This window comes from Bubalus kerabau, chromosome 3 (assembly GCF_029407905.1).
Source record: "Bubalus kerabau isolate K-KA32 ecotype Philippines breed swamp buffalo chromosome 3, PCC_UOA_SB_1v2, whole genome shotgun sequence".
Classification (NCBI taxonomy): Eukaryota; Metazoa; Chordata; class Mammalia; order Artiodactyla; family Bovidae; genus Bubalus; species Bubalus kerabau.
In genome coordinates, this window is record NC_073626.1 from 107,359,159 (window position 1) to 107,427,312 (window position 68,154).

The 68,154-nt window shown below is 39.6% G+C and overlaps 1 protein-coding gene and 1 long non-coding RNA gene across 2 annotated transcripts in view; both read right to left on the bottom strand.

Moving 5' to 3' along the window:
• Positions 1-21,046, bottom strand: part of ARHGAP15 (Rho GTPase activating protein 15) — a 700,001-nt gene extending 678,955 nt beyond the window's left edge. The window contains exon 1 of the mRNA XM_055572678.1: positions 20,904-21,046. The gene's annotated coding sequence lies outside the window, so the exon portion shown is untranslated. The remainder of the gene's footprint in view (positions 1-20,903) is intronic.
• A 14,602-nt stretch (positions 21,047-35,648) lies between these two features.
• On the bottom strand, positions 35,649-58,813 carry LOC129646479 (uncharacterized). The gene is made up of 3 exons (XR_008711975.1): positions 58,674-58,813; positions 53,304-53,441; positions 35,649-35,954 (listed from the first exon to the last, which is right to left on the bottom strand). It is a non-coding gene; the product is annotated as an uncharacterized LOC129646479 (long non-coding RNA).
• Between the last annotated feature and the right edge of the window lie 9,341 nt (positions 58,814-68,154).

The following is a 68,154-nucleotide window of genomic DNA, read 5'->3' on the forward strand; positions in this document are numbered from 1 at the left end:
TATAGCATTTATTTCCTAAAGGACATGACTCAGTTGCAAAGCCCTTTTATCAAGCAGATGAAATCTAATCACACATTGATTGCAGTACACTAGGCTCCCTCTATCTCCATCTTGGCCTGCCCAAGTTAAAATATGGGGAAGCTGCATATTGCAAAATTAGTGTTCGACAGTAATTAACGAGAGTCAGTAATGGAGGGTAGTAAAATGTGGCTGACATTTGTTTTATTTAGCAAATTTGTTATTGTATCCTATTAGTCTTTCCCTAATGCTCATGTCTTCAAACTCTGAATTGATTGAATTGGATTTCAGTGCCAAAGGGACATGTCTGAGAATGGGACAGTAATATGTTCCATCACCGTGACAATGATAGCACCATTAAGATACAAATATTTCAGAATAACTTTTTAAATGCATTTAAAAATGATTTCTTTCTTGCTCAATAACATATGCCTAAAATACATTTTAAATCGAATTTTTTTTGTGTTTTTATGTGTGTGTATGTGTATGCCTGTATTTGTATAACATGAATTGTCACAAACTGAATGCATACTCATGTAACCACACCCAAACTGAGAAACTCAAAATCAACAGCACTCCAAAAGCCCTCGGAAGCTCCCTTCCAGTCACTGTCCATCCCCAACCCCATCAGTGATAACCATCATTCTATCTTCTTAAATTTTGTCTATTTTAAACTTATATATAACAGAAACCTAGAATATATACTTTTTATTGCTGGGCTTATTTCACTCAAAATTTCATTTGTGTAGCTGATTGCTATTTGATATTCTTTGGAAGTATCTGTGCAAAATTGTCCTTTTCTTACTGATTTGTAGGAGCTGTTTTATATCCTGAATACAAGTTTCTTTTTAGTATATCTGTTGCAATAGTGATTTTCTTTTTTTGTAGATTGCTTTTTACTCACTTATCTTTTCATTAGTAGAGGTTTAGCTTTAATATATCCAATATATCACTTATCTAACTTTGTGATTAGTGCTCTTTTTGTCCTCTTAAGAAATCCTTGCCTAATCCACGGCTACAAAGACTATTCATGTATTTTCCTCTAAAAAGCTTTGGTGTTTAAACTTTTTTTTTAGAACTGTGATCCTTCTGGAAATAATTGCTGTTTGGTGTGAGGTAGGATAATGTTCTTTCCATATAAATAACTCATATATATATTGGAGAGGAAATGACAAGACACTCCAGTATTCTTGCCTGGAGAATATCATGGACAGAGGAGCCTGGAAGGCTGCAGTCCATAGGGTCACACAGAGTTGAACACAACTGAAGCGACTTAGCACATGTATGTGTGTGTGTGTGTGTGTGTGTAAATATATATATATATATATATATATATATATATAATATTAATTAGAAGGAACTGTCATCTCTTGTGATTTATCTAGGTGAAACAAGACCTGGGACGTGGCTCTACATCTGAAGTGAACAGATGCTGAAGAGCTCTCTTATCCACAGGTATCGACAGTAGGTGCCATTGAGTCTAATAATTACATAACTATTTGGTTACAATCTTGGTAAATACTTGGTAACTGGGGATACAAGTTGAATAAAAAGCTTTATTTAACAAGTAGGAAAAAATACCCATTCTTAGAGGAGCAATCCTCAGAAGTTCAGCTTTGCAGATTTTTATCAGCTAGGAGGTTTGTTACAGTCAGAGTTCTGAACATTGGGTATTTGTTCAGAGCTAGCTCGATTACCCACATAGAAGACTTATTAGAGAGGTGGGGTTTTAATCTTAGCAAGAAAATGAGGCAATGAATGACCAGTTTTCCAATAGAGGATGTTGTAGTCAGGGACAAAACTATGCCTAATGAAGAAGGTGTGACTTCCTGAGGCACTGGGACTTGTAAACAAGGAGGTAACAGACTTGATTTGTGTATCTTAAGTGCAAACTAAAAGCCATAATCACTTGTTACAGTTTATTATTAAATTCACAGAACTCCATTTCACTGGAATTAGTTAAAGATCCCCTACATTAAGCTTTCCCTTGGGAGGCAGGGTCAGAAATAACTCAACTTCAGCTTAAAAAAAAAAAAGACTCTAGAAGTGAGAAAGAAGATAGCTGACAGCTATAGAGCAATGATTCTCAAGGATCAGTGTGAGAAGCTTCATAGACATGCATATTTCACTGTACCTTCCAAAGATATTCCCATTTAGCAGGACTGAGAATGAGCCTGAGAAAGAACATATTTGGCCATCACCCTTAGTGATTCATATGCACATTGAACTTTGATGAGAAACTTTGACAGAATTATATAGTTTTTTTTTTTAATTTTATATCATCATTGTCCTAAAACTGTTACAATTACTACAGTTGTCTTATTTTTAAAGACCAATGGTACTAGGTTCATACTTGTTAATATTTTTGCTCTAATTAAGTTTTCTGGAATTAAAATTCCCTTTGGAATATGCTGGTGTTTTGGGGGAGTGGTGTGTGGATCATAGTTGAGAACAGCAAGAAGAGAAATGAGTAGGTAGCTAAATAAATATATATTATTTAGTATATAGATTTAGCATTAATTATATATTATCTAGTATATAGATTGACACACAGACACCTAGGTACATGTAAGGAATACTGTGAATATCTTATTTGAGATTAATTAAAATATGATGTTTAGCTATCTAGAACATATATCCAGTCCTAACTTTTGCTGCAAAATTAATTATTTTATATAAAGGAAAAACCAAGTTGGCTTATACTACAAGAAATCTAGGTCTATTGTAGAACTTTCATCAAGTGTTTTTTGTTGTTTTTTTATATCATAAACATAGTAAGTTTGAGTAAAACAACTTGAACAATTTGAACATTTGGAAAGCCATTCTCTTCCTTGTTAAACATCAAAAGATATTTAGTGTGAGAACAAAATAGATTCCACAAAATATTGCTGTTTTCATTCAAATTTAATCTGAAATCTGGGGACAGTAAAATTTCTCCTTGGAAAGAAAGTCATGACCAACCTAGATAGCATATTCAAAAGCAGAGACATTACTTTGCCAACAAAGGTCCGTCTAGTCAAGGCTATGGTTTTTCCAGTGGTCATGTAGGGATGTGAGAGTTGGACTGTGAAGAAAGCTGAGCACTGAAGAATTGATGCTTTTGAACTGTGGTGTTGGAGAAGACTCTTGAGAGTCCCTTGGACTGCAAGGAGATCCAACCAGTCCATTCTGAAGGAGATCAGCCCTGGGATTTCTTTGGAAGGAATGATGCTAAAGCTGAAACTCTAGTACTTTGGCCACCTCATGCGAAGAGTTGACTCATTGGAAAAGATCCTGATGCTGGGAGGGATTAGGGGCAGGAGGAGAAGGGGACGACAGAGGATGAGATGCCTGGATGGCATAACTGACTCGATGGACATGAGTCTGAGTGAACTCCGGGAGTCGGTGATGGACAGGGAGGCCTGGCGTGCTGCGATTCATGGAGTCGCAAAGAGTCAGACATGACTGAGTGACTGAACTAAACTGAACTGAAAGCTTTCTTTCATGAAGTCAAGAATATCAAAATAGTAAAAATTTTTAGCAGTCCACATTATTTAAATTAAAAGTTTTTGAGTGTGTTTTTCAATGCTAGACTTTGAAGATACTATAATATCCTCTGTTATTGTATATCTTAAATTGTATCCTTTCTAGGCTGCTTAACTAAAGGCTCTTATGTTGCTATAACTGCTTGAAGAGCTTCAGCTGCATTATTAGGAACCTCAACCCAGGATTTGTTTAGGGGATATTTTCCCACTAAAATAAGTTGTTTTGCTTGTCTTTCCTCAAAGTAGATTTCAGAGGCCTCTCCTCAGGAAGTAGGAGTTAGAAGTGATAGTTGTATGCATTATCAAACTAGGTTCCAGGTAACTGAGTGTAACTGTAATTTGAAGTAATTTAGCCAAATTTCTGTCTTAATTTAGACCCCTCATAAAGCAAAATATAGGATTTTGGCTTGGACATCTTGAAGTGAAAAAGGAATTCATAAATGGTAGAATTTTATAATGTCTATCAGATTACCTATTTAAAAATTATTGAACAGTAGTTCTTTTTCTCTGTGTCCTCCCATATCATTTATATCCCTTGTCATGACTACTTCTGGAAAAGAGATAATCATCTATTAAGAGATAGCACATATGATGGGCTATACAACCACACTTGGGCTACATTTCCTCACCCTATGCACTGAGAATTTCACACATGTATGTGTGTGCATGCACGTGTGCACATGTTTAAATTGTTGTTACTATTATTATTGCCACCTAAGGTGTACAAAACTAAAACTGTCTTTTCTTTGCCCTGTGACAATTCATCCTTTGCAAGTATAGGTGTTCTGATCTGTATTTGATATTTTATGATTTTGTGAAAATCAGGGAAACTAAAGATTATTATATTTGCTATTACTTAGAAAAGTTAAATTTTGGAGACATCTTAATGGTTAAAACAATGCTTTGAGGAGGGCTAGCAGCAGAAGAGTTTGTTCTTCCAAGTAAGGAAAATAAGCCTAGTTGTGAAAGGCAGACAAACAAAAGAAGGACCTAAATGAAAAGGTTATAAATAAATGGAGGCTTTTTCATAAAGTAAATGTGCTAGTCAGTCTCCAGTCATTTATTAGGATTCATTGTGTGCACAGAAGTTACTTGGAGGACTCTAGTTCTCTCTAATCATTACACCCTGCTCCTGCTTTCTTAGGAGCAGCTATAAATTCAAGAAGAGGTGGAAAACCGGCAGACTGCCAACCAAATTCAACCCACAGACATATGTTGTTGGGCCTGAACAATGTTTTGGAGAATTTTGAATCAGCTTCCAATTGAAACATGATAATTTTTACTTTTTCTAAAAAAAAGTCTGTATTTGTGTGTCTTCTCTTAAAAAATGACGAGATGTGAAGAACTGGTTAAGGTATGCATGAGAACTATCAGGTGGAGATGTGTAGCTTCAGCATCTTGTAAATAGAACAAGTTCTCTCTGAATCAGGCTTTTTCTCCCTTCACCCTTGATTTGCATAGATAACCTGACTGACCTGGGGATATCTGTGACTGACACCAGGAGTCAATCACCTCTAGGAGTTTTGCTTCTCTGATTTGTGGGTTGAGCAGAGTTTCTGCTGCATATTGAACTGGTATGATTTTCAACATCTTATTATTTTTAAATCCAAGCTGATAGGATTGAAAATGGAGAACAAAACCAAGAGACTGCATTTGTATCTCAACTTTAGAAAAAAATTCACTGGAGATTAAGATTATTTCATTTATTTATACAATTTTTTCAACATGATCTGAAATTACCAAGAGTAGGATATTGTGTTCTTTGCTATTGCTAAGCAAGTTCCTTTTCCCCCTCTCTGCTCTGACCTCCTTTACTGTTTCTATTATATTTTGGCAGATAATCATATCCTGACTTCTTTTGTTCTCTGTTCTCTACTTGAGTTAGATGTCCCTCCTGCCAAATTGACTTTGGACTCCTAAAAGTCAAATGCTGTATTTTTTTCAGTGTTGATACACTGTACTGGACCAAGAATGTTTGGTGCCTGACTGAAACTCTGTTTCTAATTTTTCCAGTATTAAAATGAGCATTTGCAACAAGTGCAAGTTTGCCACCATATTAGAATGGTCATGATTCGCAGTCCCAAGTGTTACTGGATTCTCATGCTTCTTTCCTACTCTCCACATCAAAAGCTGCCACATGGACCTGGGATCAGTGCACGATGGTCAGGGAAAGTCAGAATATCCACTGCATCTCACCTTGGCTCCATTCATGACTCATGACATACTCTCTACCCATCTGCCATGTTAACTAGTCTCTGGTTTTCCTCTCCAACTGATTTCCCACCCTGCAGCTATGGTAAACTTGTTAATCCCCTTTCTTAGAGCCAGACTTCTAACCTAAAACTTCTGGCCTGTAAAAAGCAGCTAATTCTCCAGGGACAACCCCACAGTCACTTATCTCCCAATTATTTCATCAGGGACTTCCCACTGCCACACCTTCTGTCATTTAATGGATGGCCTAATACCAAGTGCTTTCAGAATTAGGACTGAGATTGGTATATTCAGTCTACCTCCATACATGAAATCTTCATCAGGTTTCCTCAAGGGGAAAACAAAACAGAATAAAAACAGAAAAAGACTTTGCTCACTGGCTCAGCACCTTAGACCTTGGACATTCCAAAATCTTTTCTTATTTTTCCCCGAGAGTATTTTGCTAGGACCCCCATGCTTTGTGAACAATCTACATTGATACTTTAAAATCCAAGGCAAAAATTAGATATAATATAAAAGTGAGTCAAAAAAACCTACTTTTTTTTTGCTCTCCCCATAGTTTCTGTAGTTCGTCTTTGCTTCATTTTAATTTTAGGTCCAAGATTCAGTAGCTGCCTTCCACTTTTTGAACTGCTCTGTGTGATGAATATTAATTTTTAAAAATTAAAGGGTATTTTTGGTTAGGACACATCGTGAACTGCTCGAAGGAAATTCTCCATATCAACCAAAAATTGGTAAATAAACAAGAAAAGAGTGAGCCTCCTTCCTTGTCCCCCACACAGCTGTATTGAGGAAATGAAACTAATAGCAAGAAATTGCTTTTGACGAGTTTCATAATCTTGTCAGACTAATCAGAGTTGAAATAAACCAAAATTATCCTGACATGATTTTTATATCATACAGAAGGGGAAAATGGTCATCATGTGTTTCAAGACAATCTGATAGAACAGTTAGTCTACAACTACTATTCACATTACATTTAATCTTTCTAAAACAGTATTTTATGACACAAACTAGGCAAAGTTTCTTATGTACATTATTATTTTTTTTAATCTTGTGAGAAAAAGCCTTGTTTTATAGATCAGGGCTTCCCTGATGGCTCAGTAGAAAGAACCTTGCCTGTCAATGGAGAAGATGCGGTTTCAATCCCTGGGTCAAGAAGATTCCCCAGCAAAGGAAATGGCAACCTACTCCAGTATTTTCGCCTGGGAAATCCCATGGCCAGAGGAGCCTGGCAGGCTATATAGTGCATAGGGTCACAAAAGATTCAGATATGACTTAGCAACTTAAGAACAATAATAAATCAGGAAAGTCTGGCTCAAAGAGATTAAGTAAGTTGTATAAAATAACATATATACTATCTAACAAGTGATGGAGCCCAAGATTTAACTTTATTTTTTCTGACTTCCCAGGCAATACTCTTTTATCTTTATTATCTCTCATATTGGTTAGAATGGCTATCATCAAAAAAATCTACAAACAATAAATGCTGGAGAGGGTGTGGGGAAAAGGGAACCCTCCTCCTACACTGTTGGTGGAAATGTAAATTTGTACAGCCACTACTGAGCTTTCCTGTGGCTCAGTATACCTGTGGCGGATTCATGTTGATATATGGTAAAACCAATACAATATTGTAAAATTAAAAAAAAAATAATAATCTGCCTATAATGCAAGGGACGTGGTTTTGATCCCTGGATCAGGAAGATATCCTGGAGAAGGGAATGGCAACCCACTCTGGTATTCTTCCCTGGAAAATTCCATGGACTGAGGAGACTGTGCTCAGAAAGAGTCGGACAGGACTGATTAACACTTTCATTTTCACTTCACAGCCATTATGGAGAATGATACGGAAGTTCCTTAAAAAAGCAAAAATAGAACTACCACAAGTGAAGTGAGTGAAAGTCACTCAGTCATGTCCAACTCTTTGCAACCCCTTGGACTATTACTGTCCATGGAATTCTTCAGGCCAGAATATTGGAGTGGAGATCCCTCCTCCAGGGGATCTTCCCAATGCAGGGATTGGAGTCAGGTCTCCTGCATTGCAGGTGGATTCTTTACCAACTGAGCTATCAGGGAAGCGCCTACATTACAATTTACTATGTGGTAAAAAGTATGAGGAGGGGAACAGCCAAGCCATGATGACCAGATATTATCTATTTGGCTGTATGATCAGAAATCTGACCATATGATCCAGCAATCCGACTCCTAGGTAAACATAAGGAGAAAGACATGATTCAAAAGGATACATGCACTCTGATGTTCACTGGAGCACTATTTACAATAGCCAAGAGGTGGTAGGAACCTAAATGTCCATCATCAGAAGAAAGGATAAAGAAGATGTGGCATATATATATATATATATATACACACACACACACAATGGAATATTATAATAGTCATAAAAGGAAACAAAACTGTGCCATTTTCAGAGACATGGATGGACCTAGGGACTGTCATACAGAGTGAAGCAAGTCAGAAAGAGAGAAACAAATATCATATAATGTCTCTCAGATGTGGAATCTAGAAAAATGGTATAGATGAACTTATTTGCTATTAGAAGAGAGTCATAGATGTAGAGAACAAACAAATTTACCAAGGGAGAAGGAGGTGGTGCTACAAATTGGGAGATTGGGATTGACATATGTACATTACTATGTAAAAAGAAAAAAGAATTAATGAGAACATATTGTACAGCCCTGGGAACTCTACTCAGTGATCTGTGATGACCTAAATGGGAGGAAACCTAAGAAAAGAATGGATATATGTATATGTAAAACTGATTCACTTTGCTGTACAGCAGAAACTAGCACAAAGTATAAAGCAATGCTGCTGCTGCTGCTAAGTCGCTGCAGTCGTGTCCGACTATGTGCGACCCCATAGACAGCAGCCCACTAGGCTCCTCTGTCCCTGGGATTCTCCCAGGAGTGGATTGCCATTTCCTTCTCCAATGCATGAAAGTGAAAAGTGAAAGTGAGATCGCTTAGTCATGCCCAACTCTTAGCGACCCCATGGACTGTAGCCTACCAGGCTCCTCCGCCCATGGGATTTTCCAGGCAAGAGTACTGGAGTGGGGTGCCGTTGCCTTCTCCAATAAAGCAATATATTCCATGTAAAATATATATATATATACATATATATGTGTATATATACATATATATAAATATAATCTTTACTATCTCCATAAGAAATGAAAATGTTCTGGACCAGAACTTGGGAGGAATATGTCCTTAGCCTGTCCTCAAACACTTCTATTTCTCCACGCTTCCTTGTCTTTTATTAAATCTGCTTTTTCCACTAGCTTGCTAGAATAGCCACATAAAATAATTATGCAAAGTCACTTTTAAAACTCTAAATACATTATAAATAGACAATAGACATTTTTATTTGTATTAATTAATTTGAACCCAACCATTACCATAAAGACATAAAATAAACTTTACATAGGCCAAATGACGTAAGAGAAATGAGTACTAAAGTAAGACCCTTTGGCCATAGTCTAGGAAAGACTTAAAGGATAACCAAATGAGAAACTAAGACAATAACTGAACACAGAGAGAAGGAACTGAATGACAATGGTAATTGATTGGATGTATGGACAGGAATCCATGGAGATCCCAAGCTTACTTCTTTAGGTGATTTGAAGAACTTAACTGAAGTTTGAAAGAGAATGGGGATTCTGTAGGGAGATTATGGTTTTCACATGAGGCATATAATCAGTTTGAACTGCTGACTAGACATTAGGGAAGAGGTATCAAGTGACAACTGCAACCAGGAACAATACTGGGAGAGAGACCCAAGCCAAACATAAAAATTTAAGGCCTATATTGATTAAATTCAAATCATAAAAATGGATAAGAATGTCAAGTAATCTTGTGAGAAAAAGAGATGGCCTAAAATTGTGCCATCCACTAGAAATAATTGTAACATGAGTAATTTAAAATTTTCTGGTAGCCATCCTGTATGAGGAAAATGAAAGAAGTGACCACATTAAAATAATATTTTTTATTTAATTCCCTATGTTGACATAATTTTAGCATATAAAAATGTAAAAATATTAATGAGATATTTTACATTGTTTGTTTCCATTGTCTTAAAAAACTGGTGCTTATTTAACACTCAATTTAGATTCGTGCATTTTGAATGTTAAATAGCCATCTAGGGCTAATTTCTACCATAATGGACAGCATGATTCTAGGACAGAATTTGTGGGATCTAAGGGCTGAAAGGAAACATAGGGTCCAGGGAAGATAAGAAAAGAGAAACAGGAAACTAAGGCAAAAAATGTCTTCTTCCTCACATATTTTATAACATGTCTACATAAAGTAGATGTGTGCATATATATATATGAATAAGGGACAGGTTTTTATAGATGGAATAGTTTTTTTACATATGAAACAGAGCAGGATCCTTCTAAACTGTTTCAGACTATAGCACCTCATGAATGAGGTTCAGTATGGCTTAACTACTGACGCCTAACAGGCTTAGAAATGATAACATGGCATAGTGGAAAATGACAAGAATTTTATATCATGTGGATCTTCATACGAATCATGATTCAGCCTACCAATAGCACTATAAATTTGGGCACTTAACCACTTAACCTAAGCTTTCTTATCTTTAAAATGGGAATACTAACTCCCTTACATGATTTTTGTAGGATTCAAATGCTATTAAGTATGCAAAACACCTGATACATAATACACAGTGAATAAATCATAGCACTAATGATTATTATTAATAATCCCACTCTAATAATCATTTATATTAATGATGTCTCATGCTACCGCAAGTATCTAGACAAGAAAGGAATACTGTTTGTTTAGCCTAACATCATGGTACCTACCACAGTGTTGGAGACACCACTGGGATAAATCAACATTCATTTTTTTCCTCCTACATTCTACTTCCTTTAGGAGAACCATCAAGGTATGAATAGAGGCTCAGACTACTTGATTTCCCAGGGCATGTAGCAGAAAGGCGAAAAAGATTAATATGGGCCTCACTGTTCAGTTTCTATCCCTTAAAGTTCTAATATGAACTTAACTGAAGCAGAAAGATTAATTAGAAAAAAAAAAATTCCCTTGACACAGCACTCAACTTCCTGAGCATTCTACCTTTTACAGCTATTTTAAAAAGAAATCTCGTTATGACTCCAAGCTTGTCATTATATCAGCAGAGACTAGAACAAAAAGTTCTCTAATTGTTTAGGAAATGAATCTAAAATAAGTAAAATTATTCAATGTAACACCATGGTTTTAGAGAAACAGCTTAAAATTTAAATGCTGAGAGGTAGTTGGTGTTTTTTTTATCAGTTTATTCAATATGTTCTCAGATGGAGGGTTGTTTGATTTGGAGTTTCAGAAAAGCGCCACAATATATAATGGATCCAATGTTCCAATCCCACCTTCAACACTGTCGTGTTACTCAAAATGAGTCCATAAAGTGTCATTGTTTGAAATATGTTTCTAGCTTTCTTTCCCCTAAGTTTATCTTATTTGTGAGACCCAACAAAAGTCACAAATCTCCAGAAAACCTTCCCTGGCTCTACAGTCTACATTCAGCTTTCATATCATTTATTCTTTCACTAATCAATTATTTATTGAGTGTTTATTATATGCCTACCACTGTTCCAGATTCTCAGTATTCAGTAGTAAAGAGGCAGAAAAAGTCAATATTTTCATAGAGCATTCAGTTTTGGGTAAAGATAGCCACTAAACGACTTCACATGTAATAATGATTCCTCATATCCAAAATGCCATTTAAGCAAACAAAAGCAGAGTAATTAGGCAGAGCATCTGAAAAATCATGGAAAAGACTAAATTAAAGTACAATAGAAAATCATTTGGAATGTTTTAGTTGGAGAGTTGTATGATTTAAGTCTTAAGAAAGTTACTCTGGCTACTCTTCAGAAAATGATTATCATGAAATGTAGAATCAGGGAAATGAGTCAGGAGAACTCTACAGCAGTAGAGGTGGTAAGAAGTGATTAAATTTGGGATATCTTGATATACATTTACCCCTTGCTTAATGTTTAATTCATTCCTCCTAAGAGAAAATCAGTTAAATAAAAGCAAGATACCCAACCAACATTTATAAATATAAAAATGCATGAATAGATTTTAAAAATGGGTTTATGTAAGTAGTAACAACAATTTGAAAAAATACTCTACATAAAACATATTAAAAGTGTATTTAATATATTTCTTTTATTCTGTATCTTTGTCTTCACCAATGTTTTTGAGACAGATTTCTTGCCCTCAGATGGGCAAGAAAATGCTAAATTACATTTATCATTTAATGATTACATGATAAATTATATAAATGATACTTAATGATATAACAAAAACAAACAAACTATTATAGGGTCAGAAAACCTGACAGGAACATTCTACAAGCTGCTATTTCTTCAACATTTTCAGTTCATTCAAAATGTTCAAATAAACATTGCTCCATATATTTCACATGATTTGTCTCTAACTTGAAGCTAGGAAGTGAATTAGTAAGTGTGGTTCTATTTAAAATTGTGATGTCATCTAAATGCCATGTTTTGTAGTGTATACATTTATCGGGTGTTTTGAGGAATATTCAGTATACAAACAAACAAAAAATAAAAAGACCCAATAGTCTGAAAAAAAATATATATATACCTTTTTAAGAGCCAACACTGAGAAAAGTAAACAGGATTATGGGAGATGAACTAATATTTTGCAGGTTCTGCCTATTGCTGATTAACTGGATGTTGGTTTGGGATAGTGAGTATGAGAGATGGAATGAAATTGGGGATAATTCTTAATTTACTATCCTGAACAGAGAGATAAATGGTGGTGCCATTAAATGAGATAAATGAAAATAGGGAAGAGGCAGGCTAGGTTGGGGGCAGATGGGGAGTAATTAGGAGCTTAGTTTTTGAACATACTCATTTTGTTGTCTCTTGAAACATTCAAGTGGAGATGATAGGCAATAGCATTTACAGCTTTAGTGCTAAAATACAAAAGGCTTGGTCTTGAGAGTAATTAGAATATCAGTTCAGTTCAGTTCAGTCACTCAGTCATGTCCGACTCTTTGCCACCCCATGAATCACAGCATGCCAGGCCTCTCTGTCCATCACCAACTCCCGGAGTTCACTCAGACTCACGTCCATCAAGTCAGTGATGCCATCCAGCCATCTCATCCTCTGTTGTCCCCTTCTCCTCCTGCCCCCAATCCCTCCCAGCATCAGAGTCTTTTCCAATGAGTCAACTCTTCGCATGAGGTGGCCAAAGTACTGGAGTTTCAGCTTTAGCATCATTCCTTCCAAAGAAATCCCAGGGCTGATCTCCTTCAGAATGGACTGGTTGGATCTCCTTGCAGACCAAGGGACTCTCAAGAGTCTTAGGTAGTATTTAAAATCATGGCAATATATAATATTGCATAGAAATAAACTTGAAGACAATAGCTAGGACCGAAAAAGTAGAAATATGAAGATTAAGTGCAGGACATTTTAAAATTTAGAGGGTTGGGTAATGGGAACAGCTAGCAAAGAGACAGAAAAGGAGCATCCAAATAGTTTGGAGAAAAACTGGGAGAATGAAATATCATAGAATTTAAATAAGGAGAGAATTTCAAGAGAGAAGGAATGTTCAGTTGCATCAAATGCAACTCACATTGAATAACATGAAGATATAAATAAGCCACCGAGTTTAGCAAAATGAAACTCTGGGCTTCCCAGGTGGTGCTAATGGTAAGGAATCCACAGGCTAACACAGGAGACTTAACTGAAGCAGTTGGATCCCTGGGTTGCTAAGCTACCCTGGAGGAGGAAATGGCACCTCACTTCAGTACCCTTATTCTGAAGAATCCCAAGGATAGAGGAGCCTGGTAAGCTATAGTACATGGAGTCACAATGAAGTGGACATGACTGAGCATTTGAGAACAGCACAGCACAACCAGTCTCTGACAATAGCATATTCTGTAATATTTCTAAGGCATTGACTTTAAATTTATGAATTTATATTTAAATTCTTATGTTTATACACTTAGCTACCTAAGAAGTTTTCACTGGCTAGATAGCACACTGACTCTGTATCCCCAATAATTCTGTACTTAGTTGGAGCTCAAAATTATTTATGGAATTGAATTGGGCTGATGCCCATCGAAAGAGAAAAATCAATTTTAAAATTCACAGTTGTATGTTTTTGACAAGACTGATTTTTTAAAAATAAGATAGTCTGCCTATTTTTTGGCATCCTCTAAATACTCCCTCTCATCAAATGTGCTTTCCTACCACTTCAATGAAGATAGAATCAACAGAGAAAGTGTTCCTTCAACTTCCTCTCCTCACTTCATCTTCTCTACATCCAATTCATCTACATACACACTCATTAAAGTGCTCTTCCTTCTGTTTCAGGTTAACTTATCTATTTGAGCTAGTGATTACACCAATCTGTACTGTATCATCTGAGACCTTGTTGGATATCTGAATATATATATATTTTTCTTTATTTTCATTTCTTTTCTCTTTCCCTTCACTTCAACATTCATATTTCTTTTTTTTTAATTTAATTTTATTTTTTAACTTTACAATATTGTATTGGTTTTGCCATATATCAAAATGAATCCGCCACAGGTATACATGTGTTCCCCGTCCTGAACACTTCTCCCTCCTCCCTCCCCATACCATCCCTCTGGGTCTTCCCAGTGCACTAGCCCCAAACATTCATATTTCATCCTCATTTTAGCTATTGCCTATTTCAAGCTTTATAAAAAGAATATTTTATATACACTAGCCTCAATTCCCTACTTCCTTTAATATCTCATTCTAGCCTTGAACTTAACTAAGATTTTGGTCCTTAATTATACAGTTGAGAAAGGATACACTCTGTTATTAGTAAAAAAACAAACAAGACCTCTAACCTTTTAAAAAACAAGCTTATCTCAATCATAATAACAGAAATATTACATAAAACTATATGAGGACACAGTTTTCTGCAGACTGGAAAAACCTGAAATGTTTGGTAACACAATCTGTTAGAAAAGCTATGAAGCGTCCACCAGCACTCTCAATAAGTGCTGATGGAAGTTCCAAAACTTACAACTAACATGAAGGACAGTTTGGCAATACCATTTTATCTATCTATCTATCTATCAGTACCATTTTATCTCTTGGCTTACAAAAACACAGTATTTCTGGGAATTCATTCCATAGATATATTTTCAAATGTACACAATTATATTAAAACATTCTTTTCAGCAGCAAAAAAAATTTAAAACACTCATGACTGTTTTAAGAAAGAGACTGGTTAGATTAAGTACAATATATCCACACAGTGGAATACAGTACAGCTATAAACAAAGAGAGAGAGAATTAGACAGTTTATTATCTTTATAATTAAAATAGCTCCAAGATATTACTGAAAGAAAAAAGTGAAGAGATATATATATAGCATACTACCTTTAATGTAATAAAGATATTTACACACATACATGTGTGTATATACATATATGCTTCTGCATAAAAAAAAACTATAAAAGGATTTAAAAAAAATATTAAAAGTGGTTACTTGTTGGGTTAAGGTGGGAAAAAACAGAGGTTTATAGAAGCAGGAAAATAAGAAAGATTTTCACTAAAATGCTTATATTTAGGTTTTGTTTTCAAACCATTTCACTGTGTCACTTATTCTCAAAATTAAAAACAACCAATCAAAGTTCCACAATATAGAAGAAAAAACAAAATATTATAAGCACAGCCTATATTAGAACCTCTCTTCATAGAGGACAAGCATTTCTCCAAACCACCCTAAAGAGTATATCATCAACAGTAAGTCCTATGGAAGAAGTAAACAAAGCCTGATGCTACATAGCCCATCCAGATGCAATTATGGCCATCCAGTTAGGGATTTCCCCTGCCTAACAACCTTGTAGTTACCTATACTATAGAGTCATGATCTGCTCAGCAAGTTCACTCTATTAGAATCTCAAACTATCTGCCCCAACCTCTTACTAGTATACTTGTCGCTTAACTGCAGGAGACAACTCACTCTGCCTTGGAAATTCTGTTACTCCATGTTTTCATCCTTTGACACGTTCTTTCCTGTCCCTCAGAATGTTTCTCATCTCCCCAGTTCTAACTTTCTCTGGAAACTACCATAGTAGCACCCCCTTATCCATGGAGATGCATTCCAAGAGCCACGATGGGTACCCAAAACTACAGGCAGTACAAATCCTATATAGACAATGTTTTTTCTTAGTATACAAACCTATGATAGAGTTAATGATAGAGTTTAGTTAATTAGTCACAGGAAAAGATTAACAACTACTAGCAGAACAATTACAACAACCTGTTGTAAAATTATATGGACAGTGGTCTCTCACACACACAAATTATTTTACTGTACAAATTTACTGTCTTTTTCATCTTAATTAAGCACTTACCATGCACTGTGGTCATAACTATTGCAGTTTGAGGTGCAACAGCAAAGCACACAGGATTTTATTTCCCTTCTTCACAATTTCATGAATAGAAGATTCAGGTTCACCCCTACTGTAAATCTTAGCAGCCTCAACATATATATATATATATATATATTTTTTTTTTTTTTTTTCTCTCACACCCTTTCACTTAGGGGAAGCACGCAGGGCTTTTCATTGGCATGTCCAAACAACCAGGTTGGCAGCACTACTCTCGTGCTTTGGGGCCAGTATTAAGTGAAATAAGGGGACTCCAGAACAAACGCGAAACTTCAAACCCAGGAGAGCATGGATCTGATAAGCAAGATGGCTGAGGAGTGAGTTACAGAGGAAACGCTAGACTCCGGACAGATTCGCAGGAGCAGGACAGGGTGAGACTTCGTCAAGCTACTTCAGAAAGATGAACAATTGCAAATGTATGAATTATTTCTGGAAGTTTGTCTTCAATAGTTTTGGACTGTGGTTGATTGTGGACACTGCGGAAAGCAAAACTGTGGAGAAGGGGGAACTGCTGTACACATATTTATTCAAAAATTTTGTCCTGATTTCTCTGATTGAATATGGTAAATGATATGTCTGCAAAATTCTCTAGTTTATTGCCTGGCATATAACAGGAAGATGAAAATGTTCGATGAAGTTCTGAATCCTAATAGAACATCTCATATTTTTTTATGGTACTTGATAAATTTTGTTGCCATTATAATTATTAATATAATGATTTTACTAGATTTTGTGAAGAAGGAAATGCCTACCCACTCCAGTATTCTTGCCTGGGAAATTCCATGATCAAAGGAGCTTGGTGGGCTACACTCAATGGGGTTGCCAAGAGTGGGACGACTGAGCAAGTAAACAACAACTATATTATAAGCTTTTAGAAGAGAAGTATTGAGGGGCAAGGGTTTATACATGGAGTGCGTGTGTGCTCAGTGGCTCAGCTGTGTCTGACTCTGGGACCTCATGGACTGTGGCCCGCCAGGCTCCTTTGTCCATGGGATTTTTCAAGCTCTAATACTAGAGTAGGTTGCCATCACTTCCTTCCAGAGGATCTTTCGTACCCAGGGATGGAACCCACCTCTCCTGCATTGCAGGAGATTCATTTCCACTGAGCCACCTGGGAAGCACACAGGAATGGCTGTGGAAAAATATTTTAAAATTCAGATTAATTAAAACATTTGCTTCATTTAGACCTACTCTTAAACTGACATTGTTTCTGTCTGACTACAGAGCTTAGAAAGTTTAAGTTAAGTAGTGCTTTGGTTCTTATTTAAATATTTATTTACTTGGCTGTGCCAGGTCTTAGTTGCAGCATGCAGGATCAAGTCCCCTTACTAGGGATCTGATCTGAGGCCGCTGCATTGGGAGCCAGGAGTCTTAGCCATTGGACCAGCAGGGAAATCCCAAGTAATGCTTTTAAATGTTACCCTATGTGGCTGTGTAATGGTTTTCTATGGCTTTCACCTCTAAGATATGAAGTTCCCTTACTTCTGAGGGAAGAATTTTAGTTCCTCAGTGTGGTGCCCCCTCTTTTCAGCTGAGACTCCATGTGTTGCAGGGGAAGGTGGCTCATCAGTGCAAGAGTAAGCCAGTTACCCAAGCCTGATCACTCAGGGTATCTAAGTCTCAAAGGCAGCTCAGCATGGTCACGTGACCCGCTTTTATTCAGTCAGATCTTAATCTGAGGTATCTTTGCTGTGGTGTTGGAGGAAAGACACTCTTTTGTACAAAGTTTTCTGAAAGAGTGAGATGTAAACTTGAAGCCTCCTGGTCAACTTAGTATGAGCTTCTGCCTGAGAGTGCTTATAGAAAAGTGAGAACAAGAGCTAGGGAATGAAGAAAATGATCTTGGTAATCCTGTGTGCGCTGCTGGGTCCAGCCTGATTTTTCTCTCCTTGGATTTTCAGTTATACAAATCAGGGCCTACCTCTATTGCCTAGAGTAATTTTAGCTTATTTTCTATCATTTGCAAACAAAGGTTTTTTATCTACTATAAGCTGAAATTTAGAATAATTATAAGTACATTTTATAGTTTAGTTATATAACATTATCTTGCAGTACAAAAAATAGGGTGCCCAAAGTGTTCAGGATATTAAATGATATTTAAAATACACATGGAAAACATTGGATTAGGCTAGTTTCTAATTGTATGAGAATAGCAAAATACCCTGAAAATATAGTACAGTTAATTTCCATCCACTGCAAGAAACCTATGTATTTCTTTAGGTATATTTTAACAAAATGGACATATTTCTGTGATGGACCCTTCATGTAAAACATTCTCAGGATATTCTGGGGTTAATTGCCAGAGACAGGATGAATGGTTAACAAAACACTTTTATCCCCCGAAATATTTCCCCAAAACTATTTGTCATGGAATCAGTCTCCTCACTTGAGACCGAGTGCTCAACATTTAGCTGTTCCCTTGGATCTTGTCGGCTGAGAGAATTTATTACAATTCTACTGGAGGAAGGGGAGTCCTGAATTACAAGTTACAAGAAACAAAGCTTTGGAGTCTTCTCTTGTGAGCATGGATTCTTTTCATCAGATGCCCTAACTTCTGGAAAATAGGATGTGTACATTTTTTAACAACAGTGGGGGTGTGTTGGGAAGGAAAAAAAATTAAAAGAATGGTCTGTTTCTCTAGGTACCAAGGATGGTTGACCTTAAGTTAGGGACAGAGTGGGCCATTCTGGGATAGAGCTTTTAAAAAGAATAAGAGAAGGAATATCAAGCCTTTCAGAATTTTACTGAATCCTGGCTCCAAGTGGAAGAGCATATTTTTCTTTAAAAAATGACTTTCCGGATGAGATCCTCTGCCTTGTTTTTATTTCATCAGAATTTTTTCTTATTCACTTAAAATGCATAAAGTTATAATAACCTATAGTAACTCATTTGTAATTTACTCTCTTAAGATTTGATCTGTGCATTCCAGGGATAACACATACCTGGTTTCTACAAAGTGAGAACATCTTAGTTTATATGTCTATCATCTCTACCTGTTGCTCTTTATAATTTCATAATAAGTATGTTTAATTAATTCTTAATTTTACACATACTCCATAAAATATTTGCATTTTAATTTAACAGTTTCTGCAAGAAACAATCATTTAAAAAAGAATTTGGCTTTTAAAAAACTGTAGTGGACTTTTTCAGTACCAAATGCTTATGTAGATATTCATTCTTGCTAACGTGTAAGTACTACATATGTTTATTCATGTGATGCTCTTTTATAGTAAAATGAAATAAAGTAATAACATATCAACCAAAGCTATCTGAATTATAAAGCTTCTATAGATGTAGAGGTTCAGAACCATAATATTGAAGACAAATTTAAATAAGGCTTTCCATTGTGAGCAAATTGAAAAGCTAATCAGAATATCAAAGCAAATAAATATTAGCAGGGTTCTCTTATACTCTAACAATAAAAAAAAAAAATGTATTGAACATCAAGTCCTAATCTCTGTTTTTTCCAAGATCATTTTAATAGTCAACGAGTAGCTAGCTTCAGTGTTGACAATTGAGGAGGTCTTAAAATGGAGTATACTAGTGTAACAAATAATTTCCTACCAAATTGACCACATCAAAAATCATTTATATCAGTCTTTCAATAGAAGACATAAAGAAAAGTGTTGCCACTTATCAACCCTGTAACCATTTTTTAATAACATAAAAAAATAGTGTTGTGGGGTCATCATGTCCCCCATCCAACAGTACAATAAAAATGATATTATGGAAGAGTGTATAATATCTGGAGCTTTTATTAAAATTCCCTCAAAAATCTACAGTCAGATTTATTTTAGGTATTTGTCTCTGAGATTAGCAATACTTCTATAATTTTCATACATATGTTACAGCACACAAAGACATTCTGTAAAGGTAAGAAGTCACCATAAAAGAAAAGTTCTTCTCAGTTTATGATTAACAAATTATTTTAATTTCTAAGGTTATTGTTTTGGAAATTTCAAAGAAAGAAAATTATATAATTACCTAAATAACAGAAGTATATTTCTAATTTGCCTCTTTCCCATAAGTAATCCTCTGTGAAGTCATCTGTGACTTCTCTTTTAAATGCAGAGTTTTACTTATGAAATAGAAACTTGCCCTCATTTTACCCTATATCTTAAATAAAATTTATAGGAAAAAACTCAAATGTCATGTTAGAGAACTTTCTTTTGCATTTTGAAAGCTTCCTGCTTTTTAATAGCCATTTAATAGACTACAGATTGAATAAACTACACCTTTTCAAGGGTTTCTCATGCTAACTTTAATACAATACTTTACAGTAGCTATCTTTCATGCTGCATGCGATTCAGATGTTATTTTTTACTTTTACAAAATGCTTTTTTCTCTTTATTATCTAGATCATGAAGAGTGCACTTTATAAAGCAGTCAAAGGTACAAAGTCTCACATTTTCTCTCATAGTATTTGAAGCACTTTGAAACTAAAAGTTTACCTTACTCTGTTTTTAATATTTTCCTATAAAATTTTAGTGTAATATCTTTTAAAAACTTTAGAATTTAATGGTTGCAAATTTAAAAAACAATATTCTTCTCTACACCAAAGGAAACAAATTGATGTTTCAGTCACAAGTGAAAATGTTACAATTTTGTTGGAAAGGTTTGTATGTTGCTACTGAAGCATAGAATACTCTGCCAAATATTTTCAAGTTTAAATTGCATGTTTAATACAAAGTAAAACTCACTTACCTTTCTCTCAGTGCCGACTTGTTATTGAAACGTTATCAACTTCTAACTGTTAATGCCTCTTTCAACAAAAAGGAAAAACAGTCAAGTCAAGTCACATGTCATAAGAGTAGGCCTAGGTTGGATGCTGCTTAATTTCAGTACTGGAAGAAAAAAATAAAAGGCGGGGCAGTGGAGGGGCGGGGTGGAGTTAGCAGAAAAAACTTTTAAATAAAACCACTTCCTGCGCAGATACAGTTAACCACACACATCACATCATTACTTGATTTGAAGAAATTGCCTTCTATAGTCAAGACATTGTTGTTTTCCAAGGTGATTTTCAATTTTCAGACAACCCACAGTTGTAAAGGTTTCATCAGTTCTGATTTAATGGGGCAAAATGTGTAATTAAAACTTTAGGAGGGGGAGGAGCAGCCTGCTAAGACCTGGGGACACTTCCTCTTTCTCTGCCTTCTAGCAAGGGCTTTAAGCCTAAAGCCTGCTCTCCTCAGTGGGCTGGAACAGGTCTGTATGGCTTCGGAAGGCTCTGTTTATTGGCCTAGGAAGCCAAGAGGCCACGGACATTGACAGAGAGGGCGCTTCCGTGTGACTCATGGAGGGGCCCAAACAGAGGTGCTCCGTTACCAAGTTCATGAGGCTTTGGACAGCCTGCATTAGAGCCTGGGAGAATACAGCCCAGGGCCCTGCTTTCACCTGGCGGGTGAGAGGCACTCATCTGGAGCAGCTGTGACGTTTGCTCTGGTGGTGGCTCTCTTTCTGGTGTGTTCTCTCTCTGTTTCCTAAGCAGTTCTGAAATCTGCTGAGGAGCTTTTGATCTGGCTGAATGACTTTTTGTGTGGCCTAACTTAAAAAGAAAGAATAAAGGATTCAAGGGGTATCATTTCTGGCATGCTGCTGTGTGCCCATCTATGTCAAACTTAGACCAGAGCAAGACACATTTGGGGTGGGAGTGGGAAGCTCAGAATGACTAAAGGGTGTGTGTTTTTACTGAACCATGGAGTTTTAAGAATAAGCTCCTGGATGTCCAGGCTTGGCTGATTTTGTGAGATTTGTAGGATCTTCACGAAAGGAAAAGCTTTTCTTCCAAATATCTGAGAAAATTAAATCAGAATCTCTTGTCATAAAACCAATTAGACTAGAAATCTGTGTAATAATTCTCAGTGATGTGGAATGTTTGGCACACATAAAGAAAAGCTTTAAAAATATGTTTGGTATTTATGGCCCAAGATAAGCATGGCATGTTCCTGCAAATTAATTTCTCTAGGACTCTCATTTTTAAAATCATATTTCAGATCTACCGTAGAACTTGCTGTCAATTGTCATTCCAGGATGCACCTTTTAAAGTTTTTAGAGCCCTGACAGTTTGTACTCAACTTTCCTCAACGTTGTGAAGAAAATAGAAACAACATGATACTGAAAGTGAGGAAATCGGATTTCAGGCTTCAGTTCTGACACTGCTGTTTATTTAACCTTGGCCAAGTGGCTTAAATGCTCTGAAATTCAGGTTATTTGTCTCTATAATACAATATACAAATAAAAATATCTATCTCCCAGAATAAAATTATTGGTTGGTATACTTGAAAGCTTCCCAGGTGAAATCTGAAAGTAGACCCGATACATTAAGAGCAAAAAGAGAACAAAGAAAGAGACAGACCGATCTAGAATGGTGTGTGCATGCTAAGTAGCTTCAGCTGTGTTTGGCAACTTTGTGACCCAGTGGGCTATGGCCTGCCAGGATCCTCTGTCCATGAGATCCTCCAAAAAAGAACATTGGAGTGAATTGTTATGCCCTCCTCCAGGGGATCTTCCTGACCCAGGATCAAACCTGCATCCCTTTATTTCTCCTGCATTGGTAGGCAAGTTCTTCATCTCTAGCACCACCTACCAGTCTGGTAAATGGCAGATTTAATAAGCAAGGGAACTCACACAAGGATTGTCTTGGGTGGCTGTAAGACCAATAAATCTTGGTACTTGCCCGCCACCAGAATCTTAAAAAATTTTATATAAAGGCCTTAACTGGGTTCATTTAAGCATATAGTCCATACAGTCCCAACAACACATTGTTCTCTCAGGCTCTGTCATTAAAAATGGCTCCCACTATGGGAACAGTGGGAGGAACATGCATTCCAGGTCAGGGGAGGAGGTGAGGAGCCTCTGATTGCCTTGGTCCAGTTTGTGGTTCAAGCAGAGGTCACATTCTCCCAGCTACCTCCTCCAACAAAAAGTAAATCGAGTTTAATCCTCTATTTAAAATGGATAACCAACAAGGACCTACTGTATAGCACATGGAATTCTGCTCAATGTTCTGTGGCAGCCTGGATGGGAAGAGGGATTTGGGGGAGAATGGATATTTGTATATATATGGGTGAGCCCCTTTTCTGTCCACCTGAAGCCATCACAATATTGTTAATTGGCAATACCCCAATACAAAATAAAACGTTTAAAATAAAAAAGGAAAAAGAAAAAAAAAGGTTTAAATATTTTGTACACAGTAAAGATAGGCAGATATTAGCATGACTGGGAAATACTGCTGCCTCCCAAGAAGCATAAAAATATTCAGTACATCCTATTTGATTTAAACCTTTGTAAGTCCAACTGCTGGTTACTCAGTGATAAAGAATCTGCCTGCCAGTGCAGAGGACGTTGATTTGATCCCTTGCTAAGGAAGATCCCCTGGAGAAGGAAATGACAACCCACTCCAGTTTTCTTGCCTGGAAAATCACATGGACAGAGGAGCCTGGTGGACTCTAGTCCATGGGGTTGTGAAAGAGTTGGACACCACTTAGCGACTAAACAGCAAGTCCAAGTTAGGCTCAGAAATGTAGAACAAGGAATATAGACCATTCCTTTTACATAGGTACTAATATCAGATATTATAATATGAAAAAATATAAAAACCAATGTATCCTTATGGGAAATAAACACAAACATCTACTTGAAGGTATAAATTTTCAATGTTTATTTTTCATCATGCGTAAGTGGACATTAAATAGAGACAAAGCATGATTTTTTATATAAGATGGGAAGGGAGTAACTTAGGCAGTGATGTATCTAGGTTTTGTGGCTAGAGGAGATGTATTTACTCTAGTTTAGACTTCGACACTTATGACTCAATATGTTCACTCTTTCCAGTGTTTAATATTTGACTACTTGCTCTAAGCCAAGAAGTGTACTAATCCTTTTACATGTATCCTTTTATTTAATCCTCACAGAAACCTTATGAATTAACCAATATTATTGTACTGTTTCCCCCCCCCCCCCTCTTATGAGGAAACTGAGGTTATGTAGTTGCACAATTTAGTAAGCAATAGAGCCAGGAGTTGAACCAAGGGCCCTGATCCCACAGTCTTTGTTCTAAAATACTATGCTATTTCCTAACTACATTTTATTCAACACAACTCAAGTAAATAATAATGTGGAAAAGTTTCACCCCTTGTGTTTCTTTTTGCTTCTTCATGGACAGGAAAGATAGACTCAGCAGGTGGAAATCATTCTTGGCACTCATGCTAAAGTCAGATCTCACAAAAGTTCTCTATATTTAAATCTATATTGAAGAGACTGAAAGAATTGATAAATAAAAATACACTATATGAATAAATGAGAAAAGTAACACTGAAGATGCATCAATTTGTCCAAGTCAATCAGCAGATAGATTCAATAGAATCTCATTTATATTGCAGTTGAATTTTTAAGAAACATAACAAGCTATTCCCAAAATTTCCATAGAAAAACAAATGTCAAAAAATACCTAAGTTTATTTTGAAACAGAACAGCAAAGACTGATGACTTACTGGTCAGATATCAACATAGTCCAAGTCATAGTATTAAAAAACACATTTCAATACTGGTCCAAGAGCAGATCATATTTCTTTGAGTTCTTGATATATGACAAAGATGACATCATAAAGTAAACAAAAAGGAATAGATTGATTAGTAGATGATGCTGGCAAGACACATTCACTAAATCACAGAAACAGTGTTGAGTTTCCTACATTAGGCCACATGCAAAGATGGACCCTGGATGGAATAAAATCTACATTTGAAAGGTAAATCCATAATGTTGATACAATATAATAAAGAAATATATTTTTGTAGATTGCAACTTTTGTAAACAGTATCCCTAAAAGGAAAAGATAAAAAATATACAGACTTGACTGTATAATAATTAAATAATTCTGTTAATTATAAAATACTATAGACAAAGTTACAGAAAAATAACAGATTGGTAGAACATGCATAGATTCACAAAAGATTTGTGCAAGTCAATAGGAAACCCAAGTGGGAATTAAGAAATTAATTTGAATAAACGATTCATGAAAAGGACTGCATAATATCCATCAATATCCAAAGAGAAGTACAACACCCCAGTAGTCATTGTAAAAATAAGTTAAAGTAGCTCCTATTGAAATGGCAAAAATCTGGATGAGAATTTATAGAAAGGACCTCTCATATATTGATGGTCCAGCTGTAAATTGAAGCTATTCTGACAAGCAATTCGGCAAAAAAAAAAAAAAAAAAAAAAAAGGCAAAATAAAATATATGCATGCACTATCCAGCAACCCAGTTTTGGTATAACATAGCTTCAGAGAAGGCAATGGCGCCCCACTCCAGTACTCTTGCCTGGAAAATCCCATGGACGGAGGAGCCTGGAAGGCTGCAGTCCATGGGGTCGCTGAGGGTCGGACACGACTGAGCGACTTCACTTTCACTTTTCACTTTCATGCATTAGAGAAGGACATGGCAACCCACTCCAGTGTTCTTGCCTGGAGAATCCCGGGGAAGGGGGAGCCTGGTGGGCTGCCGTCTATGGGGTTGCACAGAGTCAGACATGACTGAAATGACTTAGCAGTAGCAGTAGCTTCAGATAAATCCCTCACAAAGAATTGTTTTCTCCCCTTTATCACAACAAGTTAACTGATTTTGGTCTTGGTTTTTGTCACTCGGGTAATATTTACTTGTATCTGGGCATTTATGTATAATTAAGGGGAGAAAACCCAGAAGTTTCCAGGCCCTCCAAAAAGATGTTATGAGTTAGATGCTGAGGGAAAGTAGAGAAGAAAGGCTTGACTTATACTGAGAAAGACTTTGATTTCCTGTGACAAAAATGGGAGAGAGAAATGGGTTTCTTGCATTGGAGGAGAGCTTGCTTCCACTCGCAAGAAGCTGTCCAGCATTGGTGAACACTGTAATCTGGGGGCAACATCTGTTTACCTATTCAAGGCTTACTATGTACCAGGGAATATAGTAAGCTTTAGGGATGTGTATATTAGTTAGAAAAACATAAAAGAATTTATTGATAAGAAGAGAAGAAGGAAAGCAGTGAAAGGGAACATAAAATTTTCAGAAGGTATAAGATTGAAGATCAGATGAGAAGAGAGGATTCAGCAAGGAAAGTAAAGATTTAAAGAAAGTGATGGTTGTAGCCATGTGGATTTAGAGGTGGGAGGTGGGTATTCCAGGGAGAGGGAGTACCAAGTGCAGGGACTCTGGATATGGGTGTGTCTAGGATGTTAAAAGGCTGCATGGGGGTCATTGCAACTGTGGATAAGTGAGAGAGAGGAGTATAGGGAGTAGTGTCAGAAAAGTAATAAGGCTCAGACCATATGGTCTCCTCTTCTCTTTTTGAAAAATCTGAGTAAGAAGGGGAAACATTAAAATAATTTGACTCACGATTTTACAAGAGCATTCTGTCAGTTGTATGAAGGATTGACCAAAGCAATAGGAATAGAACCTGGGAGACCAATTAGCAAGCTATTGCAGTAATCCATGGCATAAATGACTGGGATTCGGACCAAACTGGTGGTAACAAGAATAATGGAGAAATGGTCAAATTCTGGATGTGTTCTGAAAACGGATCCAACAGCCATTTCCTTTTGAACAGCCTGAACAGCTAAAGAATGGAGTTTCTATTAAATGAGACAAAAAAATCTTCAGAAGAGCTGGTACATTGGGGCATGCTGACTTGTAGTAATGATAACTTTGAGGTGCTTATTATCATCTCAATGGAGTTGATTATTTTGCAGTTAGATATGAAGGTCCGAGGGGTCAGGGGTGGGGTACTTTCCAGGTGGCACTAGTGGTAAAGAACCCGCCTGCCAATGCAGGAGACTTGTCAGATGAGGGTTTGATCCCTGGGTTGGGAAAAACTCCAAGAGAAAGGCTTGGCAACCCACTCCAATATTCTTGCCTGGAGAATCCCATGGACAGAGGATCCTGGCAGACTACAGTCCATAAGTTCACACAGAGTCAAGGAGACTTAAAAATGGTAGTCTTGGAGGAAGGAGGAAGGAGGAAAAATGACTTTGATGTCCTGGAAGCCAAGGGAAAATATTTTCAAGGATGAAAGGTTCGTAAATTGTCAGATGCCACTGAAAACTCAGGTAAAAAGAAAGCAACAAAATTACCTTTCGATATAGTGACATACAGGTTATTATAAACTTGATAAAAGTTTTAGTAAGATATGGATGAGAAAATATTATTTTAATAGACTGAAGACAACAGGTACAGATATCCTTTGGGGGTTTTACTTTAGAAATAAATAGGAAATGATAATAGAAGTAAAATAAATGAAGATGATCCTGTAGAAAGAAATATTGATGATGCCAGATAGAAAGGGAAGTGTTATGATACACTTCTTAAGCAGAGGAGTGGGAATAGGATCTCAGGCACAAGTAGTTTTATGGATTTAGCCGTGGCTGAAACATGAGCAGTTCTTTCATTGTAAAAGAAATGAAGCCAGAGGACACAGACAGGACACAAATATGGAATATTTGAGGTCGGTAGGAATTCTCTTCTGATTGCAGCAATTTTGTCAATAAAATAGGAGTGAGAATTAGAATGCAAGAAAATGAAGTTGAGAGATTTTAAGAGAGAAAATAAAGTTGTGAAAGAGTTCAACATCATGAGGCTTCTGTGGTAGAGTGTGGATACATCTCCATATCCCATATTTTGCCAGAAGCATCAGGACTATCTATTTTAAATTATGCCCCTAAACTTAGACAAGAAGTATTTCAGTGATACTCATAATGACCCGAGGAGCTTCCCCAAAGACTGTGGAAGCAACAGGGAGTCCTATATAGTTTGAAACTTAGATGTAGAATGGTAGAATTGGGGTTGGGGTATAAATCATGATGGAAATTTAATTGTAAAGTTGGTGAGAACAGGACCTTAAATTATTTATCAAAAGATAAATAAAATAAATTGACATCTCTTGCAACCAAGTGTTACACTGTTGTAGGGAGGAAAAAAACGTATGTACCCAATACTCACTCATTCAACAAATATATTTGGGATATTTACTTTGGTATTTAGACACAACACCAAGCTCTAAGGATATAATTTCTTGAAGGTATTTTAATGTCATTGAGGGGTGATAGAGACAATAAACAAGAGTAAAATCACATTAATTAATAATGTACAAGAGTAGTAAGAACTATGGAGATAGTAAGGCAAGACCAGAAAATAGTGAATATCCACAACTCTTCCAAGAAATCATAATCTAAAAGGAAGTTAAGTATGCAATGCCTTGAGGGGGAAAAGGTGACAAACAGAGAATACTAACAGTTTGATTTTAGTATTCTGGCTTGGAGAATTCCATGGACTATACAGTCCATGGGGTCACAAAGAGTCAGACATGACTGAGCGACTTCCACTTCACTTCGCACATGCTGATTGCAATGATGCAGTAGAGAAGGAAATTTTATTAATGTTGACATGTAAAAGGGATACTCTCAGAAACAATGACCCTGAGTAGGTGAAAGGTAAGGAACAACCTTGACATCAATACAAAGATAATTCATATAAACAAGAGAAAAATGAGAGCATCTAGATGAAGGTGGAGAAGGCGATGGCACCCCACTCCGGTACTCTTGCCTGGAAAATTCCATGGACGGAGGAGCCTGGAAGGCTGCAGTCCATGGGGTCACTGAGAGTCGGACACGACTGAGCGACTTCGCTTTCACTTTTCACTTTCATGCATTGGAGAAGGAAATGGCAACCCACTCCAGTGTTCTTGCCTGGAGAATCCCAGGGACGGGGGAGCCTGGTGGGCTGTCATCTATGGGGTCACACAGAGTCGGACATGACTGAAGTGACTTAGCAGCAGCAGCAGATGAAGGTGGATAGGTATAGGGTTTTCAGTAGTGATATTTCTGACAAGGTTACTCTTGACACAAGACATGAAAAAAGTCAAGGAGAAACCTGATGCATATATGCAGAACCGTGGTCCAAGCAGAAGAAAGAGTAAACACAATGTTAGAGCAGGCTTGTCAGTTTGAAGAATAGTAAAGAGATATGCGTGGCTAGAAAGCAGGCAATGAGGGCAAGATTTTGTAGGGTACTGAATGCCAAGTAAGAAACAATCATTTTTATGCACATTGTGCAAGTAATAGTGCTAGGAAATTAGAATTTCTATAAAATTCTTCACCTCCCTCTGTCCCCTTCACTTCTATCAAGACACTATCATCACATCTTGGCTTGTTCTTTCCATCTTGCTTATTTGGATATGTAACAGGGATAAAGCCTGTTTTTCTTGTATTGACTTAAGTAGCCAAGATATGTCTTAAGGCTCCTGGCTCAGGGACATACTTTTGCACAGCCTTAAGATTCTAGGTATCTATACATAGCCAGGTCCCAGATCCTAGCCTCCAACTCTATTTGAAAATCCCGGAGTATTACCCAGGGAGAGACAGAGGAAAGAAGTAAGCTAGTTACAAAACATGCAGTTCATGCTGTAGGAGTATGTACAAAATGGAAAGACTTCCTATTAAACACATGGCTAAGCATCCCAGAAAAAGCAAGTGAAACTAACTGAAAGATAGGATTTAAAAGGAAATCTGAAGCTAAAGGAGTAAGCTTGCAGGCTGCTGCTATGGCAAAGAGAGGAGGCAGGTAGTCCCCGGGGTCAGAGATTTTCATGGTCACCAAGGAAATGAAAAGATTGCACTAGACTTGCTCAAAAGCCAGCAGTTAGAACTGATTCCTGCTGAAAAATAGGACCCTCAAATGGCAATGTCAACCACAAAAGAGAAACTAGAATAGATAAAAACTAGAAAGCTCGTCTATACTGGGTCCTTGATTAAAAAAAAATTTTTCTGAGAAATTAAAAACTAATTTATGTTGAGGATCCGGATATATGATATCTTCTCAGATACTGCTGCTACTGCTGCTAAGTCACTTCAGTCGTGTCTGACTCTGTGCGACCCCATAGATGGCAGCCCACCAGGCCCCGCCGTCCCAGGGGATTCTCCAGGCAAGAACACTAGAGTGGGTTGCCATTTCTTCCTCCAATGCATGAAAGTGAAAAGTGAAAGTGAAGTCGCTCAGTCGTGTCCGACTCTTAGCAACCCCATGGACTGCAGCCTACCAGGCTACTCCATCCATGGGATTTTCCAGGCAAGAGTACTGGAGTGGAGTGCCATTGCCTTCTCAGATACTGGAGACTCCCAAGTCTGCAAATTCATATGAAATCTAAACCAGTGAAACCAGGTGGCCTCTGGAAGAGGCAAATGCAAAACAACTATGTAGCAAATACTTCCTCAAGCCAGAGTGCATGCAGATCCATCCATATAAGGTGCTTTCACAATGAAAATGACACTGCATATCAAAAAATCATCAACCATCTGCAAAAGTCAGCATAAAAATGATTCCTCAGAATTCAAGATTATACTCAATCTAAAAAAAGTCTACAAAATGAGTATATTTCAGTTGAATACAAAAATTAGAAATGAAATAGATTCCCACAGAAAAACCAGAGTTCCATTTAAAAAAATGACATTTTTTATAACCAAATATAAATTTTTTAAAATGCATATAAGGATTTAAGTTCTTGACTTGTTGTTTAGTTGCCCAGTCGTACCTGACTCCTCTGCAACCCCATCAACTGTTGCCCACCAGGCTTCTCTGTTCAAGGGATTTCCTAGGCAAGAATACTGGAGTAGGTCACTGTTTCCTTCTCCAGGGGATCTTCCCCACCCAGGGACTGAATCCACATCCACTACATTGTGCAGATTCTTTATTGCTGAGACACCAGGGGAGCCTCATGTTCTTGATTACTGGATAATTTTTCTAGCAGTAGAAAAATGAAAAAGATGATCCTTTTTTAATTTTACCATAGTAACTGTACCAATGCTGCATCATGAATTAGAAGTCCTATATTATGATGCCTTCAAACTGAAATATTCCACCATTATATGACTTTCCTTGATAAATACATATCATTATAAATCAAGGGTTGAATTATTCACATAATTAGTTTTCAGATATAACTCTTGGAAAGTAGATTCGAGCACATAATAAATATTCTTCAGTTAAGAAGCAACATAACCTATAAAACAATTTGTTTCAATTAAATTTTTCAGTCTTAAACTAGAAGGATCATTTACATCATCATAGATAGAATATAATTTGTTTCATCTAACTGAAAAATAAGCAATTCTATGAATTGGTGAGTTTATAATTTTTATTGTTTTTCTTTATTTCCTGTCTATAGAATTGAACTAGAAACTAAAAATGACTTCTAGGTAAAAACTGCTTATGGAAAAAACATTATTGTATTTCATGGAATATATCAGCAACTTGTATTTTACATCTTTAAAACTGAAATAACCTTAACATGTATATCTACTTTCTAATGAATAGATGACAAATATTGAAACTTTGATAGCATTGTAGGTGGTAAACTTTTCCTTTTATTTTCTAAAATTAATGCAGATGTAAAATGTCTGATACTTCCACTTTATCACTTTATGCCAATTTACCTATTATCTTGAACTCTCAGGCAGACACTATAGTTTTCCACCTTCTGTTTCTCAGGTAAAATTTGGTAGTAAGACAAAATAAAACATAGTAAGATTAAAAATTCAAAAGGCATATTAAAGTAAACAACAGGTGCAGAAAAAAATGGTAAACTGGAAGATAGACTTGAAGAAAATCCTGGTAAGTCCTAAAAAGGTGTAAAATTTTAAAGAATAAATAAAAGGTGTAAAGATAGAATGCATCTCAAAGGAAGGAAATACAAAAAACACAGAAAATAGAGGAGAACAAAATATAAAGAGATAAAGCCAGAGAATTTCCTTGACTTGACAAAAAGACCAAGATGTAACGGAAATGCAGAATAGAGAATGGTTGATTGTGATTAAAGGTAGGTTCAGGCATGACTTACATAAGCTGAAATTTTTCTGATCTGAGTTTTGAAGAAACATGCTGGTGAATTATTGAGATAGGCATGTTTGAATGTAGATAAAGCTCTTGACTGATGACACTGTGTCCTCTATTTTAATAAATAAGGTAATGTATAAATCCCATATTCACCAGTCAGAGAGGACTCTAATTTCTCTGTGATGACTTGGCACTTATCATACTGGGTGTAAATTTTATTTTGCCATCTACAAATTAAATGTTAGCCTTCCAATTTTCCAATGAACTATATTACAAATGGAAGGTATGAGTGATAGATGAAGCTGTCCACTAGTGTGCTGGAGCAGGCTTAAGCTACCTTACAAGAGTCAAATAAAACCTATCTTCTCAAGCTGTGTTATGTGACATCATGTTGGTAATTTGAAATTGGCCATGATGGGGGTATTTACCACAGAAATTGGCAGTTGCTACAATTTAGGACTAACGTTTCTAAAGTAAGGTATTAAGTAATTTTTTATATAAAAATGAAGCTATTCTGCAATGATCATGGGCTGCATTTATCTTTTCAAATTATTGTTTTTTTAAAAAAATTGAAATATCCTAGATATACACTATTATAGTTTAAGATATACTACATACTGATTTGAGACTTTTGCACACATTATGAAAGGATCATCACAATAAGTCCAGTAAAATCTGTCCCTATATAAAGTTATTACAGGATTATTGACCATATTCCTTATGCTTATATTGCATTCCCATAGCTTATTTATTTTATAATTGAAGGTTTGTACCTCTTAATCTCCTTCCTTTATTTTGTTCCCTATATCCCCACCTTTGGCAACCACCCTTTTGTTCTCTGTACATATAAACCTGTTTTCACATCCTTTTGCTTGCTTGTTTAGGTTTATTTAAATTCCATATATAAGTGATATCATACAGTATTTATCTGTCTCACTTACTTTACTTATCAGAATAGGCTCTAGATCCATCCGTATTGTCACAAATGGCAAAGGTTTATTTTTCTTTATGGCTGAGTAATACTGTACTGTGTACATATACTACAACTTCTTTATTGATTCATCTATTGATGAGCATTTAGGTTGCTTTTGTATCTTGGCTGTTGTAAGCAATGCTGCAATGATTACTGTTTTCATTTTCTTCAGATAAATAACCTGAAGTGAAATTGCTTTTTTTTTTTTGCATTTTTTTTGGAGGAAATTCCATGAAGCTTTGCTGCTGCTGCTGCTAAGGCACTTCAGTCATGTCTGACTCTGTGTGACCCCAGAGACGGCAGTCCACCAGGCTCCCCTGTCCCTGGGATTCTCCAGGCAAGAACACTGGAGTGGGTTGCCATTTCCTTCTCCAATGCATGAAAGTGAAACGTGAAAGTGAAGTTGCTCAGTCGTGTCCAACCCTCAGCGACCCCATGGACTGCAGCCTACCAGGCTCCTCCTTCCATGGGATTTGCCAGGCAAGAGTACTGGAGTGGGTTGCCATTGCCTTCTCAGCCATGAAGCTTTACATAATGACTAAACCAATTTACAATTCCACCAACAGAGTTAAGTGCAATCTCCATGTCCTCACCAACACTCATCTTTGTTGTCTTTTTGATGATAGCCATTTTGACAGGTGTAATAGTATCTCATTGATATGATTTGCATTTCACTGATGATTTGTGATGTTGAACATCTTTTCTTCCATATTAACTCTTTATCAGTTATATCATTTGCAAATATTTTCTGCCATTCAGTAGGCTGCCTTTTCATTTGTTGATCATTTCTTTTATGGTGTAAAAGGTTTTTAATTTGATGTAGTCCCACTGTTTATTTTTGTTTTTACTTCCCCTACCTGAGGAAACAGATTTAAAAAAAGTTTCTGCTTTGATGTCAAAGAACAGACTGTGTATGTATTTTTTAGGAGTTTTATCATTTCAGATCTTATATGGACATCATCTAAACATTTCTTCTAAAGCCAGTTTTCTAGAGCTGAATTCTTTTCATTTTTGCTGTGTGTAAAACTCTATCTCTCCTTCAGATCTGGAAGATAGCCTTGCTTAGTAGAATATTATTGGATGTATTTTTCTTTTTTAAATTTTTTTCCTTTCATCAATTTAAATATATTGTGCCACACCCTTCTGGCCTGCAAGCTTTCTGCTAAACATCAGCAGACAGTCGTATGAGAGTTCCTTTGTATATAACTCTTTGCTTTTCTCTTTCTGTTTTTAAGATTCTATCTGTATCTTTAATTCTTAACATTTTAATTATGATGTGTTTTTGTATGGATTTCTTTTGGTTCATCTTGTTTGGGATGCTGTACTTCCTGGATTTAGATGTCTATTTCTTTCTGAAGCTTAAGGAAGTTTTCATCTATTATTTCTTCAAGCAAGTTTATCTGCTCTTTTTTCTCTCTCCTCTCCTGAAGGGACTCATAATGCAAATGTTGTCCAGTGATCTTTTAAATTATCCTCATATTTTAAATCTCTTTCTCTGCACAGATTAGATGATTTCCACTACTTTGTCTTCCAGATCACCTATCAGACTCAGCAGCATACTCCCCTCTGGTCACCAGAGCTCTGTGCTCTAGAGGTATGCTCTATGTGGGCTGCATGTACTTCTGGTGTGGAAGGGTTGACTGCTGTGGGCATATTGGTAGGTGGGCTAGCCCCAAGCTCAGCTGGCTGTGAGGCCATGCCTTGTGTGGTGGCTCTGGGCTGGTGGAAGGTGGGATATATTTCCCTTGCAATTGAATGGGTAGCCCAGAGTGGCTCAGGCTGGTATAGCCAGCTGTCTACATGGCTCAGGGAGGTTGCAGGGCTGGTACTGGCCCACTGCAGGGTGGTGACTGGTCCCTGCGGGGTCATCTGTGTGGCCAGAGGGGGAATAGGCCTAGTGCCAACATGCTGCATGGTATGGCTCTATCCCAGGCAATAACAGGTTAGAGGAAGGATTCCAAAATGGCACTTCTCACTGCTGGTGGTATTATGGTAGAATGACCTCCTAAAAAAGGCTGCTACCAGTGTCCTGTTGTTACAAGGAGCCTAGTTGCCTTCTGTTTCTCCAGGAGGCTCTCTTAAGATCAAAAAGCAGAGACCCCTTTCTAATTATTGTCCATGTACTGGGACTCAGAGATTGCGATATTTCTATATACCCTTTAAGAATGGAGTCTCTGTTTTACATTATCATCCAGCTCTCCTGAACATAAACATCACTGATTTTCAAAGTTGGATGTCCTGGAGGCTCATCTTCCTGGTGCTAGACCCTTGGGATGGGTAACCCAATACGGGGCACAGACCCTCAACCTTGGGAAGGACCTGAATGATTATGGTGTTTCTTTTTTTGTGAATTGCCAGCCCAGAGGAGTGCATCCTGACTGTACTATGTCTGCCTCCATACTCATCTTGCAGTGGTTCTTTGTCATTAGGTGTGGAAAATCTTTTCTGCTCATCTTCAGATCATTCTCATAGATAGTTGCTTTGTGAGTAGTCATAATTCTGGTGTGTCAACAGGAGGAAGTGAGTTCAGTTTCTTCTCAGTCTACCATCTTAGCTACCTCTGCCTCCATATTACAGAAATTATCAGAAACAAAGTGTAGGTTACTATTTCAAGATTTTAGATTACAATAAGGTACCACTGTGATCCATGCTGAGACACAATAAAAGCATCTCTCTCTTGTTAGGTTACAGTATACTGTTATGACCCCTCTGTGAAAGAACACAATAATGAGGCTGAAGTGCCCTGTGGTTGTTGTTGTTGTTTTAATTTGGCTGCACTGGGTCTTCATGAAGCATGGAGGATCTTAGTTGTGACATGTGGGATCCAGTTCTAAGTCCAGGGATCAAACCCAAGCCCCCTGCATGAGGAGCATGGAATCTTAGCTACTGGACCACCAGGGACGTCCCCAACCCTGTTTTTGACACTGCCAAAAATGAGAAAGATTAGGACATGGAGAAAATCATAATAAGAGGCTTAAAACTGCTAGACTTGGTAAACACCCCTATGATATATTTTTTTCTCTAAAACGATGACAACAATAAGAATAAATAAAAATAGTTAATTAGGATCCTTTAAAACCACTTTTAAAACATGTATGGTGAAAATACCTGAACACTATGTCTTTGTAAGTTTATCATGGGCTGTTCATACGTGTGTGTGTTGTAAACGAACAGTTGTTTAGGAATGATTTAGCTGAGCACAATTTTAAAAGATCATATGGAAGAATCACTTATGCCAATAATATTTTGGTCTAATGAAAAAAACCATTAAGATATAAAGTCTCACAGTACAGCAACATTTGCTAGTTGAAACTGTTGTACTTTCTACATCCACCTGGGAGAAAATTTCCCATGGATCTCTTGTGTTTCTGGCTATCTGTAAATCAGAGGCACTAATGACTTTGTTCTGGAGTAATGATTCAAGAATTTTGTATAGCACACAGCTTTGGAAAGTATTGTATCTTCCCCTGAAGTAGAGGGACATTTTGTTTATTGCTCAGGATAGTGAAGATTATATCTCCCTTTGGGGCAAAAATTGGTTAAGTAGGTTTGCCTTTATACAATTCAGGGTTTATATTTTAAGTTCCCGTAGCTGTGATGCAAACCCATTGTGTATACTTTATCCAGCTGAACCTATCAGCATATTGCCTTCAGGGATCTGTGAAGCAAGGGAAAATTATGTGGACTTGAAGTACAGGCTGTTTCCTGGGCAGTAAGTAAAAGTTCTTTGTCTCTGACCCAAGACTCTCCTGTATTTTGCCATATATGAAACCTTAGCAGACTGATTTGTCAGCTTGTATTTAGTACAAAATCTCAGAGCCTTCACTGTTCTCAACACATCGATCCTTCCAATTTTGGCTTTCTTCCTGCACTGCTTATCCTTTCAGTCTCTGTTCATTTCATCCTTTCCTCCCTCCTTCCACTCTGTGTCACCTTATTTCTCATTGTTCTTTGTTTACTCAATCTAACCTCATCTTCTGTACAGGTAAATAGGACCTAGTACAGAGCTTGATGTATAATATATATTTGTTAAATGAACCAATGCATTTACAAGTTTCTATCTCTAGAGAGTATTTCTCACTTGGTTTATCATTGACAACTTGAATTAAATGTACAAAATGTTACTTAATTCAGTTTTTTGAGTTTCAATTGTTAATTTCCTTTCAAATTATAGTATATTGATTTATTTTAGCAATTTTATGAACTATATTTTTCAAGAGTTTTCTGCACTATTTTCTTCTTTCCAGGGGATTTTCTTTTTTCTCTCTCTCTCTCCCTCTCTCTTCCTTTTGATGTACAGGGCCATTTAAGTCCTACATGTATTTGTGAAAAACTAAAACCCCAAATCTAAGCCTGTTGAACCTCTTGTCACACAAGTATTTGAAAGAATGATACTTAAGGGAAATAGAAAATGACACTTTTTCCCTCATCTTTTGAAGACGAAATCATCCACCCCCCTTCAATTCTACCAAAAGAGATCCCTAGCTCATTTTCCTTAGCAAGAGCTTTAAAGTGTAAAAAACTCATCAAACATCTTTTCCTCTGAGACAATGTCATCTGAGTTCAAAGGATGTACACAGCTCTGCAAAACTGCTGTCTTGCTTCAGTGATAAGGCCTAGGCTTTCATTTTATGTTTGATTCCAAGAAAATCAAATCTGTTTTTATGTACACTATGACTATAACTAAATCAGGAAATTAGAAATAATCTATTTCTGCAGACAGCTAGAGGGAAAAAGTTTCTAGTTAAAAAAAAATACTGAAATTACTCTTCGGCTAGGTTACAGTTTCATTCTCAAGATATACTCAGTAATTTAAACTAAGATATGTTTATTTATTCTTCCACACAATGGACAAAACTGATACTATTGCTCTCAGGAAACAATACTGTCTTCCTCCTATGGCTGAAAGTGAAAGAGAAAGAGAAGTCACTCAGTGGTGTCCGACTCCTGAGACCCCATGGACAATACAGTCCATGGAATTCTTCAGGCCAGAATACTGGAGTGGGTAACCTTTCCCTGCTCCAGGGGATCTTCCCAACCCAGGGATCAAACCCAGGTCTCCCACATTGCAGGCAGATTCTTTACCATCAGAGTCACAAAGGAAGCTCAAGAATACTGGAGTGCGTGGCCTATCCCTTCTCCAGCAGACCTTCCCAACCCAGGAATCAAACTGCGTCTCCTGCACTGCAGGCAGATTCTTTACCAACCTTTACTAGATAACTGAAAAATTGAGGGCAATGCTTGCTGCTTGTTTATTTTCCCCTCAAGCTGGTCAAAACTTCTGTACCAAAATAATTAGAATTTTTAAAAAGAACTTCAATGTTTATCCAGTGACTTACTGAATCACAGTTTCTAAACACGGGACACAGAAAATCTTCATAAAAAAAAAAAAGAAAACCTTAGGAGAACTTCCCTGGTGGCCCAGTGGTTAAGAGCCCATGCTACCAATGCAGGAAGTGCTGGTTTAATCCCTGGTCAGGGAAATAAGAGCCTACATGCTGTGAGGGGTGGCCAAAAAAAATTATAGGACTTGTGATTTTATTGATATCTTAGTATATACAGATCCATTCAATATAGTAATGCTCATTATAGTGCTTGAGCTATAATATGTAAACTTTCTTATACATTCAAAAATAATATTTAGATATGAAATAAACTATACTTCATATATAAGTATAGTTTATATACTTCATAAATAAGTAACACTTAGAAAATGAAGAATGATCAGCAACTTACTCTCAAAAGTATATTTCCTCTTCAAGTTCATACATATCTTGGGTAAATTTAAAAATACTGCTGCTGCTGCTGCTAAGTCGCTTCAGTCGTGTCCGACTCTGTGTGACCCCATAGACGGCAGCCCACCAGGCTCCCCCGTCCCTGGGATTCTCCAGGCAAGAACACTGCAGTGGGTTGCCATTTCCTTCTCCAATGCATGAAAGTGAAAAGTGAAAGTGAAGTCGCTCAGTTGTGTCCAACTCCTAGTGACCCCACGGACTGCAGCCCACCAGGCCCCTCCGTCCATGGGATTTTCCAGGCAAGAGTACTGGAGTGGGTTGGTCTAAAACCTAAAAATTAAAATGTTCACCAAAATGATATATAATGAGTAACTCTGTTTTTGATGAAAGATTCTATCCATTTTTAACCTCAAATATCAAATCAAATATTTAGAAATTTTACTCTGTATATGTCCTGATCAAATAAAGGTAGATACTTTCAGAATGAAGGCAGTTGATGCCTTTATTTCTCAAGAAGTTTCCCCCACCCTCTTCAACAAACCTTACTAAAATCCTTTTAGCATCTGATTGAGCATGATCATGCATAGAGCAAAGTGAAGAAAATGTTGAAAATTATCTTCATTACTTCCAGTCTAATGCCTTTCAATCTCATTCACTGATTCTGGTAATTTTGATGGACACTCTAATAAGTGAATTAATGTTAACAATACTCAAAAAGTGAATTGAACTGTGAAAAAATATTGCAAGTTAAAAACATATCAGTTTTATCAATGAGCTCATCTACTGTCATTTAGTTATTATGTTTTAGTTTATGATGAGGAGAGTATTGTTGGTAAACCACAAGCTACTGAGTCAAGTTTAAAAACTGAGCGATTTTAGTGTGTTTTTAATATCTTAATTCAGTCCTATTATAATTGATTAACTATATTCATAGTATTATTTCACTATAGTTTTTCAACAAATATTTCTTGAGTATTTAAGACATATTAGACACCTTCTCTTTTGTGCACTGCTTCATCTCCGCTAATCCTCTAGTTTCCTGAGAAAGCCAAGTTCTTTCCTGAGGCCTTTGTTATAGCTGCCTGTTCTGCCTCAGAGGCTCTGAACCCACTCCTCATACTTGCCGTCCATTGTTCTCATAGCTAGTTTCTACAGATGTCAGCTTCAGATGCCATCTCTCTCTTAACCAATCTATGAAGCACCCAATGCTGTTCCACATTTTTATCTTGGCCTCCTATCTCTTCTTTATTGTACTGAATTTTGTTTTTTTTCTGTTTAATCAGTTTACCTTCTTCAAGAATATGAGCTCTATTTGTTGAATTAAGCTTTTGTGTTTCTTAAAATAGGTAACTCCAGCACCTGGTTCAGCATTTCAGTTCAGTTCAGTTCAGTTGCTGTCGTGTCCGACTCTTTGTGACCCCATGAATCGCAGCATGCCAGGCCTCCCTGTCCATCACACTCTCGGAGTTCACCCAAACTCTTATGTGAGTCAGTGATGCCATCCAGCCATCTCATCCTCTGTCATCCCCTTATCCTCCTGCCCCCAATCCCTCCCAGCATCAGGGTCTTTTCCATTGAGTAAACTCTCCACATGAGGTGGCCATAGTATTGGAGTTTCAGCTCAGCATCCAATGAACACCTCCAATAAACACCTAGGACTGGTCTCCTTTAGGATGAACTGGTTGGACCTCCTTGCAGTCCAAGGGACTCTCAAGAGTCTTCTCCAACACCACAGTTCAAAAGCATCAATTCTTTGGTGCTCAGCTTTCTTCACAGTCCAACTCTCACATCCATACATGACTACTGGAAAAGCCACAGCCTTAACTAGATGGACCTTTGTTGGCAAAGTAATATCTCTGCTTTTTAATATGCTATCTAGGTTGGTCATAACTTTCCTTCCAAGAAGTAAGTGCCTTTTAATTTAATGGCTGCAATCACCATCTGCAGTGATTTTGGAGCCTCAAAAGAGTAAAGTCTGACACTGTTTCCACTGGTTCAGCCTCCAGCATATAGTAAATGCCCAATAAATAATGACTGAATTACTTGACGTTTGCAGTGCTCAAATAAGGCAGTGCTTCTGAAACCCAGTTTATAAATAGTAAAAAGCTGTGTGAAATATTAGTTTGATACATTTCAGTTCGGTTCAGTTGCTCAGTCGTGTCTCTTTGTGAACCTATGGACTGCAGCACACCAGGCTTTCCTGTCCATCACCAACTCCCGGAGCTTGCTCAAACTCATCGAGTCAGTGATGCCCTCCAACCATCTCACCCTTTGTTGTCCCCTTCTCTTCCTGCCTTCGAGTCAGTGATGCCCTCCAACCATCTCATCCTCTGTTGTCCCTTTCTCTTCCTGCCTTCGATCTTTCCCAACATCAGGCTCTTTTCCAAGGAGTCAGTTCTTCGCATCAGGTGACCAAAGTATTGGAGTTTCAGCTTCAACATCAGTCTTTCCAATGAATAGTGAGGACTGATTTCCTTTAGGGCTGACTGGATTCAAGGCTATGGTTTTTCCAGTAGTCATGTATGGATGTGAGAGCTGGACCACAAAGAAAGCTGAGCACCGAAGAACTGATGCTTTTGAGCTGTGGTGATACATTTTAGTAAACACTTACTGAGTATCTGATTCATTTTGAGTTTTAGACTACCTTTTTGTTCAAGACAAGTAAAAGATGATTCCTACTTACCCTTTCTATCAGTTGGAATTAGACTTAATTAAGTATTTAAAAAAAATGACAGTGGCTTGGAGACAAGGGTTAATTTTTCTCACATAATGAGAAATCTAGAAGTAAACAGAGGCTAGCTCTTTTTCAGTGGCTCAGGATAGTCAAGATCTAGATACCTGTGACATTTTTACCTTTGGCCTTATAGTGTTAAAATGGCTGTCTTAGCTCCTGTCTTCATGTCTGAGTTCCATGCAGCCAAGACACATAGGCAAAAAAGCACTCTCCCAAATGTTCCAGCAAACAACCTTGCTTATAGCTTGTTCACCACTACTAGCCAGAAAGAAAAAGTTTTGTAAATGTAATATTCAGCTGAGCACATTGATAGTCAAAAGGAAAATTAGTATTTGTTTTTTTCAGAAGAAAGAGAAAATTGTCATTGGATAAACAGTTTGTTTCTAGTCTTTAAAATCAGAGTTTAGCTAAAGTGTGTTTTAAGCAATATGCTTGCTTTTATTTTTTACTGTAGGTAAATTTTAAGTCACAAAATTTAACAAGACACAAAATCTAACAACATAGTCTATCTTCAGCTATAAACAAGTATCAGTTCAGTTCAGTTCAGTCGCTCAGTCGTGTCCGACTCTTTGCGACCCCATGAAGCTCAGCACGCCAGGCCTCCCTGTCCATCACCAACTCCCGGAGTTCACCCAGACTCACGTCCATCGAGTCAGTGATGCCATCAAGCCATCTCATCCTCTGTCGTCCCCTTCTCCTCCTGCCCCCAATCCCTCCCAGCATCAGAGTTTTTCCAATGAGTCAACTCTTCGCATGAGGTGGCCAAAGTACTAGAGTTTCAGCTTTAGCATCATTCCTTCCAAAGAAATCCCAGGGCTGATCTCCTTCAGAATGGACTGGTTGGAATCCTTGCAGTCCAAGGGACTCTCAAGAGTCTTCTCCAACATCACAGTTCAAAAGCGTCAATTCTTCGGCCCTCTGCTTTCTTCACAGTCCAACTCTCACATCCATATATGACCACTGGAAAAACCATAGCCTTGACTCGACGGACCTTGGTTGGCAAAGTAATGTCTCTGCTTTTCAATATGCTATCTAGGTTGGTCATAACTTTTCTTCCAAAGAGTAAGAGTCTTTTAATTTTATGGCTGCAGTCACCATCTGCAGTGATTTTGGAGCCCAAAAAAATAAAGTCTGACACTGTTTCCACTGTTTCCCTGTCTATTTCCCATGACGTGATGGGACCGGATACCATGATCTTCGTTTTCTGAATGTTGAGTTTTAAGCCAACTTTTTCACTCTCCACTTTCACCTTCATCAAGAGGCTTTGTAGTTCCTCTTCACTTTCTGCCTAAAAGGTGGTGTCATCTGCATATCTGAGGTTATTGATATTTCTCCCGGCAATCTTGATTCCAGCTTGTGCTTCTTCCAGCCCAGCGTTTCTCATAATGTACTCTGCATAGAAGTTAAATAAGCAGGGTGACAATATATAGCCTTGACGTACTCCTTTTCCTATTTGGAACCAGTCTATTGTTCCACGGGCATGGCTCAGTTTCATTGAGTTAGACAAGGCTGTGGTCCTAGTGTGATTAGATTGACTAGTTTTCTGTGAGTATGGTTTCAGTGTGTCTGCCCTCTGATGCCCTCTTGCAACACCTACCGTCTTACTTGGGTTTCTCTTACCTTGGGCGTGGGGTATCTCTTCACAGTCACTCCAGCAAAGCACAGCCGCTGTTCCTTACCTTGGATGAGGGGTAGCTCCTCATGGCCACCCTTCCTGACCTTCAATGTGGGATAGCTCCTTTAGGCCCTCCTGCACCCACGCAGCCACTGCTTCTTGGACATGGGGTTGGTCCTCCCGGCTGTCGCCCCTGGCCTCTGGCATGGGGTAGCTCCTCTCGGCCGCCTCCCCTGACCTCGGTCGAGGGGTAGCTCCTCTCGACCATTCCTGCGCCATTGCAGTCTGGCACTCTTGGCCACTGCCCCTGACCACGGACGTGGGGTAACTCCTCTTGGCCACCGCTCTTCGGGCATGGGGTCCTCCCGGCTTCTGCCCCTGACCTCGGACATGGGGTAGCTCCTCTCAGCCGCGCTTAGTGCACTGGTTACAGCCGCCTGCGGGTCATGGTGGAGAGATCTGAAAGAATGTAGTCCACTGGAGAAGGGAATGGCAAACCACTTCAGTTTTCTTGCCTTAAGAACCCCATGAACAGTATGAAAAGGCAAAATGATAGGATACTTAAAGAGGAACTCCTTAGGTCAGTAGATGGCCAATATGCTGTTGGAGATCAGTGGAGAAATAGCTCCATAAAGAATGAAGGGATGGAGCCAAAGCAAAAAGAATACCCAGCTGTGGATGTGACTGGTGATAGAAGCAAGGTCCGATGCTGTAAAGAGCAATATTGCATAGGAACCTGTAATGTCAGGTCCATAAATCAAGGCAAATTGGAAGGTGTCAAACAAGAGATGGCAGAGTGAATGTCGACATTCTAGGAATCAGTGACTCAAATGGACTGGAATGGGTGAATGTAACTCAGATGACCATTATATCTACTACTGTGGGCAGGAGTCTCTCAGAAGAAATGGAGTGGCCATTATGGTCAACAAAAGAGTCCAAAATGCAGTACTTGGATGCAATCTCAAAAACGACAGAATAATCTCTGTTCGTTTCCAAGGCAAACCATTCAATATCACAGTAATCCAAGTCTATGCCCCAACCAGTAATGCTGAAGAAGCTGAAGTTGAACGGTTCTATGAAGACCTACAAGACCTTTTAGAATAAACACCCCAAAAAGATGTCCTTTTCATTATAGGGGACTGGAATGCAAAAGTAAGAAGTCAAGAAACACCTGGAGTAACAGGAAAATTTGGCCTTGGAATACCGAATGAAGCAGAGCAAAGACTAATAGAGTTTTACCAAGAAAATGCACTGGTCATAGCAAACACCCTCTTCCAACAACCCAACAGAAGACTCTACACATGGACATCACCAAATGATAAACACTGAAATCAGATTGATTATATTCTTTGCAGCCAAAGATGGAGAAGCTCTATACAGTCAGCAAAAACAAGACCAGAAGCTGACTGTGGCTCAGATGATGAACTCTGTATTGCCAAATGCAGACTTAAATTGAAGAAAGTAGGGAAAACCACTGGACCATTCAGGTATGACCTAAATCAAATCCCTTATGATTATACAGTGGAAGTGAGAAATAGATTTAAGGGACTAGATAGATAGAGTGCCTGGTGAACTATGGAATGAGGTTCGTGACATTTGTACAGGAAACAGGGATCAAGACCATCCCCATGGAAAAGAAATGCAAAAAAGCAAAATGGCTGCCTGGGGAGGCCTTACAAATAGCTGTGAAAAGAAGAGAAGTGAAAAGCAAAGGAGAAAAGGAAAGATATAAGCATCTGAATGCAGAGTTCCAAAGACTAACAAGAAGAGATAAGAAAGCCTTCCTCAGCGATCAATGCAAAGAAATAGAGGAAAACAACAGAATGGGAAAGACTAGAGATCACTTCAAGACAATTAGAGATACCAAGGGAACATTTCATGCAAAGATGGGCTTGATAAAGGACAGAAATGGTATGGACCTAAGAGAAGCAGAAGATATTAAGAAGAGATGGCAAGAATACACAGAAGAACTGTACAAAAGAGATCTTCACGACCCAGGTAATCACGATGGTGTGATCACTGACCTAGAGCCAAACATCCTGGAATGTGAAGTCAAGTGGGCCTTAGAAAGCATCACTACCAACAAAGCTAGTGGAGGTGATGGAATTCCTGTGGAGCTATTTCATATCCTGAAAGATGATGCTGTGAAAGTGCTGCACTCAATATGCCAGCAAATCTGGAAAACTCAGCAGTGGCCACAGGACTGGAAAAGGTCAGTTTTCATTCCAATCCCAAAGAAAGGCAATGCCAAAGAATGCTCAAACTACCACACAATTGCACTCATCTCACATGCTAGTAAAGTAATGCTCAAAATTCTCCAAGCCAGGCTTCAGCAATACGTGAACCGTGAATTTCCTGATGTTCAAGCTGGTTTTAGAAAAGGCAGAGGAACCAGAGATCAAATTGCCAACATCCGCTGGATCATGAAAAAAGCAAGAGAGTTCTAGAAAAACATCTATTTCTGCTTTATTGACTATGCCAAGGCCTTTGACTGTGTGGATCACAATAAACTGTGGAAAATTCTGAAAGAGATGGGAATACCAGACCACCTGACCTGCCTCTTGAGAAATTTGTATGCAGGTCAGGAAGCAACAGTTAGATCTGGACATGGAGCAACAGACTGGTTCCAAATAGGAAAAGGAGTATGTCAAGGCTGTATATTGTGACCCTGCTTATTTAACTTCTATGCAGAGTACATCATGAGAAATGCTGGGCTGGAAGAAGCACAAACTGGAATCAAGATTGCCAGGAGAAATATCAATAACCTCAGATATGCAGATGCCACCACTCTTATGGCAGAAAGTGAAGAGGAACTCAAAAGCCTCTTGATGAAAGTGGAGAGTGAAAAATTTGGCTTAAAGCTCAACATTCAGAAAATGAAGATCATGGTATCCGGTCCCATTACTTCATGGGAAATAGTTGGGGAAACAGTGGAAACAGTGTCAGACTTTATTTTTTTGGGCTCCAAAATCACTGCAGATGGTGACTGCAGCCATGAAATTAAAAGACGCTTACTTCTTGGAAGAAAAGTTATGACCAACCTAGATAGTATATTCAAAAGCAGAGACATTACTTTGTCAACAAAGGTTCATCTAGTCAAGGCTATGGTTTTTCCTGTGGTCATGTATGGATGTGAGAGTTGGACTGTGAAGAAGGCTAAGCGCTGAAGAATTGATGCTTTTGAGCTGTGGTATTGGAGAAGACTCTTGAGAGTCCCTTGGACTGCAAGGAGATCCAACCAGTCCATTCTGAAGGAGATCAGCCCTGGGATTTCTTTGGAAGGAATGATGCTAAAGCTGAAACTCCAGTACTTTGGCCACCTCATGCGAAGAGTTGACTCATTGGAAAAGACTCTGATGCTGGGAGGGATTGGGGGCAGGAGGAGAAGGAGAAAACAGAGGATAAGATGGCTTGATGGCATAACTGACTCGATGGACATGAGTCTGGGTGAACTCCGGGAGTTGGTGATGGACAGGGAGGCCTGGCATGCTGTGATTTATGGGGTCGCAAAGAGTCGGACATGACTGAGCAACCGAACTGAATTGAACTGAACTGTTGTTCCATGTCCAGTTTGAACTGTGACTTCCTGACCTGCATACAGATGTCTCAAGAGGCAGGTCAGTTGGTTTGGTATTCCCATCTCTTTCAGAATTTTCCACAGTTTATTTTGATCCACATAGTCAAAAGCTTTGGCATAGTCAATAAAGCAGAAATAGATGTTTTTTCTGGGACTCTCTTGCTTTTTCAATGATCCAGAGGATGTTGGCAATTTGGTCTTTGGTTCCTCTGCCTTTTCGAAAACCAGCTTGAAGAACTGGAAGTTCACGGTTTACATATCACTGAAGCCTGGCTTGGAGAATTTTGAGCATTACTTTACTAGCATGTGAGATGAGTGCAATTGTGCGGTAGTTTGAGCATTCTTTGGCATTGCCTTTCTTTGGGATTGGAATGAAAACTGACCTTTTCCAGTCCTGTGGCCACTGCTGAGTTTTCCAGATTTGCTGGCATATTGAGTGCAGCACTTTCACAGCATCATCTTTCAGGATATGAAATAGCTCCACAGGAATTCCATCACCTCCACTAGCTTTGTTGGTAGTGATGCTTTCTAAGGCCCACTTGACTTCACATTCCAGGATGTTTGGCTCTAGGTCAGTGATCACACCATCGTGATTACCTGGGTCGTGAAGATCTCTTTTGTACAGTTCTTCTGTGTATTCTTGCCACCTCTTCTTTTTTTTTTAAATTTTATTTTATTTTTAAACTTTACAATATTGTATTGGTTTTGCCAAATATCAAAATGAATCCGCCACAGGTATACATGTGTTCCACATCCTGAACCCTCCTCCCTCCTCCCTCCCCATACCATCCCTCTGGGTCATCCCAGTGCACCAGCCCCAAGCATCCAGTATCGTGCATCAAACCTGGACTGGCAACTCGTTTCATACATGATAGATACATGTTTCTATGCCATTCTCCCAAATCTTCCCACTCTCTCCCTCTCCCACAGAGTCCATAAGACTGTTCTATACATCAGAACATTTAAACGCTGAGTAAATTCCACAAAACACCTCTTCTTAATATCTTCTGCTTCTCTTAGGATCATACCATTTCTGTCCTTTATCGAGCCCATCTTTGCATGAAATGTTCCCTTGGTATCTCTAATTTTCTTGAAGAGATCTCTAGTCTTTCCCATTCTGTTGTTTTCCTCTATTTCTTTGCATTGATCGCTGAAGAAGGCTTTCTTATCTCTTCTTGCTATTCTTTGGAACTCTGCATTCAGATGTTTATATCTTTCCTTTTCTCCTTTGCTTTTCGCTTCTCTTCTTTTCACAGCTATTTGTAAGGCCTCCCCAGGCAACCATTTTGCTTTTTTGCATTTCTTTTCCATGGGGATGGTCTTGATCCCTGTCTCCTGTACAGTGTCATGTACCTCAGTCCATAGTTCATCAGGCACTCTATCTATCAGATCTAGTCCCTTAAATCTATTTCTCACTTCCACTGTATAATCATAAGGGATTTGATTTAGGTCATACCTGAATGGTCTAGTGTTTTCCCCTATTTTCTTCAATTTAAGTCTGCATTTGGCAATACAGAGTTCATCATCTGAGCCACAGTCAGCTTCTGGTCTTGTTTTTGCTGACTGTATAGAGCTTCTCCATCTTTGGCTGCAAAGAATATAATCAATCTGATTTCAGTGTTGACCATCTGGTGATGTCCATGTGTAGAGTCTTCTGTTGTGTTGTTGGAAGAGGATGTTTGCTATGACCAGTGCATTTTCTTGGCAAAACTTGTTTATATATAAACAAGTGTATACTACATAATTAATGAAAAATAGTCTGTATGTCCAGTGTGTATGTGTGTGTGTATGTGAAGGTGCACCCTCCACCCCCCCTCCAGGAAATCAATGGAAGGCCAGAGTCCAGTTTCCTCATCCTATATTCTATATCAAAGGGAAGCCATCAAAGGTCTGCTATATAAACTTTACTAACAAATATTCCAGTGAATAGGTTGTAACTACTTTTATTATGCCATTTAATTTGAGGAAGTATTTCTTGTGATACTGGTCGATATAGGACAATGTCACACAGTAATAAAATGCTGGTTGTGTGGGAAGACATAACTGAGTCTTTCTCCAGTTTGGAGAATTGCATATAGGCATCTTTCACAGTTGACAGACATTCTGCTGTCCAATCTCAAAGTTCCTCTGTCTCGCCCAACTCTTACTATAGGAAACTTTCCTATTTGTTATTACAGATTAACTGAGGTTTCCATCTTCTCTCCTTGTTTTGTATTATCTGTAGAGTAAAGTCCCTTTAAATGGGATCTCAGTTCAGTTCAGTCGCTCAGTCGTGTCTGACTCTTTGCGACCCCATGAATCGCAGCACGCCAGGCCTCCTTGTCCATCACCAACTCCCGGAGTTCACTCAAACTCACGTCCATAGAGTCGGTGATGCCATCCAGCCATCTCATCCTCTGTCATCCCCTTCTCCTCCTGCCCACAGTCCCTCCCAGCATCAGAGTCTTTTCCAATGAGTCAACTCTTCACATGAGGTGGCCAAAGTATTGGAGTTTCAGCTTTAGCATCAGTCCTTCCAAAGAACACCCAGGACTGATCTCTAGAATGGACTGGTTGGATCTCCTTGCAGTCCAAGGTACTCTCAAGAGTCTTCTCCAACACCACAGTTCAAAAGCATCAATTCTTCGGCACTCAGCTTTCTTAACAATCCAACTCTCACGTCCATACATGACCATTGTAAAAATATTAGCCTTGACTAGACGGACCTTTGTTGGCAAAGTAATGTCTCTGCTTTTTAATATGCTATCTAGGTTGGTCATAACTTTCCTTCCAAGGAGTAAGCGTCTTTTAAGAAATGGGATCTAAACAATAATATTAAAAAAAAAATCCAAACAGTAATAAACCATTCAAAACCTAGCATTGTATTGTTGTGAAGGTAATGAAATAACAGGGTTAGCCTCTCAGCCAGGAGCTGATTGGTGTTCATTTCATCTATGGTTTGAAGCTTATTTATTTATAGTTGGGGATGGTTCTGACTTTTGTATGGATTCAGTAAATTCAGAAATCTCACAGTCATGTAGTCCTATAGTTAGATGGTGATGGTGGCTGTTCAATTGCTAACTCGTGTCTGATTATTGCAACTCCATTGCAGTCCATTGCAACTCCGTGGACTGTACCCACCAGACTTCTCTGTCCATGGGACTTCCCAGGCAAGAATACTAGAGTGGGTTGCCATAGCTTTCTCCAAGGGATCTTCCCAACCCACAGACTTAATCTGTGTCTCCTGCATTGACAGGTGGATTCTTTATTGCTAAGCTACCGGGGAAGGCCCCATAGTTATATGGGGGCTGTTTTAACTCAGTCAGAAAAATCTGGTAAGATTTGGGCAGGAAGTTACTGGGAATGTAGAACACCTCCTGTCTTCTGAATCAAGGCTGCCTCTATGTGCTCTCTGCCTATCCTCTTAAAAGATAAAAAAACCCACACACACAAAAAAACAACAACAAAAAAACAAAGCAAAGCTCACTTTCTAATGAAAATTGAATAGTGGAGGACCAGTAACATTACTTTTATATCTGATTGTGATTTATTGTAAGGTTTTATTTTAAGGTTTTATTGTAAGGTTGTATTTAAAATACATTTCTTAGTTTCTGGCATACAGCTTGTTTAAGATTACATTTCAGGTAATTTTTATTTGATTTCCCCCAAAGATAATGAACAGATTCAGAAAACAAGGATAATATACAAAATATTTAGACAGTAGTAAGAAACTCTAGTACTTTGGCCACCTCATGCGAAGAGTTGACTCATTGGAAAAGACTCTGATGCTGGGAGAGATTGGGGGCAGGAGGAGAAGGGGCGACAGAGGATGAGATGGCTGGATGGCATCACTGACTCGATGGACATGAGTCTGAGTGAACTCCGGGAGTTGGTGATGGACAGGGAGACCTGGCGTGCTGTGATTCATGGGGTCGCAAAGAGTCGGACATGACTGAGCAACTGAACTGAACTGAACTGAAGGCATAGATGCTGACTACATGGATTTGCTCATAAATATCAGATATAGCCTTGCATCCATACTGGCTGGATGCTAGCCATGCCCAAAGGCAATGCTCCAGGTTCTACCTGACAAAACAATATAAGGTCACCACCTTGCTCTTTAAGTTCTCTTCTTGAATTTCAGTGTTAGTTACGGAGAATCTGATGTAAATGGTCCCAGGGTATTAGCTACTGTAGTTATGATAAAAAGTTTTTACTGTGAGAAACATGCTTGCTAACCAGCCCAGATTCAAAGAATGGAGACACAAGGTGCAGTCGGAAGCCAGACTTTATGGTCTTTCAAGATTGGGTGTCTGGTGTGCAGTCACATCAAGTGGGAAATCCAGTTGATTTTATCCCTAGAATTCAAGTTCCCTTCCCTGGTTCCTCATCGGCTGAGGGACACAGAGTCACAATCTTCCCAAAGTCTTTTTATTGGTTGATGGTGTCATGAGTAATACTCGTAGGCTTCTGAGTGAAGGATTTATGTTAACTGTTTTCCTCACCCCTTTAGTTCTCTTTCGACTTCCCTCATGGCTCAAATGGTAAAGCGTCTGCCTACAATGCAGGAGACCCAGGTGCAATCCCTGGGTTGGGAAGATCTCCTGGAGAAGGAAATGGCAATCTACTCCAGTATTCTTGCCTAGAAAATCCCATGGACGAAGGAACCTGGTAGTCTACAGTCCATGGGGTCACAAAGAGTCGGACATGACTGAGCGACTTTACTTTCTTTCACTTTAGTTCTCTGGCATGTCCAGGATCAGTTCAGTTCAGTTTAGTCATTCAGTTGTGTCTGACTCTTTGCGACCCCATGAATCGTAGCATGCCAGGCCTCCCTGTTCAACACCAACTCCCGGAATTCACTCAAACTCATGTTCATCGAGTCGGTGATGCCATCCTGCCATCTCATCCTCTGTCGTCCCCCCTCCTGCCCTCAATCCCTTCCAGCATCAGGGTCTTTCCCAATGATTCAACTCTTTGCATCAGGTGGCCAAAGTATTGGAGTTTCAACTTTAGCATCAGTCCTTCCAGTGAACATCCAGGACTGATCTCGTTTAGGATGGACTGGTTGGATCTTCTTGCAGTCCAAGGGACTCTCAAGAGTCTTCTCCAATACCACAGTTCAAAAGCATCAATTCTTGGGGCTCAGGTTTCTTCACAGTCCAACTCTCACATCCATACATGACCACTGGAAAAACCATAGCCTTCACTAGATGGACCTTTGCTGACAAAGTAATATCTCTGCTTTTGAATATGCTATCTAGTTTGGTCATAACTTTCCTTCCAAGGAGTAGACGTCTTTTAATTTCATGGCTGCAGTCACCATCTGCAGTGATTTTGGAGCCCAAAAAAATAGTCTGACACTGTTTCCACTGTTTCTCCATTTATTTGCTATGAAGTGATGGGACCAGATGCCATGATCTTCATTTTCTGAATGTTGAGCTTTAAGCCAAATTTTTCACTCTCCTCTTTCATCAAGAGGCTTTGTAGTTCCTCTTCACTTTCTGCCATAAGGGTGGTGTCATCTGCATATCTGAGGTATTGATATTTCTCCTGGCAATCTTGATTCCAGCTTGTGCTTCATCCAGCCCAGCGTTTCTCATGATGTACTCTGCATATAAGTTAAATAAACACGGTGACAATAGACAGCCTTGACGAACTCCTTTTCCTATTTGGAACCAGTCTGTTGTTCCATGTCAGTTCTAACTGTTGCTTCCTGACCTGCATACAAATTTCTTAAGAGGCAGGTCAGGTGGTCTGGTATTCCCATCTCTTTCAGAATTTTCCACAGTTTATTGTGATCCACACAGTCAAAGGCCTTGGCATAGTCAATAAAGCAGAAATAGATGTTTTTCTGGAACTCTCTTGCTTTTTTGATGATCCAGCAGATGTTGGCAATTTGATCTCTGGTTCCTCTGCCTTTTCTAAAACCAGCTTGAACATCTGGAAGTTCATGGTTCATGTATTGCTGAAGCTTGGCTTGCAGAATTTTAAGAACTACTTTATTAGCGTGCTGAGATAAAGTCCACAAAATTTGCCTGCCAAATTTTCTTATGGGGAAGGGGAACCAGGAAGGGAAGGGAACAAAGGACTGGCAATGAACTGCCATCTTTAGGAACCTTATTCACAAGCCAGGTACACACACACACACACACACACACTCACACATCTTTCTATTTGTGAATATTTATAATTTTTTTAATTCTTATGTCTTTCTCTTTGGTAGAAAAGATCATAGTTTTCTTACATTACTGAGAGATTTCAAATTTTATGAAGAATTACAAGAAATACAAGACTTTGGGGTTTATTTCCCTATGTTTTATGTTTTTGTATGTAATTAACCAGTTTTGCAGAATTACTATCATCTCTCACTTATTCTTTCAGTATCATTTCAACTATATTATAATCTAAGCAGGCTTTGGCTGACCCATCTGACAAGAGAAATCCAAGATTTAAACAACCACATTACAAATGAATCTTTAAAATTCAAGGTTGATGACCACATTTATTTCAGATATAGGGGTCATTTCAGCCTTACTGAAAGATGAGTATCACTGACCATTCACATAATAATACGAATGGCCTTAATTTGCTTCTTCCCTTGCATGTGACTGAGAGTAGAGGATCCCCTACCTTGGGATGAGATCCACGTTTCAGAGGTCCATGCTCTGGTTCTCTTCCAACAGTGCTCCTTCCCATGAGTGAGGGAACCCATGGAACCAGGGGCATGTGTCCAACTTGAACCAGTGTCTCTGAACCCGTAGGTATCTACTAATACAAAAAATGAGGAATTTGTTACCCAAAGAGTTAGATTCTTGCCCTCTGACCTTGCTTCCAGACCTTATTAAAGCCTCTTCCCTGCTTCCATTTATCAAAAAGAAGGTCACACTGCCAGATGTGTGTACCACTTACTAAGAGCTCTTTGAGGGGAGGGTTTAGACTAAGCCATATATGCCTGAGAGTAAGAGTCCTTCTTGCTATTCTTTGGAACTCTGCATTCAATGGGTATATCTTTCCTTTTCTCTTTTGCCTTTCACTTCTCTTCTATTCACAGCTATTTGTAAGGCTTCCTCAAACAACCATTTTGCCTTTTTGCATTTATTTTTCTTGGGGATGGTCTTGATCCCTGCCTCCTGTACAATGTCAGAAACCTCTGTCCATAATTCTTCAGGCACTCTGTCTATCAGATCTAATCCCTTGAATCTATTTGTCACTTCCACTGTATAATCCTGAGATTTGATTTAGGTCACAACTGAATGGTCCAGTGGTTTTCCCCACTTTCTTCAATTTAAGTATGAATTTGCCAATAAAGAGTTCATGATCTGAGCCACAGTCAGCTCCTGGTCTTGTTTTTGCTGACTGTATAGAGCTTCTCCATCTTTGGCTGCAAAGATGGGAATACCATCTTCTTAAAGAGAATGGAATACCAGAACACTTAACCTGCCTCTTGAGAAATCTATATGCAGGCCAGGAAGCAACAGTTAGAACTGGATATGGAACAACAGACTGGTTCCAAATTGGGAAAGGAGTACGTCAAGGCTGTATATTGTCACCCTGCTTATTTAACTTATATGCAGAGTATATCACGAGAAATACTGGGCTGGAGGAAGCAGAAGCTGGAATCAAGATTGCTGGTGTTAGGTAGGTAGAATAGGGAAAAGGAGTCCAAAATGGTGGTGGTTAAAAGACAAGGAAGGTCAAAGGAAGGTCCAAGGACCAGAGTGAAAACTTGAGGCAGAACAAACAGCACTCCTGGCTAAGCCCAATTTGCATAGGGCAGGCCCAGGTGGAAGAAAAAACATATAAAAGGAGAAGCCAAAGCGCTTTCTCTCGGACTCTCTCTCCCACGTGTGTGCGCTCTTTTCTCTCTCTCTCTTTCTTTCTCTCTCTCTCTCTCTCACTCTCCTGCTATCTTCTAAATAAAATAGAGCTGTAACACTGATTTGCCTAAGAGCTATAACACGGTTTGTCTAAGACCCAAGAGCTGTGATGTGCCGAGGGCTTTAATGTCCTTTGCTCCAAATCTTTGTTGTGACGAGACAAAGAACCGAGGAACATACACTCGCGTGACATCTATGGTGCCGTGACTCGGATAAAACTTGGCTGAAACAACCTCTACGTGGAAGAGGCCAAGCACAACAGGAGCCCAACTCAGTGAAGCTCCCGCGCTAGGAGCAGAAGGCGAAGAAACCCAGCGCAGGGGAAGGCCCATTGTGCTGGAAACCGGGACAGCGAAAAACGAACTCAGCAGAAAGCTCATGCGGCCCAGTCTCAGATTCCAGAAGACCTCCGGTTAAGGTAAGAGGTCCTCGCTCCTATGGCTGGAGGGACCTTTACAATCTCTCATTTCTTGTTTCCTTGAACCTCCCGCAAACAGGCGGGCAGCACGGGCACAATAGAGGGACTCTGGAGAGGCTACTCCTCAGTATGTCCCAAAGGTGCTATCTGCTGAGACCCAGTAGCTGTTACACAAGCCAGTGGGGGTTCTTCTGTCCTTTCTCTTCTCTGCCAAAGATTAGACCAATGAAACTGTGAGCACCGGTCAGATATTTAGCAAATTTTCCAGCGGGCTATGAAGGGGATTCCTTGGCACGTTTTTCCCACTGCTTTTTCCTCCTGTCCTTCAGCTCTCTCCCGGGACTCAAGCCCGGCCAAAACTAATGAAACTCAGGCTCTGATGTCTCATTGCAAAAATTCATTGAGAGACAAAGAGGTAGATTTGTTAGGATCCAGAGAAGCCACCCTTCAGGGTGTGAATCACTGCCAAGGGCAAGGGCTTTGGCCATGGAATTAGGCCTGGCTAGGTTTTGTGAGGGGATGGAATTCATATGCTAATGAGTGAGAGGATCACCCCAGCCATTGGGGAACCACCCACTCTTCCCTCTTCTGAACTTGTGCCTTGGAGCTGTCTTGCCACCTCTGGGTGTGTCTGTTGGCTTATAGATTGGGGATTAATGTTTACTTGAAGTTGACTTGTCATCTTGGACCCGATTGATTTTAATTGGTTTACATTATACCCTTGTGCTATGACATTCTTTCAAAGGTTGTGCTCTGCCCCCTTCCCTCCTGTTTCATGCTCTTTTCCTGAGCCCCATCCAGATCCACAAGGTTTCTACAATCTTCTGGAGAGACAACCAGAAAATAGCTGGCCTTGGGAGGGAAATACTCTATAATATCCAATCCCTAATCCTACCCAATACTGATCACACTGGAGATCTTGGGAATGCCCAAACTCCAGTCCGGGGGGTCCCAGGAGGTCATCACGCCTTGACCTGCCTAGGGATCGGTCTTCGAAAGGTTGTCACGCCTCAACCTGTTCGGGGATCCTTTAGTCCCAGGGGTCCCAGGAGGTCGTCACGCCTCGACCTGCCCAGGGATTCGATCTCTAGGAGGCTGTCACATCTCAGTCTGCCTGGGGATCTGTACCCTGACCTGGGGACACCTGGCTCTCAGGTTGCAACAGTTCTGGGTAAGATGAACTTACATCATATCTATTCCCATCCACAGTGGGCAAAACAAACCTCTTAATTCTACCCAGCATTGGTAACACTGGAGATCTTGGGGATGCCCAAACTCCAGTCCGGGGGGTCTCAGGAGGTCATCACGCCTTGACCTGCCTAGGGATCGGTCTTCGAAAGGTTGTCACACCTCAACCTGTTCGAGGATCCTTTAGTCCCAGGGGTCCCAGGAGGTCGTCACGCCTCGACCTGCCCAGGGACCCAATCCTCAGGAGGCTGTCACGCCTCGACCTGCCCGGGGATTTGATCTCTAGGAGGCTGTCACGCCTCAGTCTGCCTGGGGATCTGCACCCTGACCCGGGGACGCCTGGCTGTCAGGTTGCAACAGTTCTGGGTAAGATGAACTTATATTGTATCTATTCCCGTCCATGGTGGGCAAACTAGCAATGAGTTACAAGTCTCTTAATTCTACCCAGCATTGGTCACACTGGAGATCTTGGGGACGCCCAAACTCCAGTCCGGGGGATCCCAGGAGGTCATCACGCCTTGACCTGCCTAGGGATCGGTCTTCGAAAGGTTGTCACGCCTCAACCTGTTCGGGGATCCTTTAGTCCCAGGGGTCCCAGGAGGTCGTCACACCTCGACCTGCCCAGGGACCCAATCCTCGGGAGGCCGTCACACCTCAATCTGCCCGGGGATTCGATCTCTAGGAGGCTGTCATGCCTCAGTCTGCCTGGGGATCTGCACCCTGACCCGGGGAGGCCTGGCTCTCAGGTTGTAACAGTTCTGGGTAGGATAAGCTACAGAAAGACTCACCCCTAAGGAAGTCCACCCATGGAAACATAAAGAAGCCTATTACTTGTGGGACTGTGCCCAGTCTCAGCAATAACTCAGGAGCCCAATGAGAACCCCATTGCCTTTCTGGAGAGGCTAAAAGAGGCACTCCAAAAGTTTACCAATCTGGACTTAGACTCTTACGAGGGACGGGTGATTTTAAAGGACAAATTCCTGTCCCAATGTGCATCAGATATCAGAATTAAGTTACAGCAGCTGCAACAGCAGGACCCTGCTGCCTATTTAGATGAGATGGTCCAGACAGCCACCAATACCTTTTATAACAGGGAACAGGAGAAGGAGGCCAAGGCCCAGGAGAAGGAGAGAAAGAAAGAGACAAGGCATGCCCAGATGCTGGCCGCCCTCCAGAGAAGCCCTATGGCAAACCCCGAGTCCTTGAGGGACAAGGCACGAGACAGATGCCTGATCTGTAGACAGGCGGGGCATTGGGTCAAAGAGTGTCCAAACTGTGACAAGTCTCAAATGCCATCAACTGGGACATAGGGCGGCACTCTGCCCTCAGGACCCAAGAGCCTCAAGGTCAAGCACCAAGCCTACCCTCACGATGGTTCAAGAGGACTGAAGCCCGCTCCAGCCAGCCTGCCTGTCACAGATAACCATCACGGGGCTGGAGCCAAGGGTGCAACTGGATGTGGCAGGTAGGTTCGAGAATTTCTTGGTTGACACAGGGGCTACCTACTCTGTCTTGATCTCCTACTCTAGAGCCTTCTCTTCCCAAACCTGTACCATTTTGGGTGCTACAGGAAAAGCAACCACTAAAAGATTCACCCAAGCACTTCTTTGTTTCTGGGATGGACAAATATTTTCCCACCAGTTTCTGGTGGTCCCTGAGTGTCGTACCCCCTTATTGGGAAGAGATATACTTACTAAACTGGGGACCGCCCTTGTGATGGGAAGTTTTTCAGCCCCTAGAGCTCTACAGCTCCTGGTTACTACTGAAGAACCCATTACACCTTCAATAGAGAGGGACAAAAAACTATGGGAAGACAAAATTAACCCCCAGGTGTGGGACCAGGAGATTCCTGGACGAGCCCACCAAGCTGAACCGGTCATCATTGTCCTCTGAGATCCCACTCGGTTTCCTAACCGGAAACAATATCCTCTCAAAAGAGAGGCTTGGGAGGGACTACAGCCTTTAATAAATAAATTCCTTGCTTGTGGGCTATTGGTCCCCACCAGTTTGCCATGTAACACCCCAATCCTCTCAGTAAAGAAAAAAGATGGAACCTGGCGAATGGTTCAAGATCTCCAGATTATAAATGAAGCTGTAGTCCCCCTCCATCCCACAGCACCCAATCCCTATGTAATCTTGGGAGAAATCCCACCCAGTGCTAAATGGTTTACAGTCTTGGATCTCAAAGATGCATTTTTTTGCATACCACTGGCTAAAGAATCCCAATACCTTTTTGCCTTTGAGTGGGAGGCACCAGGAGAAAAACACCAACAGATGACTTGGACAGTATTACCTCAGGGGTTCAGAGATAGCCCCCACCTATTTGGACAGGCACTTAGCTGGGATCTCCTAGATCTGGACCTGGGACCTAATGGGAAAATATTACAATACGTAGATGACCTACTAATCTGCTCTCCAGATGAGAAAAGCGCCCAACACCATGCAATTCAGGTTCTAAACTTCTTGGCAGAAAGGGGATATAAAGTCTCCCATGCTAAGGCACAGATGGTCACTTACCTGGGAGTTCAGATTACACACGGGTCCAGGAGGCTGTCCTCTGATCGGGTACAAGGAATTCTCCAGTTGCCCTCCCCCACGACTCGAAAACAATTGCGAGCTTTCCTGGGGCTAACTGGTTATTGTAGAATCTGGATACCCAACTATGGTCTTTATATGAAAGCTTAAAGGGACAAGATGATTCAATCCCACCGATGTGGGGAACTCCTCAAAAGGAGGCAGAGGCTACACTAAAACAGGCCTTAACTCAGGCACCTGCCTTGAGGTTGCCAGACCCAGAAAAAGCATTCCAACTTTATGTCCATGAAAGAGAGGGAATAGACTTGGGAGTCTTAACTCAAAGGTGGGGATCTGAGCCCCAGCCTGTAGCTTACTTATCCAAGAGGCTCGATCCAACTTCCCAAGGTTGGTCCCCCTTCCTTCAAAATCTTGCAGCTATTGCAATCATGATAGAAGATGCTTTAAAACTCTCCTTTGGGGGCAAACTATTTTTACCAGCCACCAAGTAAAACAACTCCTAAATGGGAGAGGCCACTTATGGATGTCTGATCAAAGAATCCTCAGATATCAAGTAATGCTGATGGAAAATCCAGGCCTCACTATATCCCCTTGTGAGGTTCTTAACCCAGCCACCCTCCTCCCTACCCCCGAGGGCTCTCTCCCCTTTCACTCTTGTCTAGAAACCTTGGACCACTGGACAAAACCCCGAGAGGGATTGTCAGAAGATCCTCTGACCAATCCTGAGGAAATCTGGTACACTGATGGAAGCAGCTTTGTCTTGGATGGAAAAAGAAGAGCCGGGTATGCAGTAGTCTCCAATTTTGAGACCATAGAGGCTAAGCCTCTGCCACCAGGTACTTCAGCCCAATTAGCTGAGCTCATAGCCCTGACTCGAGCTTTAGAGCTGGGAAGAGGAAAAAGAATAGCCATTTACACTGACTCCAAGTATGCCTTTCTGGTGCTACATGCACATGCGGCTGTTTGGAAAGAAAGGGGCCACTTGACCACCCGAGGGTCCCCAATCAAATATGGTGATCAGATTCTTCGACTCTCGGAGGCAGTCCATCTGCCTACTGAGGTTTCAGTCTCCCACTGTAAAGGACACCAAAAAGGGAACATGGAAGTGGCACAAGGGAACCAAGCAGCTGATCAGGCAGCTAGGAGAGCAGCGTTACAGAACCATGACCTAATAGGGATTGCCACCTTAGTTCCACAGACTGATTTGCCAGAAACTCCTTCATATACTAAAGGTGAGACTCTTAAAGCTAAGAGCGAGGGCTTTCAAGAAGATCATATGGGGTGGTTTCAAAAGGAGGGACTTCTTTTTCTGCCTGGAAACCTCCAATGGAAGTTGGTTAACTCCTTACATGCCACTACTCATTTAGGAGAAAAGGCCCTCCAAATATTACTAGAAAGGTCCTTCAGAGGAACAGGCCTCCAAACAACTATAAGACAGGTGGTGGTCTCCTCTTGTCCCATTTACCAAATAAACAACCCCAAGGAGCTCGAAGACCCCAGCTGGCCCAGCCCATCCAACGACGTGGGGCCTACCCAGGAGAGGACTGGCAGATGGACTTCACCCAGATGCCAGTTTCTCAAGGGTATAAATACCTATTACTCATGACAGATACATTCACAGGATGGATAGAAGGCTTTCCCACCCGGACTGAGAAGGCTGAGGAGGTGGTAAAAAAAACTGCTCCATGAAATCATTCCAAGATTTGGTCTGCCCAGGTCATTACAAAGTGACAATGGGACATCATTTACTTCTAAGGTCACCCAAGGAGTCTCGAAAGCATTGGGCATTACTTATTATCTCCATTGTGCCTGGAGGCCTCAGTCTTCAGGAAAAGTAGAAAGAGCCAATCAATTCTTAAAATCAGCGATAAAAAAGATAACCCAGGAGACCTCCCTGGGATGGAAGGAGGCTTTACCAATAGCTCTCCTCCGCACCCGCATTGCCCCTAAGGAACAGGTTGGTCTTAGTCCTTATGAGATGCTATATGGGAGACCTTTTGCTTATGTCAATGACCTCTTCCTAGATCCAGAGGTTCAGACCCGCCAGTCTTATACCATGGCCATTGGGCAATTCCAACAGGATATACGCTTGGAACCAGGACCCAAAAGATTCCAAAGAGTCACCACTATATGCTCCAGGAACTCAAGTCCTAATTAAAGTCAGGAAAGATGGGTCCCCAAAGGCTCAACTCCAGCCCACATGGAAGGGCCCCTACCCTGTAATACTTTCTACCCCCACAGCAGTCAAGGTACCAGGACATGACTCCTGGATTCACTACTCACGAGTCAAGCCATGGAAGAAAACAGAAGAGGACACTCAATACACCTGTGAGCCCCTGGGAGATCTCAGATACCTATTCAGAACTACCAATGAGTGTCATTCTAAAGAACACCCCCTAAATCTGGTTTCTGGGGATAAGATTTCTCAAGATAACTCTAAAGAGCCAACACAGCTTGACAGAGACTATACTCCAAAATAGACAGGAGATAGATCTTCTGATCCCTAAACAAGGGGGGACTTGAACCATCCTGGCCATGTGAATTTAAAAATTGACCAATGTCCCTACTAGTCTTTGTTATGCTATATTGATGATGCTTATGATTATTCTATGTACTGTCAATTGTCTAACCTGTTTTGTCTCTGCCCAGGTCAACCAGCCACAACATGCAGTGCCAGTTCAACAAAGATATGAAACTACAGCTGACCATGGAAAATATCACACACCCTTGGACACCGCTATAAGGACTCTGAAGATTGAGACTAGCAAGAGGGGGAGGCCCAATACCCCTCGCCGCCCCAGTTCAGCAGGAAGTAGCCAGAAAGACCTCGACGCCCCTATTCCCAAAGAATTGGGCCTCCCATCTCTTGAGGGGGGAATGTTAGGTAGGTAGAATAGGGAAAAGGAGTCCAAAATGGCAGTGGCTAAAAGACAAGGAAGGTCCGAGGACCAGAGTGAAGACTTCAGGCAGAACAAACAGCACTCCTGGCTAAGCCCAATTTGCATAGGGCATGCCCAGGTGGAGGAAAAGACATATAAAAGGAGGAGCCAAAGTGCTTTCTCTCGGACTCTCCCGCGTGCATGCACGAGCGCTCTCTCTCTCTCTCTCTCTTTTTCTCTCTTTCTCTCTTTCTCCCTCCCCACGCACTTCTCCACTCCCTTCTCTTTGAGTCTTGGATTCTCCTGCTATCTTCTAAATAAAATGGAGCTGTAACACTGATTTGCCTAAGAGCTGTAACACGGTTTGTCCAAGACCCGAGAGCTGTGATGCGCTGAGGGCTTTAATGTTCGTTGCTCCAAATCTTTGTTGTTACGAGACAAAGAACCGAGGAACATACACTCGCATGACACTGGGAAAATATCAATAACCTCAGATATACAGAAGACACCACCCTTATGGCAGAAAGTGAAGAAGAACTAAAGAGTCTCTTGATGAAGGTGAAAGAGCAGAGTGAAAAGGTTGGCTTAAAACTCAACATTCAGAAAACTAAGATCATGGCATCTGGTCCCATCACTTCATGGCAAATAGATGGGGAAACAGTGAGAGACTTTATTTTCTTGGGCTTCAAAACCACTGCAGATGGTGACTGCAGCCATAAAAGTAAAAGATGATTGTCTCTTGGAAGAAAAGTTATGACCAACCTAGACAGCATATTAAAAAGCAGACACATTACTTTGCCAACAAAGGTCCATCTAGTCAAATCTATGGTTTTTCCAGTAGTCATGTATGGATGTGAGAGTTGGACTTTAAAAAAGCTGAGCTCCAAAGAATTGATGCTTTTGAACTATGATGTTGGAGAAGACTTTTGAGAGTCCCTTGGACTGCAAGGAGATCCAACCAGTTCATCCTAAAAGAAATCAGTTCTGAATATTCAGTGGAAGGAGTGATGCTAAAGCTGAAACTCTAATAGTTTGGCCATCTGATGTGAAGAACTGAATCATTGGAAAAGACCCTGATGCTGGGAGAGATTGAAGGCGGGAGGAGAAGGGGACGACAGAGGATGAGATGGTTGGATGGCATCATCCACTCAATGGACATGAGTTTGAGTAAACTCCAGGAGTTGGTGATGGACAGGGAAGCCTGGCGTGCTGCAATCCATGGGGTCGCAAAAGGTCGGACATGACTGAGTGACTGAACTGAGCTAAACTGGAGTCCTTCAGCTGCCAGCTAGATCCAAGGGTGGGAAGAGACAGCAGAGCTCAAACTTAAAACCAAGATCAGAGGGTTGGCTCCCTTTCACCCTCATTTCAGGGTGGATTCTAACTTTGAAACTTGTTTTCCCAGGACTTTATAAAGGAATATATGTCAAGATAGTAAATCAGAACCAGGTTTTATTTTGCAGCTTATTAACTGTATGTTTTGAAACCTTGAAATATTTAGTTGCTATTTGTGATCCTACCCTTGGCACTGCAAATGTTAGGAGCAGATCTAGGAGGGAGTGGGGAAAAGGAGTATTATTTTAGTGCTGGAGCACTGTGGTCAAGAAGGTTTAAGAGTTGGGTTCAGAAAGTAAGGTTTGAATGTGATAGCTTATGGTAGCTTATGTCAGATTCGAGATCTCCAAAGAAGAAGACCCAAAGAAGAAAGGGACCAGGCTTCAGATACTCGTGTGGCAGAAGTTTTATTATGGTAAAAAAGACGGAGAAAGCTTCTGACACAGACATCAGAAGGGGGACAGAGTGCCCTGCTCACTAGTCTTCTTATCAAGGCCTTATATACTTTTACCAGATCCACTCCCACAACATACATCATGAATTAACAAGATTAGAACTAACAATAGAAAAGTTTTAGCAGACCCACTCTCACAATATGGGTCTTAAGATAACAAGATTAGTCAGAAGGTTCTTGTTAAGAAGGAGAAACATGTCCTTGAGCAAAATGTGGTTGTTTAAGTCCTGTCTAACTCTTGCAGCCCCATGGACTGTAGCCTGCCAGGCTCCTCTGTCCATGCGATTCTCCAGCCAAGAATACTGGAGTGGGTTGCCATTTCCTTCTCCAAGGAATCTTGCCAATCCAGGAATCGACCTGGGTCTCCTGCATTGCAGACAGATTCTGAGAGATGAGGGAAGCCCTTGTTGTTATATAATCACTAGTACAGCGCTTTAGGAAAAACATACCCTGGGGCGAGATGAATTGTTTTGTTGTGTAATCATTAGCTCTGGGCTTGAAGAAAGTTAGTCTTAAAGATTGTTGTCATAACAACTCAGAGTTTAAGAAAAAAAAAATCTCCTGTGACTGGGACAAAGCAATATAAAATATATATATATTTGTCCTTTTCTCCTCCTTGAGAGCCCCAGACCCCTTTCTCCTCCTCCAGGGCCCCAGACTCGTTATCAATCTACATAAGAATTTACTCCCTCAAATGTGGCATGGAAAGTTTTCTTTATAACATTTTCCTAGATCTGAAACCACTACACTTGCACCTAGGTGCAGAAAGACAAATAAGCTTTCATATGTTTCCATTCAGTTTTCCTTCTTATTCCTTCTTGCCATCTCTAGACTCCAACATTTGCTGCCAACATTTACTCCTAAGTGCTTCATCTTCTTTCTTAAAGAAAGAAATTTAAATGAAATAAGTTGGCAAATGGACATTTGAATCATAGTAAATTGAAATATGGGTGATTTGAATTAATTGACCAGTTTGAAGATGCTAGATCTTACTCAGTTCAAAGAAGTTTTGTTGTTCATTTGCTAAGTCATGTCCAACTCTTTGCAATCCCATGGACTGCATCTGGATGGGCTTCTCTGTCATTCACAGTATCCTGGAGTTTTCTTAGATTTATGTCCAGTGAGTCTGTGATGCTATTGAACCATGTCATCCTCTGCCACTCTCTTCTCTCTCCTTCAGTCTTTCCTGCATCAGGGTCTTTTCCAGTGAGTAAACTCATTGCATTAAGTGACCAAAGTATTGGAGCTTCAGCTTAAACGTTGGTCTTACCAATGAATAATCAGGTTTGATTTCTTTTAGGATAAACTTGTTTGATCTCCTTGCAGTTCAAGGGAATCTCAAGAGTCTTCTCCAGCACCACAATTTGAAGACATCAATTCTTCAGAGCTCTGCCTTTTTTATGGTCCAACTCTCATATAAATATAAGCTACTGGGAAAAAAACACAGCTTTGACTGTATGGACCTTTGTTGATTACTCTGATTTTTAATATGCTGTCTAGGTTTGTCACAACTTTCCTTCCAAGAAGCAAACTTCTCTTAATTTCATGGCTTCAGTCACCATCTGCAATGACTTTGGAGCCCAAGAAAATAAAATCTGTCATTGCTTCCACTTCTTCACTATCTATTTGCCTTGAAGTGATGGGATCAGAAACTATGATCATAATTTCTTTAATGTCACATTTTAAGCCAGCTTTTTCACTCTTCTCTTTCACTTTCATCAAGAGGCTGTTTAGCTCCTCTTCACTTTCTACTATTATATCATCTGCATGACTGAGGTTGTTGATATTTCTCTAGTAATCTTGATTCCAGCTTGTGATTCATCCATCTTGGCATTTCGCATGATGTACTCAGCATATAAATGAGCCAAGCAGGGTGACAATATACAGCTTTGTCATACTCCTTTCCCAGTTGAACCAGTACATCGTTCCATGTTCAGTTCTAATAGTTGCTTCTTGTCCCACATCCAGGTTTCTCAGGAGACAAGTATGGTGTCCTGGTATTCTAGTCACTTGAATAATTATCCACAGTTAGTTGTGATCCATAGAGTCAAAGGCTTTAGTGTAGTCAATGAAGCAGAAGTGGATGTTTTTCTGGAATTCTCTTGCTTTCTCTAATATCCAATGAATATTGGCAATTTGATCTCTGGTTTTTCTGCCTTTTCTAAAACCAGCTTGTACATCTGGAAGTTCTCAGTTAATGTACTACTGGAGCCTAACTTGAAGGATTTTGAGCATAACATTGCTAGTATGTGAAATGAACACAATTATACAATAGTTTGTGCATTCTTTGGTACTTCCCTTCTTTGGGATTGGAATGAAAACTGACCACTGCAGTCCTGTGGCCACTGCTGAGTATTCCAGATTTGCTGGCATATTGAGTACAACACTTTAACAGCCTCATTTTTTGGATTTTAAATATGTCATGTGGAATTCTATCACCTCCACTAGCCTTGTTTGTCATAATGCTTCCTAAGGCCCACTTGACTTCACACTCCAGGGTATCTGTCTCTAGGTGAGTGACCATACTTTCATGGTTATCTGGATATTTTAGAATAGTTCTTATGTATATTCTTGCCACCTCTTTGCAATCTCTTCTGCTTCTGTTAGAGCCTTACCATTTTTGTCCTTTATCATGCCCATCCTTGCACAGAATGTTCCCTTGATAGCTCCAGTTTTCTTGAAGAGATCTCTAGTCTTTCTCATTCTATTGCTTTCTTCTACTTTCTTATACTATTTGTTCAAGAAGACCTTCTACTTTCTTATGCTATTCATTTAAGAAGACCTTCTTTTCTCTCCTTGATATTCTCTGGAACTCTGCATTCAGTTGGGTATATCTTTCCCTTTCTACCTTGGTTTTGGCTTCTCTTCTTTCCTCAACTATGTGTAAAGCATCCTAATACAACCATTTGCCTTCTTGCATTTCTTTTTCTTTGGGATGGTTTTGGTCACTGACTCTTGTACATTGCTACAAATCTCTGTGCATAGCACTTCAGGTACTGTCTACCAGATCTAATCTCTTAAATCTATTCTTCCCTCCCACTGTATAATCACAAAAGATTTTAATTAGGTCATACCTGAATGGTCTAGTGGTTTTCCCTACTGTCTTCAATTTAAGTCTGAAGGAACTCATGATCTGAGTCACAGTCAGCTAAAGGTCTTGTTTTTGTTGACTATATAGAACTTTTCCATCTTCAGTTTCAAAGAATATAATCAGTCTGATATTTTGACATTTACCATTTGGTAATGTTCATGTGTAGTCATTTCGTGTGTTGTTGGAAAAGGGTGTTTGCCATGATTTGTGAGTTCTCTTGACAAAGCTCTGTTAGCCATAGACCTGCTTCATTTTGTACTCCCAAGGCCAAACTTGCCTGTTATACCAGGTATCTCTTGACTTCCTACATTTGCGTTCCAATCCCCTACGATGAAAAGGACAGCTTTTTATAAATAAACATATAATGTACCAAATAAACTCTTCTCGATAAAGTGTGTGTGTGCTCAGTCACTCAGTTCTGTCTGAATTTTTGTAGCCCCATCTACTGCAGCCCTCCTGGTTCTTCTGTCCATGGAATTTTCCAGGCAAGAATGTTGGAGAGGGTTACCATTTCCTGGTCCAGGGGATCTTCCCTATCTAGGGGCTGGACCTGCATCTCTTGTGTTTCCTGCATTGTCAGGTGGATTCTTCACCATTGAATCGCCTGGGAAGCCCAGAGTTGGAAACCCCTGATGTGAAAATATCTTTTCTTTAAATTGTAGACTCATCCTCAAGATCGATAAGTCCATGCTGATCTATTTAATAGTTTTCAACTTAAAGAGAAGTTGACTGAGTGCATAGATAGAACACACAATCTCACATTTCCCCTAGAGCTCAAATGATATAGAACATCCCAGTTGTTAAACAGTTGCTGTTTAGACACCATAAACTGTAGCCCACCACACTTCTTTGTCCATGGGGTTTCCCAGGCAAGAATAGTAGAGTGGGTTGCCATTTCCTTCTCCATGGGATTTTCTCAACCTAGGGATCCTGAAACAGGTCCACTGCATTGGAAATGGATTCTTTACAACTAATCCAACAGGTAAGCCCCAGGTAAACAGTATTAAAATGTAAACAAGCAAAATTTTAGAATTTAAACAGATTCTATTTGCAAAACATCTATGCAATTAGAAAAAAGAAAGTGTTTTGACTGACTCTGAGGTGCTTCATTCATAGTATTTTATGATCTTTCATACAAAAAGTATTAATGATATTCTTCTTATTAGTGAAGAAACTAATATTTATTGGATTTTCTAACTTCACAAAATTTGTGTTGGTACAAAATATAATTTTGTAATGTATAATTATTTTTATTTTACATAATTTTATTTTTTGAGAAAGGTATTGACTTATTAGGAGTACCAACTTGCTTTAATAAATAATTGAGGAAAATCCCCTTTAAAAAGGTGTCTGGTGTCTCAGATGGTAAACAATCTGCCTGTAATATAGGATACTGGGGTTTGATCCCTGGGTCAGGAAGACCACCTGGAGAAGGGAATGACAACCCACTCTAGTGTATTTGCCTGGAGAATTCTGTGAACAGAAGAGTTTGTTGGTTATAGTCCATGAGGTCGCTAAGATTTGGACACGACTGAGCAACTAACACTTTTACTTTAACTTTTCTGAATTGCAATTGGGAGCCATTTTCATGTTCATGTTAGTCACTATAATCATTTACAAATATTTCCTCTTATGTATGCTATTTTCTACAAGGGGTTATGTTAAGTATGTGTTTTATGGATTTTATTTATTCTATTTACATTG